The 72,089-nt window shown below is 38.7% G+C and overlaps 2 protein-coding genes across 2 annotated transcripts; both read left to right on the forward strand.

The window, feature by feature from the left end:
• Positions 1-29,598: 29,598 nt before the first annotated feature.
• On the forward strand, positions 29,599-34,120 carry LOC149200344 (uncharacterized). The gene is made up of 9 exons (XM_089400918.1): positions 29,599-29,752; positions 29,855-29,985; positions 30,135-30,700; positions 30,831-30,980; positions 31,087-31,400; positions 31,555-31,790; positions 31,900-32,882; positions 32,970-33,236; positions 33,338-34,120. Exons 1-9 carry the CDS (start codon positions 29,700-29,702, stop codon positions 34,118-34,120), a joined length of 3,483 nt encoding a protein of 1,160 aa, XP_089257044.1. The 5' UTR covers positions 29,599-29,699.
• Positions 32,956-38,148, forward strand: LOC149200345 (uncharacterized). Its single transcript, XM_089402676.1, has 7 exons — positions 32,956-33,236; positions 33,353-34,564; positions 34,674-35,258; positions 36,072-36,686; positions 36,824-37,468; positions 37,566-37,667; positions 37,790-38,148. Exons 2-7 carry the CDS (start codon positions 34,433-34,435, stop codon positions 38,117-38,119), a joined length of 2,409 nt encoding a protein of 802 aa, XP_089258802.1. The 5' UTR covers positions 32,956-33,236; positions 33,353-34,432; the 3' UTR covers positions 38,120-38,148.
• The last annotated feature ends 33,941 nt before the right edge of the window (positions 38,149-72,089 follow it).

Here is a 72,089-nt window from a genome sequence, read left to right on the forward strand (position 1 = left end):
CATGCCTGGTGAGAGATTCGCCAAAAAATTATATATACATATTATATTATTGATAAAATTGCCTTCCATTTTTCCTATATACCATGGAGATTCGCCCATTTATTATACATATAAATTTAGGGGGGTTCTTAAAATTTTCCCTGGATAACATCTTCCGTTCAAGGTGTCCATCTTCCGTTTGTTCAAGGGACCACTGATAGAATTGGTAGGATTCTCAGGAGGCATAGTATCCCTGTGACCTTTAGGCCCCTGAACACCATTCGTATGTCCCTCAGATCAGCGAAGGATCCTATCGACCCTAAGGATATGAAGGGCGTTTATATGATCCCTTGTTCCTGTGGGACCCCCTATATTGGGGAGACTGGTCGTTCCATTAATCAAAGGATTAGTGAGCACGCAGTGGATCTTAAGCATAGGAGAGCTAAGTCTTCCGCTTTGGCTGAACATGCTGAGAAAACCAATCATCATGTTTGTATTGAAGAGGCCAGTGTTATTGCTAGGGTTTCGCATTTTCATCATCGAAAATTCAGGGAAGCGCTTGAGATTGAAAAGAGACCAAGCAATCTCAATAGAGAGGATGGTTGGAAAGTCAGTAGGTGTTGGGTCCCTGCCCTCTCCTCCTAGTCGTTTTTTCGTCCTCTTTTTTATTATTATTATTATTTTATTTTATTTTATTTTTATTTTTATTTATTTTTATTTTTTATTTTATTTTATTATTTTATTATTATTATTATTATTTTATTTTATTTTATTTTTATTTTTATTTATTTATTTTTTTAATTTATTTTTATATTTATTATTTTATTTTTATTTCATTTTTATTTATTTTTCGATTTTTATTTTCATTTTCATTTTTATTTTTTGTTTATTTATTTATTAGTTTTTATTCACGTGATATTTATTGATTTTCCCTGATATGATCTTCTTTTTATATATTGGTACCCCCTTTTCAATTATTTTTTGGTATAATTCTTATAAATTGGCACCCCTTCCTGTTATTTTATTATTTTTATATTCTAGGGTCCTTCATTTAACTAAATTTTTTCAGGTTATATTTTTAGCTAATTTCCTAACTAATATAACACCCTTTGAATTTCTTTATTATTTTCTACCTTATATGGTCCTTCATACAACTTAATTAACTTTTATTAATTAACATACAATTTTTAATAATACTTTTAATAAAATTTATTAATTTATATATTTTATTTAGCCATTTAACTTATTCATTTATTATAAGGTTATTTATTTAACTAATTTTTCTTTTAAATTATTATTTTATAATTTTTAATAATTATTTCTTAAACCGAATAATAATTTATTTATTTTATACTAATTAATCTAATATAATAATTTTGACCTTGATCCTAGAGTCAAACTAGCCGTTAGGCAAGGTAGCTGTTGGAGGCTCTGCTCAGACTATTTAACATGATGAGCTAGATCTGTTTCTTCAACTTGTCCTGACGATGAACCACACTAGTTGGTTCGAAACGCGTCGACAAATGGTATTCCATGTGATTTTCGCCGAAGAATTTTTTCTAACATAAGTTTCCTTCTTATGTGACTATCATTCAAAATAACTAGGTGATTTATGACCATGTATGGGATCTTAATTTATCCCAAACTAAATGGTTTTATTCTAGAATGAGTCTACATTGTAATATTGAACACTCTATCCTTTCCTCTATTTATAGTAGTATCATGGAATCCTCTTATTCTCCTTATTCACATTAAGATAAAATAGGAATTTGAGGAGGTCTTTGAATACCTCCCACTTATTTAGTGTAGTTTCCCCCATAGGGTGAATGATTTGATATAGCTTTCCCAATAATTTTGGTCATGACCTTCTAACATAAACTTGGTAAAATATGTTTTCTACTTCTCTCATACTTTGTGCACAATAAAATACACCTTTGACAATTATAACCCATGATTCAAGATTTACCATAACTTCATAAGGCTTTATCTAGAGCTTCTATTCCACATAAATAGATGTTGATAAGATTTATTATTATAGTTTTGCTTTTCAAACTTTGGTTCTTCAGTCTCTTCCCTTGGCTCCTTGTGACAATTTTGTTTCTTAGGAGGATTAAGTTCCTTCAAAAAGAAGTTGATCATATTTGGAGAGTAGTTGTGAATAAGGCCATGCCCTTGGAGATTATGTTTACTTGAGACTCTAAAATTGCAAATATTAGGTCCCCTTCATTAATGGGTCCTTAAATATACTTATTCTCCATATCTAAGGCTTTCTATTTCTTATTAACCTTTCTCATGTTGATCTCTAGATCCACAAGGTGCATCTCTCTCTCGCACTTAGAATTTTTTGGGTGGGTAAGCATATACTCCACTTGAAACAATTTTTTTTTCAAAGAAAATTGTTTTCATAATAATATGATCTATAAGACATCTTGGATATTCTATTAATGGTTATCTCCCCAAAAATAGGCTTTAAACTATTTCTATAATAATGAGCCTATGATTGTCTGTAGAACTATTCTTTTTTTGTATTTTTACTAATTTAACAAAAAGATAAAAGCATACAAATATATATTCTTTAACTATTATGACACAACAATATATCACCAATAGGAAGATACATATTGAAACCAAATATGTATCTTTAGAAACAATGAAGCATTGTGTCATTCTTCTTAGTTTTTAAAGAGTATGTAGAAAAATATAGAGCTCATACAACTTGATGTAGATATATGAATCATTGTGTTCTACTACAATGCTCTATAAAATTATCTTTCTTGTTTGCTTCATTATCTCTCCGCTCCTCTGGGTATCAACTTTTCTATAGAACACTCTCAATTAACCATCAAGGTTAGGGTTTTTTATTGATAATGTGATGCTTCTAGAAGTCTTTAGTGCAGTCCCTTATGTTACTAACTCTACATGGTGGATCATGGTGAGCTAAAGTCATTTCCATATGGATGGTTTGTTGGGAATAATTAGAATGCTACCTTATCAGGGGCACAATATTCAAAGACAAACTCAATTTGAGGAAAACAGGTCCCTACTAGAAAGTTATCAGCTCATAGAATGTAGTGATAACTTCCAAGAAAATACTCCTTAAGGCAAAAGACTCAAAATTCCACTTTTATCTTGAACCAAAATATTTTTAGTTCCATTATATTACTATGAATTTTAGGATTTGACACAAAGTGCTTCTTCTTGGTCCCAATTTATCTCGTCCATTATAGAGCATTAATAATTTCATATAGAAACTATGAAGATATATTTTAGACCAATTCTCTCAAATTTTACACATGTAACATGTACTTACATTTTAACCCTATCTTTTATTTTTTCTAGATGAATATATGTTGATGATCCATTTTTACAGTGATTGTATTAACAAAAAATGATACACATAAGAATTTTCATGTAGGAGACCTCTTGCATTGAAACAATATATTATCTCCCACAACTTTCCTTTCAACTATTTTCCCATTGAATAGAAGCATAAAATGATTTCACAACTAGAGTTTTATATACTTGCAACACGTGTTTAATAAACCCCATAAAAACACACTAAAAAAATATTTACAACTAATGGCATATTTAATTATTAATTACTAAGTAGATTATATCTTAGTACAAGGAAGCAGAACTTCCTTTTATCACTACATTTAATCACAAAGACAATCCTTTATAAATGACTAAATTTTGATCTAGACTTAATTTCATGGATTGCATTCTTCTGCCTTGTTGCTTATTTAATGCCTTTACAACAATATAGTTACTCTAAATTTCCAAGGAAGACATCCTTACACCATGGATTTTTTCCTTAATATAAACTACTACCCTCTATACTTATTATTAAACTTATATTTACCATATATAATATATGGTTTTATGTTATGCCTCTACTATAGATAAATATCATAAATTTTGCTTGTTTCCCTTTAGTTATTTTAACAAGGCTTTATAGCCCTTTAATAGTTCTTCATACACCTTTATATATAAAATAGGGTTTAACCATTTTTAACCTAAGTTCCTTTGGTATATACACATTGTTTCTTACTTGGCATGTGTATAGGTATGTTTCCTTTCTTCGACATATATCTTATATGTCCTAAGTTCCTATCTAAAAATGGTGAAATGTAGTTTTGATGTATGCAACGGTGATTTGAACCAACTTAACAAACTTTATGTTATTATTTATATTGTCATTCCACCATAGTTATTATTTGATGGTTTCCCAAAGTTGTTTTCTTTATTATACATGCCATAGTATGGAATATAATATACACATTGTATGACTTTGATTATAGTGAGCAAATTGAATATACATGCCAAAGGATGTGATGAGCAAATTGAATTTGAAAACTGTGCAAAAATAAAGGTAGTCTAAGTGGCCCCACTCAAACGCTACAAATCTCAAAGCAACAATCTTAGATTCATGCTTATCATCTATAATCTTGTGAAAATCTTCTGGTCGGCTGCTTTTTCAGAATTATTTTCGTACGGCCTTATTTTTATTTAGAAAGTTGGAAAGTCATCAAGCAATCTTCAAAAATAAATAATGCAGTGTACCACTATTAACTCACTCGTTCCATCGTTCACGTGGTGCATGTTACCTTACACGCCTTTCAAACCTTTTTTGTCGGACGCTAAATTACGCTGATCGGTTTGATCATTTTAAATAAAAATAAGTGGTCCTAAAATCACTTTAAAAAAAAGTAGGAGGCGACCCAAAGATTTTTAAATCTTCTGGTCGGTTGCTTTTTCAGAATTATTTTTATTTAAAATGATGAAGCCGATCACATCCATTTAATTTAAAATGATGAAGCCGATCACCTTGCGAAACTAATTTGTAGGCATCTTGAGAGGCGGCATTCAAAGCACCAACTTAACCTAATTATGGGGCCCGATCACACTTTCTTTAATTTGATTTCCCGCGGTTCATGATTTCTTCAATTTCCCGCGGTTCATGGTTTCACACGTTCTTAAATTTCCGGCTGATTTCACGCGGTTCATGATTTCTTCACATGGGAGTATCATTCTCTCTGTTTTTTTAATTCAATTATTTGTCGCGGACGACCACGGAAGTGCAACCACAAGTATTTAATTCTTACGTTCTCACGCTTTCTTCAATTTCCCGCGGTTCATGGTTTCACGCGTTCTTAAATTTCCCGCTGATTTCACGCGGTTCATGATTTCTTCACATGGGAGTTATGAAAGTTCAACAGCTTTAGAATTACAAGTATTAAATACTTACCGAAGTATTGCACAGTAGGAGAAAAGACAGGAGACCAGTGACTCACTTCAATACGCATCTAGCTATCGAGAGCGGAAACTCCTATTTCCACCTCTATAGGAAAGTTAATGCACCCTGACATGCAAGGGGAATAGTGGATGCCTTGCTGCTAACATGCCAAAGTCAACTTTGGCAGAAATATAAATGCAAGGCACCCACTATTCCCCTTGCATGTCAGGGTGCATTAACTTTCCTATAGAGGTGGAAATAGGAATTTCCATCGAGAACTGGACTCCATGTGAAAACTGGCCCCGAGTTGTCACTATTTTATCGGCAGATATCTATGATGGGTGTAAAATTATGCTACGAAAGTTGTAATGAAAATTGAAAAACATGATTACCAATTTTGTTTATTAAAGTTATATAAAAAAAACTGGGCTATAATATAGAAAGAAAATTAAAATACAGAATGTAATTATTATTTTAAATATATAATTTTTATTTACGAAAAGGTAATATGATTTAAAAAATGTTTTACAGAAATTTGGTATAACTTTAAAAATAATTTTTTTAATATTAATATGTTATTAATCTTTTAATATTAATATGTTATTCTTTTTTATATATCTGTAATAAAAAATAATCCCTTGTATTAACTAAAGTATTTAGACATTTAGTTAATATTTTTAAACATTGTTAATCAAAATATTGTTATAAAATTAGTACAAATCTCATATATTTTTAGAAATTTAGGAAAATCTTAAATATTTTTAGAAGAGATTAATATGAAACAATTTTAGATTATTCTAATTTATGTAAAACCCATTTAATGATGAGAAGGACATGCAATACAATGCAATGCCCCAAGGGAGAGAGCCAAAAGACCTAAGCATATAGAGATGGCTTAAGTCTCTTCACATAGTGTAGAGCTTGGCACCTCAAATAGTATTTTGAATTTCAGATCATTAAGGAGAAAATTTGAGTGTGAGGTTTGGATAAAAGCATTAAAGAGTTTTTCATATTGTTGTTGAGTCGTTGTCATTGTTAGCTAGTCAAGTTCTAGCCACCACTGCTAGCCATTGTCGTCACCATCGTGAACCCTTGCAATCAGTTTGCAATGGTTGTTCTAAGGTTGTGACCAGTCACAATTTGCAGAGTCGTTGTGGTGCCATTATAGTTGTTGTTGTTATACCTCTCTGCTATAAATCTAGTTCATTGACAAAGGCATTGAACCACTATGTATAAATGTGTGTGAGAAACAAGTTTGGAGAAGGTGTTGTGGAGAAAGTCTTTGTAGAGAAAATTATAGTCAAAACATTATTAAAGTCACTTATTTATTTAACAAGTGTGATAGTTGCATAGAAAAATAGTCCTTCCCTCTTTTAGTAGTTATAGAAACATACATTTGTCATTATTCATAATCGACTGCAACAAATATTGGTTACCAAGCCCTCTGAACCTTCTTCTTTTGTTTACAATTATTCAATTCTTAAGAGTAAATGTCATTAAACAAGTGAACAATGTAGCCATTTAAACCTTTTAATTACGCTAAGTTAGCAATAGCCATTGTGGCAAGCATAGTGTGTAGAATGATGACATGAAACTTGAAAACATGGACACATGGTAGTTGCAATACACAATGTATGCACATTGATTTGCGCAAAATAGGTGACAAGTGGTAGTACAAACCTTGGGGTGCCATGTGGAGTACAAAAGCTTGTACAATTTGTTTATTTGTTTACAAAATATTCAATGCTTGAGAGTAAATGCTATTAAATAGTTGAACGATGTAGCCCTTTACACCTTTTAATTAAGTTGAATTGGCAATAGCCATTGTGGCAAACATAGTGTGCAAAATGATGACATGACACTAAAAAACAATGACACATAATAATTGCAATACATGATTTATGCACACTAATTTTGGGAAAATAGGTGACATGTGGTAGTACAGACCATGAGGTGTGACATGGAGTACAAAAACCACATCACGCTCAAGTCATGTATCCATAGTGTATCAGTTAGAAGTCGTGATTATGCTCTCTCCCCAAAACTTTTCTCTTTGATGAGAATTCTACTGTGAATTGTTGGCAATTTGATTTTGTGAATCAACACAAAATACAAACAATTTCCATAATACTCAGCTTTCTGAATTTCCTAGTCTATGTGATTTTAGAAGCTTTGTTACCAAAATTCAACCATCGTTCTAGTTCTGCAAAGTTCCAACTAAAGTTCTACCCTGGTTATCAAAACTATGGTAAGATGCATTTTATTGGAACTGTGAGACAGGAACCATGAGTGCGGGTCCTTTCTAGTTGACACATGTAACTGTGGCATGGGCTAGAACAACTCATCATAGGGACACACCATTTAAAATGAACTTCACATACATACTCAACAAGATGGCACTCGTGCAACACTAGTGTTAAGAATCAACACAGTAATTAAGAGTAATCAAATTTAGTGTAGTTAATGTCTACATTGGGGGTCAGTTCAAATTTCAATGAAATTAATCATCATATTTGTTCAACAAATATTTGACTATCAACCATCTTTTCAACTCTTAATAATAAATATTATCGAAATCCTAAGCATTTGTATAAGAGAAATTGTGAAATGATCATGTATTTACTGGTTATTCTTTGTTCATACTATAGAGTTCTCACAATGTTACGTTGTCTAGGCCAAAAACATGGAAATATAGGCCAAATAAGATTAAAGTTGCACAATATACAAGAAGTAAGAATCCCAATGCAAGTCGTTTTACTATTATTGTTGTATTGAAGGAAACGTTTGGCAGTTTTGCTTGGTTAAGCATATATAAATAGGAAATTGTAATGGGTTCCTCTCATTTAAATGCTCACCAGATCAAAATGGATGAGAGAATGCAAGGCAAGGAAATATGAAATCTCGTTCAAAATCCAAAAGTGATATGGAAGGTGAAGCGTAAGTATTATTGTTTCAATGCTCTAGGAAGAAGCATTGGGAACCTATAATATTGAATAATACTAGAATGTCCATGACACCAAAGGCCCAAGTTTGACACACAAAATGGTATGAAACATAAGGTTCAATTTACGTTTGTGAGAAACTCATAACTTACATATATACTCATTATGACAAGATCATTTAGCGTACTCTTCATCTTATCTACTTAGTCACAAGGTTCATGTCAATGAGGATGACGACAAAACTAAGAAACCGGTGTAATGAAATAGAAAAAGAGGCATGTGGTTGTGATTGTAGCTTTGAAAGAATTAAATAATGGCAATGGTAGAAAAACATATCCAATACTCAATGCTACTAGTCATAAAAGCTAACAAATTACGAAATGGGATGACAACAACTCCAAAATTTGTTTCAAGGAAGATGTAAATATGTCTAAAGTAAAATAGTTAATATCATATTTATGTTTTCTTAGCTTGTCTATATAATAAGTTAATGTTTTGGGACAAATAAGGGAGAAAACCTCTATATAAGCGTAAGTTTCAAAAGTAATGGAATCAAGGTGGTCGCTTTATGAGCTAGAAATATGGATCATGAAGAGTGCCATAAAAGCCAACTAAAAATACTTAGTTAAATTGCAAAGTAATTTGTCAAAAATTAAGCACTTGATAGAATGATTACCAACAATTGTTAGTTGTTTAATAACCTTTGTTCAAAAAGCATCATGCAAGAACAAACCACTTAACCAATAAGATGATGCCAAAATCAACTTGCAGTTGCATAAAATCTTTTATTTTCATTTTCATTTCCAGTTATTAGCATCAAATGGGGAACATGCTTTCATTTTGTGGAACTATTTATAACTTAAATTATATGTAGTTCAAGGATTCCAATTTTATGAGAGGAAGACTTTGCAATGTTGTAAAGTGAAATTTTGAAGTGAATTTGGAGATTTATCAGACCAGATGTACTATATGAGCTAATGATTGAATTTTCAATCTCGTACGCTACCTATGTAGACATAATCACATAAAATGTAATAAAACATTAACTACATCATCATTGTTCCAATATATATATGAAATATTGACATGATATTGTTCAACATGGAAATTTCTCCAAATTTAATTGATTATAGCTTCTTCTTCTTTTTAAATATTTTTTATTTATTGTAATTTTTTTATTGCTTGTATTCTATTTCATTATTGAATTTCTCAATAATAATAAAAATACTATCCCCTGCAATTGTTTCAATAACTATTGAAAGAAATGCAAATAGAGTAGCATATGCATTTATCATGCATATTTGGTCTTGGAAATAGATAGATGGTAAAACAAATTCAACTCTGTTATTGCAAATGCATGTACCATGCAAATAAGGGCACAGGCTGTGATCAACGACAAGTGGGAGATGTAAATAATTCTCGCATTTAATGAATAATTTTGACATTGTGGTGCATAAGTTTTGTAAAGGGTGTTCTTATATGGAGAATTATTAGATCTTCATCATTTACAATGTCATTGATGTGAATGTTGGTGGAAGTAGATGGAATCCGAAGTTGGAAATTAACTTGGAGCAATGATCCCCCTCCTCCCTTGCAGATTGTCGGCCATAGAACTTGGCTAGGTGATTGTATCCGTCCACTAGTAGGGATGTGCTTTGGAGGTGCCAATTCTAAATGAAAAATACTCGATATATATATATATATATATATATATATATATATATATATATATATATATATATATATATATGTTGTTATACTTCCAAAACACAAAATTGAAGAAAAGTTAGATCAACGACTTGAAAATTAGCCTCTTCATGGGGGGAATCTTATTTACATTACATAAATGAAAAATTCTTGGATGATACAAATTGAAGAGGCCTCCTTGGTATATATAGGAGTCTAAAGGGTCACAATATAATCAGAGCCTACATAACAACAATAATGTAAGGGCACATTAATAACAATATTGGGCTTCTATGGGGCACAAAAACAATAATATGGGGGCTACATGGCCACAACAATAACAATAAGTGGGCTACACCAGTATTATAGGGACCTAACATGCCCCTCTCCTTCAAAAAAGTTGTATCCTCAACACTAGAGTAGTTTTGGATGCTTCTGTATAAAATTATAATCCTCCGATGTGGAATCTTCAGTGGGTAAGCTCTTCCACTTAATGAGATACTCTGAAATTGATCGATTTTGTAGTTGTAGGGTTCTTGTTTATGTGACTGCTTCAAGCTCCAATATGATTTTTTCTTCCTTATAAAGTTCTAGAAACATTGTTTGAATTGTGAGATTGTCATCGATAACCTTATTTAAGCATGAAGCATGGAAAACTGGGTGTACTCGAGAAGATGCAGGTAGCTCCAATTTTTATGCCATAGTACCAATATTTTGCAACACCTTGTAAGGACCATAGTACTTGGGTGATAAATTATTATCCTTCTTAGCTTACTTGAGGGACATTTGTTTGTATGGTTGTATCCGTAAAAATACTCAGTCGCCTATGTCAAAAATTCTTTCACTATGATGATGATATGCCTATTGTCTCATTCAATTATGTGTCAACGTGAGGTTATCCTTTAAGAGTTGGAGAACTTCTTGTTGATGCTCGATGTGATATTCCACTACTTGAACCTTAGAATTTTCTCTTAAAGATGATGTGATGGATGGTGGATGATATCCATAAAGTGCCATAAATGGGGCTATTTTTGCTACAGTATGGAAGTGTTATATAACCATTCATCCAGAGGTAACCACTTGACCCATTGTGTTTGTTTATTAGATACAAAGCAAAAAATATATCCTTCCAAAAATTTATTCACTATCTCAGTTTGCCCATTAGATTGAGGATGGTAAGATGAGCTATGAACTAATTGAGTACCAAGACAAGAAAATAATTATGTCCAAAAATTTCTAGTGAAAATGGGATCTTTTTCACTTACAATAATATTTGGGTTTCCATGTTGTAGAAATTTTGAATAATATGACCCTTATTCACAGAGATTATCACGATTATACATTATTTGCAGAATTCATGCATAATACATAACCTCCTCTACGTTGATCATCAATTTGCATAATAAAAAACAATCGCATGCGCACATTGAAACATCAATCACACATATCAACACAGTATGTAACCAGGGAAAGCATACAACTGAAAACCCCCAACTATCTGTATATTACAATGATAGAGAACATGTAACAATACATAGTACAATACTCCTCACAAGTACTCAGTACCATCTGTTATCGGGAAATCTAGTGTCTATGCAGAGCTGCTAGTCCCACTAAGGCTGGTAGCTACCTTAGAAACAAACAAACTAAAACCACTTTCATTTTCCTTTATGAGAAATAGATAAGAGGGGAATAAAGGAGACCAACCTTTGTCTTGCGCTTGGTTCCTTGCTTGATTCCTCTCCCTTCTGATAGATCTTTGCCTCTCGCTTCCTCATCTACCTAGCTTCAAAGAGCACTTTTAGAATCAAAGCAGCATAAAACTATCCAAGAACATAGATCTACTATCATAAAAAATATAGGACCAGATATATATTGACCACACAAATGCATATATCATCAATCATACAAGAATGTGGAGGAAAACTTGAATAGATTTATTAATAATCAAGAATAGCAAAGAGGATTACAACCAATTGTTCTGACCCAGCATCATCCTCTCAGCAAGAAAACCCTTCTTCACCTCATGAAAAGCTTAGATCACCCAACACTATGATGTTTCACCAAGAAACCAGCAGCACTTCCTTACAAGATACCAAATTCCAGCCTCCGGATCTCTGGGATGAGGGATCCATATATAGATGTTTGCAAGGGGAGTGAGTTAGCTTTTGAGATTTGATTAGTGTCCTCTCTCTAATAGTTCTTGATTCCACTTGGAGACTGATGATCTCTTACTCATCCCTGGGCGAATGCAGAGAGGCAAGTGTCACAAGAGAAGTTTCTGGAAGATTCCATGATCCTCCACCTTGTAGATTGACCCTGCCATTTGTCCACTCTCGCCCATCGCACCCCATAGAAGAGTTTTTCAAGATGCATCGCACCTCCCGTGTGTATTTAGGTGGGATGCAACGCACTTTGACCATGGAGCAGGTGAGATGGTCCAGTTTTGACCAGTTCTGAGTAGTTTTTCATGGAGAACTTCTGGGAGAAGATGTAATCAATTGACCTTGTCCTTTTAGAGGTTGGAACAACACTTTTAGGGACTTAAGAGCCCTTGGTTTATGGACATTTATGATTGGGGTTGCAGTGCCCAAAAATGTCTATAACACCATCTCCACCTGTTACACACAAACTAGCTCAGATCTGAATCAAGTCACAGGTTCAAATCTCCTCCGCTGTCGGCCTGCCTCTACTACGCAATCCAAAGTAAGAATAGGAATGATCCAAGCTCGTTTTCCTTGGCTTTTACTGCGCAATCCTCATTGGCAATCTCAATCACTGATTGTGCAAATCTCATGCACAGCTATAGTCACAACTGATAGTAGTCTCCACCTCTAACACCTGTCTCCACTGAACTGTCCATGCACTGAGTTAACTGATGTATTCTTTAGTTGCTTTATGAGTTAATAATTAGTGAATTAATTAATAATTAATTCACATCACTCATCACTAGTGTATTCTGCAATTAGACTAAATACAACTAGTTCAACTAAGTCAAACTGAACACAACTCCATAACTCAATCACTTGAGTTCTAACTAAAGTCCATCATGCAATAGCTCAACTGACCCATAAGAAAAGCGTATTTCCTTCTGGCAGTTGCATGTGCCACATCCGTAGCTCGAACTGAAGTGCTCCAAGAGGATAAGATAATGTTTATAGTCCAAATATTATTAAGAGCTAATAATATTCGACTGTTCTATATTTAGACTCACAGTCTAAAAATAGACTCCACCCATATGTCTAAAAATAGAAGTCCATCTATTTTTACCAACATGACCAATCATCCACAAATAGCATCTTGCAACTCATAGACCATGATCCATATGTCTAAAACTAGACATAGTCTAAAAATAGGCTTTGCGCCAAAAATAACCTGTAGACCCACTTAGTGAAGGCGACTTCTTTTCACTAAGCTCCATCATTTTGTTGCATTTTCAACACTCCCTCTCAACAAGATATGGATTATCTGCAACCCCTATCCTGCCTCGGTGGTATTCGAATTTGCTCCTGGTGAGCGCCTTCATCAAGATATCAGCATCTTGATCCTCCGTTGGAATGTATGAAAGTAACATGATTCTCCGCTGCACACAATCTCTGATATGATGGTACCTGATGTCGATGTGCTTGGATCTATCATGAAATACTGGATTAGCCGAGAGTTTAATGCAACTCTGGTTATCACAATAAATAACTGTAGGCTCCAAGTGTGACCCGAACAACCCGAACAGAATCTTCGTCATCCATATAGCCTCGCATGCAGCCAAACTTGCTGCCATATACTCGGCCTCTGCTGAACTGAGTGCCACGGATCTCTCCTTCATGTTGTACCAAGAAACTGTTGTCGACCCGATACTGAAGATCCCTCCAGATGTGCTCTTTCTGTCCGTTGGGCTCCCTGCCCAATCTGCATCTGTGAAGCCACATAGCTTCACCTCATCCTCCTGTCTGTACCACAATCCATATCCCGATGTGCCTCTGAGATAACGCAATACATGCTTGCATGCCTTCTATAAGAGCTTGGTTGGCTTAACCATAGCTTGTGAAAGCTGGTTAACAGCATAGCATATATTGGGTCATGTATTGACCAGATACATAAGCGACCCCACCAACTGTCGATAAACAGTGGCATCCACTACCTCCGCTGAAGTAGCATCCTCCTTCCTCCAACCTCCAAGAAGAGGAGTATCAACAGGCTTGCAACCATGCATGTTGAACTTCTCCAGTATCTCCCGGGCATACTTACCTTGAGAAACAAATAGTCCATCACTGCGCTGCCAAATTTCCAATCCCAGGAAATAATGAAGGAGGCCCAAGTCCTTCATCTCAAACTCTCTAGCAAGATCATCCTTGCATGAAAGTATCAACAGCTCATCTTCGGTCAAAATCAAATCATCTACATAAAGTACAATGATAAGCAACTTACCCTCCACCACAATCTGGTATAGGTTAGGATCCGCCTCACTCTTGGAGAATTGAAGTCCGGTGAAATAACTGTCTATCCGTGTGTACCAAGCACGCGGTGCTTGTTTCAACCCATACAACGCTCTCTTGAACCTGCACACATGCGACTTGCTGTTGAAGATCTCAAAACCTTCAGGCTGCTCTATGTACACCTCCTCCTCAATGACTCCATTGAGGAATGCAGCCTTCACATCCATCTGATGAATGTGCCACCCCATCTGCACTGAGACAGAAAGAATCATCCGTATGGAAGAATACCTTGCGACAGGTGCAAAGGTCTCCTCATAATCAATCCCCTCTATCTGTGAGAAACCTCGGGCAACAAATCTTGCCCTGTACTTCTCCACACTCCCGTCAGCTGCCTGCTTCACTTTGTAGATCCATCTCGAACCCACCACTGATTTCCCTTCCGGTCTTGGGACAATCTCCCATGCATTGTTTCTGACAATCGAATCATACTCTTCCACCATGGCATCTACCCATGTGGGATCCTCCACAACTTCCTCGAAAGAGGATGGCTCAGTCACAACACATTTGCTCACAAGAGCCATGTATCCAGTGTACTGATCAGGTGACTGTCTCTGTCTGCGTTGTCCTGTAGGTGGTCCTACAACCTTCTCTGCATCTTGAGCCAGTCGCTCAGCTTCTGTAGTGCACTTTCGCCCTCTGATGGTTGGCGCTGCATGAGTGGTCTCTTCCACTCCATGAACTTCATATTATGGCTGATCCACGTCTTGAAGCTCATCCTTAGGAACTAATAGCTCCTCATCTGCATGCAAGTGTGGCTCCCTCTCAAGCGAACACTTCATGGCTTTCTCCTCCTGAAATTTGATATCCCGTCGCACAACAGTCTTGCAACTGTCTAGAAAATACACACGATAGTGGGGCGTATCAGTGTACCCCACAAATATCCCAACCTCTGCGGTCGACTCCAGCTTCTTCCTGGCATCCTTCGTCACATGCATGTAAACGTTACAACCAAAAATCCTCAAATGAGAAATATCAGGTCTCTTACCAGAATAAGCATCCTCGGGTGTACTCATGCCAAGTATCTTGTGAGGACAACGGTTCTGCACACATACTGCAGTATTGCATGCCTCCACCCACAAGTGAAGGGGTAGGCTCTGATCATGCAACATCGCCTGTGCAGCACCCACGATCATTCTGTTCTTCCGCTCAGCAAACCCGTTCTATTGTGGGTTATGGGGAGCTATGAGCTCTCTTCAAATCCCTTCTGCACTGTAGAAGTCCTTAAACTCGCCAGAGATGAATTCACCACCATTTTCGCTCCTAAGAGCCTTCACCTTCTTCCCCGATTCCTTCTCAACCAGTGCTTTGAACTCATAGAACTTTGAGTATGTCTCGCTCTTCTTCTGCATGAAGAAGATCCAACACTTTCGAGAGAAATCATCAACAAAGATCACATAGTACCTGTGCTTTGCTGTCGAAGCTACTGAGAAAGGTCCACACACATCTGTGTGAATTCTCTCAAGGATTGTCATGGCGCGACTATCCTTCTGTGAAAGGTGGCTTTCACAAATTTTCCCAAAGTACACCCCTTGCACTAATCTGACTGCGCAAGAGTGCCTTTAGGAAGCCCACTAGAAATCTGTTGCAGTATCTTCAAGGCTCCATGGTGAAGGTGGCCCAATCTCTTGTTCCACAACTCGCCATCATCCCAGCTCACCAATCCTTCTGCCTTGCATGCCATTGCTGCACAGCCATCTACATCCAATTGATAAAGGTTCCTAACTCGAACCCCTATCTTCCGGGTTTCTCCAGTTGTCTTACTGCACAGGAAAGCCTTTCCCTCACTGAAAACAACATCATATACCTTGTATTCTAACATCGCCATAGAGATAAGATTCTTCTTCAATCCTGGAACATGCATCACTTCCTTCAATACGAAGGATTTACCAGACTCCCTCTCAAAGGAAATGGTACCGATACCGGTCGCACTGTATCTACCATCATCGCCCATCTCGATGTGCACTCCAAGATCTTTCTCATCCAGATCAGAAAACAAATCTCGATCTCCTGTCATGTGAAAAGACGCACCACTGTCCAAGAACCATACCGATCCCATCACACTTGATACCAAGCATGTGATCAACAAAAAATCTATCTCAAACTACAAGGCTAAGGCCTCTCCCGCTGTAGATCCAACAACGTGCTTATTTTTCTTCTTCTACAGACAATTTGTGGCATAATGTCCGTGCTGGTGACAGTGAAAGCACTTCACCTTGGACATGTCCTGCTTCTTGCCTTTCTCACCATAATGAGAAGCTTTCTTGTTCTTCCCCTTCTTTGCTTTGGCAGCCAAAGTGCAATTTTCTTCATTAGGTGCCTTTGATGAAGATTCATCCCTGGTATTCCGCCTGATCTCCTCTTGCAGAAGATCCGACCAAAGTCTCTCCCATCCTGGCAATTTCTCCCGACCATTGACAGAGTCCTGATAGGAATGCCAACTCTTCGGAAGACCAAGTAGAGCCAAGCTCACCAATTCCTCATCATCGACAGTCACCCCCACACTTCCCAGCTCATCCCGGCATTGAGTGAACTTCGTGAGATACTTGGGCATGCTGTCTCCTTTCTCCCACTTAATGTTTCTGAGTTTATCCTTGAGCGCTAACTTCCTCTGGTCGCTCTTGCTTTGAAATAAATCTATCAACGCTTTCCACATCAAGTATGGAGAAGCCTTTCCATGCAGGCTGGACACAATGTGATCCTTCACACCCTCCAACAGAATCCTTCGACACTTTGTTGTCTTCTTTTGCCAAACCTCAACGTGAGCAGCATCAGTGGGCTTTGGGACCTCAGCCTCTATGAACTCCTTCAGCCCATTGTCATCTAACACCGCCTCCATCCTGTCTTTCCATGCAATATAATTCGAGCTGCCCTCAAGAGCATACTCCAATCGCAATCCTTTGAAAGACATTTCAACTTTGACACCAAGAAAACACTGCTACAAATTCGAATTACACCAGCTCAAAACTCAACCGCTTCTGATCTAAAATTCGTGAGAACAAAGTATTTCTCTTACAGAGATTGACTGTATGGGCTTTTACCGAATATCTCACCTTCCAAAAGAAGGATGAATCCAGAGGCTACCTAGCCCGATTACAGACTCTGCCTGAAGAAATAAAATGTAATCACATTCTGAATAATAGTCTCATGATCAACTCTGCTCTGATACCATGTAGAAATTTTGAATAATATGACCCTTATTCATAGAGATTATCCCGATTAGACACTATTTGCAGAATGCATGCATAATACATAACCTCCTCTACGTTGATCATCAATTTGCGGAATCAAAAACAATCGCATGCACACATTGAAACATCAATCACACATATCAACACATTATGTAACCAGGGAAACCATACAGTTGAAAACCCCCAACTATCTATATATTATAATGATAGAGAACATGTAACAATACATAGTACAATACTCCTCACAAGTACTCAGTACTATCTCCACCTGTTACACACAAACTAGCTCAGATCTGAATCAAGTCACATGTTCAAATCTCCTCCGTTGTTTGCCTGCCTCTACTACGCAATCCAAAGTAAGAATAGGAATGATCCAAGCTCGTTTTCCTTGGATTGTACTGCGCAATCCTCATTGGCAATCTCAATCACTGATTGTGCAAATCTCATGCACAGCTATAGTCACAACTGATAGTAGTCTCCACCTCTAACACCTGTCTCCACTGAACTGTCCATGCACTGAGTTAACCGATGTATTCTTTAGTTGCTTTATGAGTTAATAATTAGTGAATTAATTAATAATTAATTCACGTCACTCATCACTAGTGTATTATGCAGTTAGACTAAATACAACTAGTTCAACTAAGTCAAACTGAACACAACTCCATCAACTCCTCAATCAACTCCACCAAACTTAATCACTTGAGTTCTAACTGAAGTCCATTATGCAATAGCTCAACCGACCCATAAAAAAAGCATATTTCCTTCTGGCAGTTGCATGTGCCACATCCGTAGCTCGAACTGAAGTGCTCCAAGAGGATAAGATAATGTTTATAGTCTAAATATTATTAAGAGCTAATAATATTCGACTGTTCTATATTTAGACTGGCAGTCTAAAAATAGACTCTGCCCATATGTCTAAAAATAGAAGTCCATCTATTTTTACCAACATGACCAATCATCCACAAATAGCATCCTACAACTCATAGACCATGATCCATATGTCTAAAAATAGACATAGTCTAAAAATAGACTTTGCGCCAAAAATAGCCAGCGGGCCCACTTAGTGAAGGCGACTTCTTTTCACTAAGCTCCATCATCTTGTTGCATTTTCAACACATGTAGCTTTTTCATTTCCATAAATGCAGAAGAAACTATACTGGTTTTAAAAGGATGAGATAATGCGAAAGTGTGTGTATGTGGTAAATCTATTAACTACCACCATGATGACACTCTTTCCTTTGGACTTGGGTAAACTTGTGATAAAATCCATTGAGCCCTCCCCCGAATGTTGACTTGGAATGGATAAAGGTTGTAACAGATCTGGGGTCTTAATTGTCTCAACTTTATTTTGTTGGAAAACCAAACATTTTGCCACAAAATTCTAAATATCATATTTAAGGCCATCCCGAAAAATTTCTTCCTGAGCCTGTGGTAAGTTTTTAGAAATCTTGAGTGCCCTCCTAAGGGAGAGGTGTGCAATTCTAAAATAATATTTTTTTGAGTTGGGAATTATTACATAGATATAAGTGACCTTTGTACCATAATGAGTCATTTTTCCAGATAAATGTATTAGATGTACTGGGATCTTGTTGCAAATTTTGAATGAGTGTCCACACCTTTTCATCATTCTCCATTCCTCCCTTGCTTTAGTTGTCCATTCAGGTTGGATAATAGAAATGGCATAAAGAAATGCTTCCACATACTCATCCGTTCTTGAGAGTGCATCTGCAACAACATTTTGCTTCCCTTATTTGTAGATGTTTTCAAAATCATAATCAAACATATTAGTGACCTATTTTTGTTTCTCTTCTAAAGATAACATTTGTTCCAAAAAGTATTTAAGGCTATCATGATCTGTTTTTACCTTTAAGTGCCTTCCCATTAGGTAAGGGCACCATTGCTTGAGGGCATGTAGTATTGCCAACATATCCTTCTCATAAATAGGTTTGTGTAAATAATTTCCCTTAATTGGATGAATTTCAAAAGAAATGTGTATTCTTTCTTTCATTAAAACAACATCAATTCCATTTCCTGATGCATCATGTTCCACCATAAACGTTTTTGTGAAGTCTGGAGTAGCTAAAACCAGAGCTTAGCACATTGCCTCTTTAAGATGTTCAAAGGACTTCATTGTTTTTGGAGTCCAAAAAAATGCATCTTTCTTCAGTAATGTTGTTAGAGGTGTTGTTATTTTCCCATAATTCTTAAAAAACGTGCGATATTACCATGTCAACCTTTTGAAATCCTCGAAGATTCTTTAGGGTTATGGGGATTTTCCATTCCTCGATGAATTTAATTTTATTAGGTTCTACCTTAACACCCTCATGAGATACAATATGACCCAAATATTCCACCTCCTGTACCCTAAAGAAAAATTTGGAGTTTTTCACATACAATTATTTCTCCTCTAATAGTTTGATTACCCTGTTAACATGTTGAACATGATCATTCCAAGACTTGTTGTAAATTAGTATATCATAAAAAAATACTAACACAATTTTTCTAAGGAATGGTTTGAAAATGGAATTCATCAAACCTTGAAATATGGAAGGTGCATTAGTAAGACCAAAAGGCATGACAAAAAATTCATAATGACCTCCATGAGTTCTTAATGATGTTTTTGAAATGTCTCCAGTCTTCATTCTGATTTGATGATATCCTGAACGAAGATCTAGCTTGGTGAAGTAAATTGCTCCATGTAATTCATCCAACAATTCATCAATGACAGGAATGGGAAATTTATCTTTAATAATGATCTTGTTGAGCTCCCTACAATCTGGACACATACACCATGATCCATCCTTCTTGTGTACCAATACTACTAGAGAAGAGAAAGAACTTTGGCTAGGTTGAATTATACCTTCCTCTAGAATTTCTGCAACCATATGCTCCATTTCACTCTTTTGAGCATAGGGATATTTGTAAGGTTTTATTCTTGGAGGAACACTTCCTGGAATCAAATGAATAGCATGATCATGATCACGAATAGGTGGAAGGCCTTTCGAAGTCTCAAATACCTTGGAATGATTGTCTAAGATTCTTTGGATATCTGGAGAAACAGATGATTTCAATGTTTGAACATCTAGTGAACATAATTGTGTAATTATACCTCATTGTTATTTCTTCAATAACTTTGACATGCCATTAGAGCTTATTATCTTCCCCAGTTTCCTTATGGTGCCCCTTAATTCAATTTCCTTTCTTTCCTAGGAAAAGTTGAAGAAAAGTTCTGGAAAATTAAAATCTATTGTCCCCAAAGATTGTAACCATTAGACTCCTAATACAACATCAACACCACCCATTGGAATATAAAGCATTGAAATATTCAATACATATTCCCCCATGGTTAGATTGATATTATGGCACTTCCCTAAGGAATTTATAGTTCCTCCATTTTCAACCATCACTTGACACTCTCATGTTAGATATAGAAAGCAATTCAATTCCTTGACTATCTTACAATGAATAAAATTATGGGTACTACCAAAATCGATCAACACTATTACCTTTTTTTATTGATATGTCCTTCTATCTTGAGATTATAAGGAGTGGTAATTCCTACAAATGCATTATAAGATATGGTCATATTCATTTCTTCTTTCTCTGGGGTTGGTTCATGGTGTATATCATCTTTGTTTGATGTTTCTTGTTCCTATTCTTCCTCCTCTTCACAATATAAATAAAATAATTTTTTCTCATGACACTTATGACCCTTCATGTGTATTCTATCATTGTAACAAAGCCCTTTAACTCTATTTTCATCCAGTTTTTGTGGTGTCAAACTTGTAGGTTGTGGGAGGTAAGGAGTAACAACACTTCCATCTTTATAGTTGTGAGTGTTATACTTCCTTGTTGCCATATTTTTTCTTGCCACCTTGAATGCCTTCTCTAATGAATTAGGTTCCCAAAGGTAAACCTCATGTTGGATGTTACCCTTTAAAGTCCCTATGAATACATAAATCCTATGCTCCTTTGGAATATCATTTACCTTTATATTCAATCTTTAGAAGTCCTCAATGTGCTCCGCCATTAAACCCTTTTGTTTGAGATTTATCAATTGGCTAAAGAAGGTATTGCTCTTTGTATCCTCATAATGTGCTATCAATTCTTTCATAAAAATTGAACAAGTTACAAGTGATTTATGGGAAAAAATCCATCAATACCAAACAAATTGATTAGGTTCTAAATATAAAGATGTAATGTGTACCTTTTGTGTGTGTTTCACATCATGTAGATCAAATTATTGCTCCACTTGTAGTATCCATGTTGTTGGATCCTTTCCATCAAACTTCCTCATATCAATATTTTGAATGTGGTGGGTCTTAAACCCAATGTTGGAGTCTATAAAATCATATTCCATATTCATTTTGTCCTCATCTTTATTTCATGGAGTACCTTGTCTCCAGTAGGAAACATTTTTTGTAAAAACTTTGGCAAGCCTTCGTTCAAACCTTCCATGTATGCTTTTAAACCATTCATCAAACCATCCATCTTAGCTTCCATGTCATCCTTCAAACCTTCCATGTTTTCTTTTAAACCATTCTTCAAACCATCCATATTAGCTTCCATTTCATTTTTGGTTACTCTTTGCGAGAGTGAAATTTGTTGCACCTAGTCTCATAATTTTGATATATCATGTTGCATTTCTTCCTCTTCTTCATGCATCATAGTAGAGATTTCTGGTTGTTTACTAGGTATGTCCATTTTTTTGTTTTGATCCTTTTTGGAATAAAACAATGATATCTATGCTTCACTATGCCAATTGAATCACTTCAAACTGATTTTTCAAACAAAAGTTATGCAAACTTTTAAAAAATACACACCTTTTTCTTGCTTTTTAAGAGCTCAATATTGAAACTGTTGTATCTATGTAATTTCGGCTCCCCAAGATCTGAAATTTCATCTTGTGGTATCCATATGAGTCTTATTTCAATTGACACAAGTTAGATCGAGATTGGATTCTTCAAGATAAAGTTATGCCCAATATCCCACAATGACTTGATTATGGACTAGTTCAATAGAGTGAAATTGTACAAAATTCCACATGTCACAATTTCAACCTTCGGCCCTGAAAATGATACAAGAAAAACTAAAGTCTATGCAATTTAATTCACATTTTGCAAAATTTAAATCCAATTCTCATAGAGAAATTTATCGGATGATTTTCCCTAGGTCACCTATTTAAGACTGAATTTTGAAGCCTGTGAAAACCATAACTTCTTCGGACCATATCTCCAAAAATATAATGAACCAAGATCTTAATTTTTAACACGAATTTCGCCAAGATTTTTGTTCCACATGGTCGAAATTTCACCTTCTAAAACCTTGTATATGCTTTCGTGTGTGTGGAGGTCGCGCCCTTGGCCGACCCTTCAATCTTCTCCCCAACTGCGCGCTCCATGTAATGTTGGCACCTTTGTGTGGTCGGCCCGCCCATGGCGTGGGACCACCCACCATCCTTGCCCGTTTTACATTGCACCTTGGTCGGTTCACACGAGAAGCTCCTCAACTCGCCCTATAATCATGGAACGCCAATCTTTGTTCGCATATAAGTGTAATGCCTCAACCTTTGGTCACCCCATCGCATGTTTTATGCCTTAGTCGATTTCGCACGGTGGTGGAGCGTGCGCCTGGTCGACTATCAACCGCAGGGCATTACATCCTCCCCCACTCGAAATCATTGTCGCCCTCAACAATCCCGACTACCTCAATATCTTCCGTTAATACTTCGCAATCTTCTTCTTCCATCTCCAAAGCGAGTCCTCTGATTCCCAACTTTCCTCCTCGAGTGCGTTCTTCCATCTGACAAGATACTCCCGTTTCATGTGGCAACTAATCCCTGTAGTTCTGTAGCTCAAAATCTTATCCAACTCCAGTCCTGGCTTGTCCACAATTCCGGCTGGTCCTCTCGGCGGTTCAGCTCTCTCTGGATGATCAGCATCAAGTCTGCATCTCTTCAACTGAATCATGTGGAAAACTGGATGCTTCACGTGCATATGGTGCAGAAGCTCCAGCTCATAAGCAACTTCCCCCACTCTCTTCTTCACTCGGAATGGTCCCTCATACTTCCGTGTCAGTTTGCTCGCAGTCCCCTTGGATGGCTGAAACTGCTCCCCAGTAATCCTAAGAAACACCATATCTCCCACACTGAAGTGCGCATCTCGTCTTCCTCGATCAGCCCATTTCTTCATTCTCCTTGCAGCTTCATGCAAGCGCAACCGTGCCAACTCCAAGGTCTCATCCCAAGCCTTCATGAACTTCTTCGCATGAGGACTCCTCAAGAAACCTCCTATCACTATGGTATGCGGTGCAACCGGCATCTGCCCATTCACCAACTCAAATGGACTATACCCCATCGCAAAACTCTTTTGAATATTGTAGTTGAACTGAGCAATATCCAAGAGTTCAGGCCAATTCTTCTGATCAGTCGTCACATAATGTCTCATGTAACCCTCCAACAATGCATTGATCCTCTCGGTCTGCCCATCTGTCTGCGGATGGTAACTCAAACTCATCAACAACTCTGTCCCGTCTAACTTGAACAATGTGGTCCAAAATCTTCCTGTAAAACGCGGATCTCTATCCGACACGATGCTCAATGGCATTCCCCAATACTTCACTATGTTCTTAAAGAACAACTCCGCAGTCCGCTCGGCTCCACAAGGTATCTTTGTTGGAACAAAGACAACATACTTGGAAAAACGATCAACCACGACCATTATCCCATTATACCACTGAACTTGTGGCAACTGAGTGATGAAGTCCATCGAGACACTCATCCATGGTCTCTCAGGAATTGGTAAAGGCTGCAACAGTCCTCCTTGCCTCTGATTATCCGATTTGTCCTGCTGAAAAATGATGCACGTATGTACATACTCCTCTACATCCTCTCGCATCTTCTCCCAAAAGAATCCTCTCTCCAACAATGCCAAGAACGACGCATCCCTGGGTGGCCAGCCCACGGTGAGTCGTGGCACTCCTTCAAAAGGTGCCTCCTGAGCCTAGATGACTTTGGAACATAGAGCCGGTTTCCAAATAACAAGAACCCGTCTTGTAGAAAGAACTTTCGTGTCTTCCCCTCCCTTATCTGCTTCACTATATTCTGCCCCAAAGTATCGGTTTCAACACTTTCCTTGAGCTTATTCTGCATCTCTTCTGACATCTAAATTCGACTCCTACTCCTTTCTGCCCGGTCTTCTCCTTCCAATGTTGCAAGTTGTCCCTTCCTGCTAAGGGCATCTGCTACCGCATTGTGTCTTCCCGGTCTATACTCGATAGTCATGTCGAAATCTGCCAAGAAGTCCTGCCAACGAGCTTGCTTTGCAGAAAGCTTTGGTTGTGATGCAAAATAACTTGCTGCAACGTTGTCCGTCTTGACAACAAACGACTTTCCAATCAGGTAATGCCACCACACATGAAGACAGTGAATGATTGCAATCATCTCCTTCTCATGGATCGGATACCTTCGTTCTCTATCCTGCAACTTCCGACTCTCGTACGCCACCGGATGTCCATCCTGCATAAGAACCCCTCCTATGGCAAAATCTAAATCATCTATGTGTACCTCAAATGGTCGCTCGAAGTTCGGAAACTTCAGTATCGGTGTTGTAACCATCCTCTTCTTCAGGTCATCAAATGCCGCTTGACATTTTCCGTCCAACTCCATCTCTTGTCCTTCTTCACTAGGTCTGTCAATGATGATGTTACCTTGGAGTACCCCTCTATGAACTTCTATTGGTAGTTGGTCATGCCCAAAAACACCCTCATCTCATGGACATTCTTCGGTTCAACCCAGTCCTCGATTGCCTTCACTCTGCTCGGCTCCATCCGTATGTACCCTTGACCAACAATATGCCCAAGGAATAGAATCTCGGTATGAGCGAAAACACACTTAAACTTCTTCAAGAACAACTGATTTGCCCTCAGTTCCTCGAACACCATCGCCAAGTGCCTCTTATGATCCTCCATGTTGTCACTGTACACCACTATATCATCCAAGTACACTACTACGAACGAATCCAAGTATGGTCGTAGGACATCATTCATCAAAGTGCGAAATGTAGAAGGAGCATTACACAACCTGAATGGCATAACAAGGAACTCAAAGCTACCATACCTCGTTACTATCGCGGTCTTCTTCTTGTCTCCTTCAGCTATCCGCACCTGATAATACCCATGCCTCAAGTCCAGCTTGGAAAACACTCAAGCTTTCGCAAGCTTGTCAAAGCAATCAGTAGCCAATGGCAAAGGATACATGTTCCTTACCGTCTGCTTGTTCAATGCATGGTAATCACAACACATCTATAGCTCATTCGAATCCTTCTTCCACTGGAACAATACCGGAGCTCCATAAGGGGACCTTGAAGGTCTGATGAAACCTGCATCAGCTAACTCCTTTAGTTGTCGTTTCAATTCCTCCAACTCAGGTCCTGACAACAGATAAGGTGCTTTAGCCGGAGGTTACTTTCCTGGCTCAAGCTCAATGCTATGGTCCACTGCACGCCTTGGTGGAAGCTTCTTTGGTAGCTCATCAGGCATCATATCCACATATTTGGCCAGTACCTCAGAAATCTCGGCTGGAACAGGTGTCCCCACTATCACCTTTGACATCCTTGAACATCACCACATATGTCTCCATATTTGACTCCTTCATAGCCTTCCCCAAACTCAGTGCCAAAGCATGCTGCACCTTGACTTCTCTCCTTTGCCTATGAGTGGGCAAAGTCCAAGTTTGTGACTGTCCAACCAGCACCACCTCATTAAAGAAGGGGACAAAAATAGCCCTATTGCCCTTCAAGAAATCTTGTCCAAGTATCATATCAAAGTCGTTCATCTCCATCACTGTGAAGTCCAACTGACTCTTCCAGTCTTTTATCTGCACAGGCACTTCGTGTGCCAAACCCACCACTTTAGCTCTAGAGTTCACTGCCTTGACTTCCACATTTGATGGGAAGATCATCAGTGCAACCTCTTTTGCTAACCGTGTCGTCATGAAGTTATGAGTGGCCCCCGTGTCCACCTGAGCTTGAATGGTCTTGCCATGAATCATAAATTCCACGAAACCCAGACTGTTAATCCATGATTTCTCCATAACTTTTCCCTGCATACATGTCTATTTTCTGCATCCATCATCATACACTGGCTTCACTACCTATGAACCTGCTTTGATACCACCTGTCACTCCCCCAATTCTTTTTTTATTAAATTGGTCGAGTGCGGCACCTCCTAAGTAATTAACATCTTCCATTGTTAGCTTATTTTACGAACTACGCCTTAACATTCATCATTAAACATGAATAACATATTAATTTGCGGAAACCATTAATATAACATCATCATAGAACAGCTGGAGAACAAAATCACATGTAAAATAATATTTTATTATATGAGAAAATTTTGTACAATGACCGGGAGTATAACTCAACCGCCGTTACCCCCAAGTTGGGTGCCCACCCGTGCAAGACCGCATGGTGGTCTCACCACAACTCCATCATAAACATAACATAAGTCTTCTTTGTCAAAGTGGGAGGGCGCGCCCGTGCACGACCCTCTCCCACAATACAACCCAAAACCTGTTCACAAGACTTGGTGGGCGGGTGCCTTAGAACGCCCTCCACCCGCGCCTTCAACCGCTCTACAATTCTCGTGCAGGCCGTGTACACCGCCCGGTGAGCGAGCGCATGACCTGCGCCTTCGCTGCAGTCTTTCCACCTCTTCGCACTTCTGTTTGCTGATTGAATTTTGATGGTTCGATGCCAAAATGACATCCTTTGCTCGCACATATATATGCTTTCATGTGTGTGGAGGTCGCGCCCTTGGCCAACCCTTCAATCTTCTCCCCAACCGCGCACTCCATGTAATGTTGGCACCTTTATGTGGTCGGCCCGCCCATGGCATGGGACCACCCACCATCCTTGCCCGTTTTACATCGCACCTTGGTCGGTTCGCACGACAAGCTCCTCAACTCGCCCTATAATCGTGGAACGCCAATCTTTGTCTGCATATAAGTGTAATGCCTCAACCTTTGGTCGCCCCATCACATGTTTTATGCCTTAGTTGATTTCGCACGGTGGTAGAGCACGCGCCCGGTCGCCTATCAACCACAGGGCGTTACACAAACCATCCAGACACACATGCTCAACATGACTGACCGATGGTGTGAGCGACAAGTGTGACACTTGTGATTGATCGTTGATCGATCGTGACGACGCTCGCGTGACAGTGAGTGTGACTCCGTGTGTGTGTGACAGATGCTTTCGTGGCAAACACAACATGTACACACGAAGCAAAGACCTTGAGCATGACCAGAACATGGTTGCAAGCATGACTTTGATACTAACATGCAAAACTTGGATGAAATGAACAAGTAAGATAGATGCAAAGACTCACATGGGCTCATAGGGTGAACCCAAGTGTGTGTAGTCATTAAGTGAAACTCTCAAGGGAGGCTCCAAAATTGGGTGCAGGCCAAAATTTTGTAGGGTGGTTGTAGCCTCTACAATAGGTCCATAAGAGGGCAAGATTTCACTTTTTCCAAATCCCTTTAGGTCTTGGGTTGTTAATCTCTTTCCTTATGTTTGAGAAAGACAAACTCTTAACCAAGCAAAAACAATGTTAAGTTATACTCTAAAATATTATTTGTTTCAAACATATGCTAATGCTTTAATAGACAAATGCAAAAGTCAAATAGTGTCCTGAATCTCTATAAAATAGGCCATTTAAATGAGCTTTCCAAATTCAATCATATGCTTAATAAAATTGGTAATCCCACAAAATATCTTAATGAAAATCTTGTAATGTGTAAAGTTTCTTATTAAAATCTCACTTGAAGTTAAAGTATTTAGAAGGTCGTTATATGAAAATCTTGATAACTAATGGTTATATTGATTTTATAGTTATTATAGTTTTGACTATTCAAATCTATCTTCATTTAATTTTGAAGATGGATTATAATTTGTTTATAAATATGAAAAAATTAGGAGGGAAATCTTAATGTCACAAGTTATTATTTTGGTTGGTTAATTATTGACTAATATAAATTTATTTTAATTTGAATCTATCAAATGTTTAAAGGGATTAAATTTCTCAAAATACAAACATATTTTTTAAGATAAAACTTGAAGAAAGATTTGCACATCAAGAAATTTGATTCCTAGCATAATATATTTAAAGTTAAAATGAATCTATACTAAATCTTTATAATACTATTTATATTTTATATAAATTTCAACATAAAATTATGAAATAGGATAATTATAAATATAATTATCATCATTTTAATTTATATGATATGATGAATATATAATTTACAACTTATTTTTTTAGTGTGGTTAATGTATATTGAATAATAGTGCTACACTAATGGAAATGTGGCCTCACAACCTCCCATTAGCAAAATGTTTAATGATGAAACTACAACTTATATATATATAAACAATATTTTTCTTTAATATATAAAAAATTTGGAAAAAAAATATTGTTTATATGATTAATAATTAAATTTAAACATAAATTTTTCAAATATCATAATTAAAAAATTAAATTTAAGTTCTTACCCTTTTTATTACAACAAACACTTTATTGATTTACTGACTATAATATCTTCCTGGCAGTAACTTGAATGAATTATTTTTTTTTTTTCCAAAAAAAAATCTAACTTTTTATTGATAAAAAGTTACATAGTATATTATTATTGGCAATGTATACACTGTAACTCTGAATGAATTTTTTTTTTTTTTTCCAAAAAAAATCTAACTTTTTATTACCAGGATAAAAAGTAGAAAAACCTATTTATTTCTTGATTAAAGATAAATTCTCATCCATTATTTACTCCTCGATTCAAGATAAATCCTCATTAGAATTGTATTAGGTTTGAAGAGTAGATACTCCTCCACCGTTCTCGCATTGTATTAGGTTTGAAGAGTAGATACTCCTCAACCATCCTCGCCTTAGGTTTGAAGAGTAGATACTCCTCCACCGTTCTCGCATTGTATTAGGTTTGAAGAGTAGATACTCCTCAACCATCCTCGCCTGGACCTCGTTTATAAAAAAATATGGTCAACACCTCTTCATCTATTTAAAAAAATAAAAAAATCTCAACTTTTCCTCTCTCAGTGTCCATTCATTATAGTTTAAAAACAAATATTATATTAATAATTCATAGTTGGTTTGATACATGAACGCACTAATTGACCGCAAGTCGTCGCTAGATTCCATCGATTTTCCTTGGTAATAGTTTGTAACATCATATTAACGTTAAGTATTCTGTTATCATTTTTCAAGGAAAGCCAAGGACTCTGGTTTTACCATCATTTCATTTGTGTGTTGAAGGAGAGAAATGGCCGGAACCAAACGCTCTTGTTGCAACCGCTTCTGCTGCTTTTCTTCATCTGCATCAGATGAAGAAGGACAAGATCATCCCGCTTCAGCAGGTCCTCGGAGCTCGCATTCTGCAATTGAAGGTACAAAGCTTTTATTTATGTTTCTAGATTTCATTAATAATAATGTACTCATTTCACAGAAGGCCCTCCGATTCGACAGTTGGTGGCCATCAACGCTTGTTTCTGCAAATGATAATACTGATGTTGATGGCGATTGTGTGTCCGTGTAGGAACTCATTCAGTAGCTTCCAAGAACTCCGATGTGGAAGCCAATCCCAATGTTTCAGGCCCACCCCATAAGTGCGATAAAGCTCAAGCCTCTGCATCTCCGAATATTTTACAGAAATCTGCGGATGAAAATGTGAATGTCAATAAAAAAGTTTCAAGAGACCCTGGGTACAATGAAACTCCAACCACTGCCTCCACTAGTGAAGCAAGTAAATACGATATGGGCACTATAGCTTCAATCCCTGTATCTTCTAATGCTGTTCCAATGAAATATGAGGTACAACATGCGGATGCCAATCTCAAAGCGCACCAGTGCGATAAAGCTCCAGCGACCTCTCAATCTTTTAATGTTCCACAGAAATCTGAGCGAGCAAATGTGAATATCAATCAAAACGTTTCAGGAGGTCCCGGATGCAGTGGAACTCCATCCACTTCTTCTCCAAGTGAAGCAACTAAATCCGATCTTCTTAAGACCATCGCGGATCAAGCCAAGGGGAAAAGACTGGATGTCAATATTATCGATGACCTTATGGATCACATATCTAAGCTTTTGAAATTGAGAGACGAGGTGGATCACAATCTTTCGTATCCATATGAGATAAAGACGAATTTACTATAATTAGAATGTGAATTATATTCTTAGATCGTATTATAATTATTGTGCGATATCTGATTTGAATATATTTCATTTTTTTTAGGAAATGCTTTCAGATAAAAAAGCATCGAATCCCAGCAATTTCCCTTGGCCTGAAGGCTTCAAGAAATTGAATGCCATATTGTCATGTGGAGCCGACTTGAAGAACTTGACGCAGTTAGTGTCATCGGGATTAGATTTTGCTTCTAAATTGGTGTGTATTAGTCCTCATTGAGAATATCATCACTTGCAACTAAAACTGAAAGTCGAGTATAATTATGTTAAATATAAATATTTCTCTTCTTTTCTATTGTATTCAGAAAGATGTTATATATGGACCTGTTAAAGATATCCTAAGGGATATTGGGCAGGCAAGCGTCGTTACTGCAGGACTGCTTGTGGTGGCATCTACTTTGGAAAAATTTCAGGATCTTTCCGATAACAAAGACATGTGTTGGGTTCTTATCAAAGAAATGAGTCAGCTTGCCAGTGTTGTCAAAAGACTGCATGAAAGCCCCAAAAGATTGAATGAAAGCTCCAAGGAAACGGTCAATGTAATCAAAGAAGCAACAACATTAGTGGTTGAAGGCGCAATCCTTTGTTGTAGTCAGCTTGGCAGTTCTGGTTGGAAAAGGTAAATACTCAACATTCTGTGGTAACTAGACTTATTTACCACGCGCTATTTAAAGAACAGGGCTGTTGTCATAGTCAAATGCACACAAAGCTCATGAGTATACCCAAATATAGGAAATAAGTGTTTTTCATTTAATTTCATCGCTTGATTGCAGCTTCTTCTCAACAACCACAGACAAAGCCGATCTGAGTGGCATTACACAGAAGTTAAATCGCATGTATTTGAAAATTATTGTCGATATCGGTATTAGTAATTCAACTGGCATTGAGCGTGTTTTAGCTGCCATCGCCGAAGAGTCTAAGAGGAATTCAACTAACAATGAGCGTGTTTTAGCTGCCATCGAGTCTAAGAGGAATCCCCCTGTGTCCAGAATATATCCTGAGCAGGCTGGTAAATATATTTTCAAAATAAATTATATTGAATTTTATAGTTATTGTGAGTTTTATTTTATTATTAATAACTTTAAATATGGATCCGGTGTTGAATATTGTTGTAACAGTTGGAATCGAGGAGTCAATTAAAGAGGTTCTTGATCTTTTGAAATGTGAACATGACCAGAAAGCTGTCACGGTTATCCTCCATGGTTTCGGAGGGATGGGGAAGACCACCCTCGCAGATGCGGTGTTTTCACAAGTTAGAGGATATAGATATTCTCACGTTCAACTGTTTGAAGATATAGACTCTAAACCTAATATAATAGAGTTGCAAAAACAGATATTAAAAGATTTGATGGGACCTGAAGAGGCTGTTCCAGATATTAGAAAGTATCAGGATGGTCAGCGAGAGTTGGGAGAAAGGCTAGAGAAAATGGAGGCATTCATTTATATTGACAACGTTTTGGAGGGAGCTGCGCTTAAACAGCTTTTGCCACAGGATATGAGTACAGCGAAAAAGGTGAGGCTCCTCCTTACTGCGCGTAACGAAAATGTGAAGAATGCATGCCCAAGGCCGTGTACAGAACCCAAAATCTATAAGATGGAGGGCATTCAGGATCAAGAAGCATTGATTATTTTAAAGAGGGAAATAAAGGATGGAATAAATGATAATCAATTCAATGACATCATACACACATGTGGCGGAATTCCCCTCATGTTAACATTAACAGCACCATTCATAGGTCGCGCCAAAAATAAAAAGGAAGCTTATTCTACACTGGTGCTTCAGAAAAATAAATGGCCGAGTGAGGCCTTTGAGGAGATGCGCTATGCCTTTGCCTACGATGCTCTTCCCCCTGATTGTAAAGATCCATTTTTAGACCTCTGTTCATATTTCAAAGGATGGGATTGGGAGGCAGTGGAAGACATTGTGGGAAAAGATAAACTGGAAATGTTAGAAAGCAGAGCACTTGTTACTAGAACCACAAATGACGTTGCGAGTGTACACGACGTCATCTTAACACTTGCTCGCCAAAAGTCAGAAGGAAAGGAAGTGAGGTTGGCATTCACCAGTGCAAGCAAACTCACGGAGTTCCTCCAAGAGGAGGTAACAAATCTATGAACGATATACATGTTTGTTTATACAGTCTCCGTTTTTATTTTAATTTAATTATACTTTTATAATGGGATGCAGGGTGCTGAAGGGATTAAAGGCATCTGGTTAAGCGACAATAAGGATGCCTTGGAAATATCTGCAGCAACACTCGACTTAATGTCTAAATCATTGAGAGTTCTTCGACTTGGAGATCTGGCAAATGTGGAGGGCGAGTGCAGGGAAACATTTAAGGAGTTGGTATTTTTTGAAGCGAAAGTTCGGCAGCTTCCGTTTCATGATTTGTCAAAGTTCACGAAATTGAGGTACCTCAGTTATCAACCCAATCATGAGTTGAAGCTATCCAAGGCAAGTGATGCTATTTCCCCATTCATTTTTCCTGAAAAATTGAATCTACGTAAGAAATTGTTTTACTAGTTTTAATGATTCATACGATTGTGACGTATCAGTTGCATAACTTGCAGATGCCTTCAAGTTTGAGGCACATGGAATTTGATGGAACATCACTTTCCGATGCCTTTCAAATCTATTCCAATGATCTTCAACAACTTGAACATTTGAGAATACTACGATTGCTCAACTTTTCAAGGTTGAAAAATCTGCCAGAAAAACTGGGAGATCAACTAAAAGGGTTGCATGAGCTATCTCTTTCAAACTGCACATCTATCACGAAGCTGCCGGATTCAATTTCAAAGCTTCAGTCTTTAAGGATATTGAAAATGGACGGTTGTTCAAGTTTGACTGAGTTGCCGGTTGATTTCGGATCCTTGAGTTCTCTGCGAGAACTCCATCTAGATGGTTGCCGCCATTTAGAGGCACTTCCAGACAGTGCCGAGAAACTTTCATCATTGACATTATTGGATTTGTCAGGCTGCAAAAGCCTATTAAATCTCCCTCCCTGCGTAGGAAACTTAACACGCCTTGTTGAATTAAATTTAAGTTATTGTGATGAACTAAAAAGTATTCCTGAAGGCATAGGAAACTTAACAGGCCTGGTTGAATTAAATTTAAGTTATTGTGATGAACTAAAAAGTATTCCTGAAGGCATAGGAAACTTAACACGCCTTGTTGAATTAAATTTAGCTGGTTGTAAAGGACTAAAAAGTATTCCTGAAGGCATTGGAGAGTTGAAGCTATTGCGAGCCTTGGGTGTGTCAGGGTGTTCGAGTCTAAAGGAACTACCCGATGGGCTTTGCAACCTCTCCTTTATCACACATCTTTCATTTGAATAGTGTGGTCGCCTAGAGAAGCTTCCAGATCGGTTTGGTCAATTAGCAAGTCTAAAAGTGCTGCTCTTCAGTGAGTGTCGATCACTACGGAAGCTTCCGGAAAGTTTTGGTCAACTCAAAAATTTGGAGGTGTTGGATCTTGGAGGTTGCTACAACCTTAGAGAGCTATGCAATGACTTCCACTGCCTCTACTCCTTGCAAAATCTAGATTTGAATAGCTGCATACATTTAAAGAAACTTCCTGAAGATTTTCATTGCCTAACCTCATTGCAACGTCTAGATTTGAGTGGGTGCCTCAAGCTAGAAGGAAAATCTATGGACCACGTGGTAAAGATGAACACATTACAAGTTGTGGACATCGAGAAAAGCGAAAAGTTGGTGAACAGGTGGGCAGAAATTCAGAGAGATGGCGGTGGATCATGGTCCTTTACAGTTATTTCAGGGCAGGTGATGATACCACCCATCACTATTTATTGATACCAACATTGTTAGTGCCTGCATTATGTTAACTTTTATAATAAATATGGACCATAACAACTTTACATTTTTCTTTCAGGATTTGTCAATTTCCAGGGTTGAAAAGGAGAACATAGAAAAGAGTCTTTTATTGGAACTTGATGGCCTGCTTACTAATAGACGAGGAGAGCAATTCCATCTATCTCATCTTCCACCAAACACCCTCATGCTTGTCACGTGGAAGCTGGGGTCCATCATTGAAGAGATGATAGATGAAATGCAGATAAGAGTAATTTATATTGGTCCAGATTTTGATAAGTTTTCCACCAAAGTGAAGGATAATATATTTGTTGTCGATGTGCCGACAACTCGTGCCACCCAGATGCTTGAAAAAGTGCACTTGACATTAGATTTAGCACTAGATCCATGGATTATCAATGAATATCTTCAGATTGATACGAGGATGCAGGTGGGGGATGAATATCGCCCTTGTTGGAGATTTTTGACAGAAGCTGAAATGGAGGAATTTGTGGTGAGTAACTGTAAGAGATACCTACGGTTGAAGGAGCTTGAAGCAGAAAGGGATGAAGAGAGCAGTAATATAGAGTTGTTGAGAGAATTGTTTGCAGCTGAAGGGGATGAAACGACTCCCGTGTTTCAAAAGAATGAGTCATCAGTACAACAGGTATGAATGCCTTTAACCGATAAGCTTTGGCATCATTATCTCCATTAATGTACGTAGGTTAGGAACAATCCAGTTGAGTTAATTTTGATTACCAATTCTAATCACGTCATATCTATCTCACTAAACCAAATTTTTACTCCATTTTACAGTTTTCAACATTATTTAACTCATTGCTCTCACTTATTTTGTTGCCGTCATCATTGTAGCATCGAACTGAACACTTTGTAGGGCAGATTTTGTTATTAATCAAAACGTTTATTTTCTAATTGTAATTTAGAATTTTAATTTAATTATTATTTATTTTTTAATTGTAATTTTAGAATTTTAATTTTATTATTAATAATTAAAAATTAATAGTTATTTAATTTTTTAAAATATTTTTGATAATTAATTTTGTAATTAAATTAATAAACTTATTTATTTATAATTGTAATTTTAGCATTTTAATTCAGTAAGAGTTATTATAATTTTTTTTAATTAAATTTATTAATTAAAAACAAAATCATATCAATATATGAGATATAAACCTGAGTTAAATTTTGAAATATGTGATATTAGTAAGCTATATATTATGCTATAATATTGTAATAAATTAGTGAATCTAAATAATCAAGATTTTTATTACCAATTTACATTTAAGAGATAAATTAATTATTTTTATAATCAATAATAATAATAATTTAAAATTTAATTAAAATTAAATTTGAAATTTGTTTTGATATTTATTAATATTTACCAACTAATAATAGTTAAATTACAATTTTTCCTTGCCTCGTTTACATTGTTCTGCTCGTTTTGGCTTGCCCATTATAGGATCCAACAGCAAACTCCGAAGTGAAAGCTACTTGCGGAATCGACAAATTGGAAGGCAAAACTATTCTTTTAGAAATGAGACCTCCCGACTCATTTTTTTATGACATTCGTCTTCCGTCTTTGAAGGAGATGTACCTTCTGGAGAAAGAGAGACTTAATTTTGAAATTATTTCAATTCCTGTGGTGCAGCCAAGTGAGGTATTCGATGTATATAAGCAGTTTTCAAGTGAAGTTCCTTGGCTTGTCCTCCAAAATCCATGGACGACAATAACAAGGGAAGTCCAGTACTTCTTGGATAAACAGTGCACTGAATGGGAAGAGGGTGATGCATCTGAAAAATGGTATCCAACTAAAAGTTGGATCATAGATCCAAACGGGAGAATCACTATTTATAGACCACCTATATCCCCGGGGGATATGAGGGATAGGGGAGAGGTGTTTAAGGTTTTTTTTAACTATTTAGAAAGGCAATCATATCAGGTGACATGGGGAGTAAACGCTCCTCCTCCTACGTGGGAAAAAATTGAAGAAGTAAGAAAAACTGAATGGCAACAAGTAAAGAATATGTCGACTTTGGAGTTCCTTTTCAACCACTTGGAAAGTGTCTCCATCAAGGTAAATAATTTTATTTGTTTTATTATTATATATTGCCATCATGATATAAATGTAAATGGAAGGGAAAATAATGATTAATAAATGACTGATCATTGATTTTGAATCGTATTTTTTCTTTTGTTGTTGTTTCTGACCAGGTGAAAAGCCTAATGCTTCAAGGAAAATTTATATGCTTGTATAGCGGGGGTGATGAAGATATGACATGGTTTATGCGGAGTGCAATGGAGCAGTTCAGGGACAGCATTCACTTTATTCATTTTATCCATGAACTGAGACGGTTTCCCTTGGAAAATACCTCCAAAGAATATTATCATCCCTTGGAAAATACAACTGAGATGGAAGGGACGTCTTTGTTAAATTTATCAAGGCATGAAACTGTGAAATTATTAGTGCGTCTTCACCATTTGGAAGAAGATATGAATGAAATGGACCAAAGTGACAAGCAATTGTGTGAACTGAAAACTATTTTACATTCTCTTCCATCCATTACCTTCTTCAACGAGGTGGGGAAAATGGTTGGAATTTTACAAGGAGAGGATATCGACAGGGTTTTCTTCTACCGTCCCCATAGGAGAGATAAAGTACAGCGATTGATAAACCTAATGTTGAAGGAGGGAGGAAAAGAAATGCATGATGAGGACAGCAGCCTTATTAGGAAAATGCAAACAGCGTCCGCTTCAGCCGTTGAGCAACAAAATGCGGATGTCTACTTCGATGCCTTGAGAGACTACATATCTGAGCTATGGGGAGTGCAACTTTATCAGCATTTCAAATTCAACAAGGTGGATTGCTTTCTTTGGCATCATCTATCCTTAATTTTCTGAATCATTTCCTTTTTTTATTAACCTAATCATATTTTGCATCTCTTATTTCTCATAGGAGGGGAAAAAGACGTCACCGCCAAGGGTGACTTGGCCGACTTCAAGAGGCTTGTGTAGGTTAAAGAATCTCCTGTCGGAGGGAGCAAACGGGGATTGGGTTGTGCGTATTAAACCTCTCCATCATTTGACAACCGTTAATTATTTTTTGGTTGGAACATGAAATTCATTGTAGGAGCTCCTGTGCCAAATATTGAATCTAAAATTTTCTTTTATGCTTTTCAGAAATATGTCATTTTTCCTCACTGTGAAGAAGATGCAATGGACACCGTCATTAAGAGTCTGGTGAAGGATATAGGAGAGGCAGAGTGGGCTGTTGCAGGTCTTCTTGCGGTTGCGGATCTTTTGGAGCGATTTGAGACTGTTTCTTCAAACCGAATTGAGTGGCTGTTTGTTTTAGAGGAGATGTTTAGATTGGCCCAATATTCTAAGCAGTTTAATCAAAAGGCTGAGCTGTGGAGACGGATGAAGTGTGGAGCAATAGTAGCTATACTGAAATACTCCATCAGCTGCTGTTGGGCAATTGATCCGTCGAAATTTGCATTTAGCAGGTGAGTATGTTTACACTTTAATGTTAACAATAGTGATGTTTAGAAATTTTTATATGCAAACGCTTTCCTTTATATAAAAGATTATGAATGTTTAAGAAGAAATGTCCATGTTGGTTTGCGTTGAAGTAGAGGCGGGTGAAAATAAATTTATCAAACTCTGTTTAGTAATTGGACTTTGTCAAAATGTTTTTTTTTTACTATTCGCAGAACTTCATTGCCCTCGCGGGAGTTGATTTCCACTGAAGAGAAGTTAAGAAAGGAGTGCGACACATTGGCCCACGCAATGACGGAAGATCTTGATAATGAAAGTGGGTCCCTCGCAGAACTTAACTGCTACAAATGGGGTTTCGACTTGTGGCCAGAGAGTAAAGGTGAAGGTGGACCATCTTCTGAATATAAAAGGAGCGCTTCCTTTCCCAACTTGTGGCTAGAAAGTGAAGATGAAGGTGGGCCATCTTCTGAATATAAAAGGAGCGCTTCCTTTCCCTAAGCTGGCTCAACAGTTTCGAGGGGAGAAGAAAAATCAGACGGAACGTCATCTATCTATTTATTGCGTAGCAGCTCAAACGCTAAAGGACAGTGACGAATTTGCTTCATCATTTGCCTTCTCTATCTCTTCTTCATCTATGGATAATGAAATTGTTCAAGAATGGATGGGAAATAACTATTGATGTAGGGTGATGAGTGCAAAAGTTTCAATGTCAGTGTATTTTATATTTGGTTATTTCACAAATATTATGAGTAAATTTTGTTGGTCAGAGCTAGAGATAAATCAGCGTATTCTATATTTTGTTAATTCACAAATATTATGAGTAAATTTTGTTGGTTAGAGGAGAGATAAAACAGATACATAAGTTGCTTTTACGCTTTAAAAATTTTTATTCATAATTTTTTCTTTTTTGTCTTTCACAATGTCTCAATCATAGGTATATAAATACTAAACTTATTAAATATAGATTTATGCAGATTTTACGTCATGCAAACTCAAACTTGATTTAATTTTTAATATTAGACTCTACATATGTGAGTAATTACTATTTCTAACACTCTTCCTTACTTACAACCTCAACCTTAACTTAATCATGACTCAACTATTGATGCTAAGTTTACAATAAAAAATTGATTCAATCATAACTTAAACATGTATGTTGGTCTAAGTCTCAGCTAGGCTTACAATGACTCAAAACTTTTAAAATGTTGGGTTTTCTTTTTCGTTTCTTCCAAATTCTATACCCTCGAAACTACTTCATTCTTGGTTGCGCTTTCTTGTTGTAAGCTCCATATTTCTCACTTGCTGCTATCGCAATTTTCCTTTGGCTTCTCTTGTATTTGTTCTAAAAAACAATTTAAGCTTTCTGAGTATGTCTTCTACAACTTCCTCTTCAAAGATTCGTTCACTCATGAACTGCTACCACAACTCTTCATCTTCAAACTGTGAACTTCACTTTGCTTCTTGCGCTTCATATTCTCGATCTTCTTTCTGACATATTTCTTGATAGCAATATTTGATCTCTTTTTTACTCCATTGCTGAAAGGTTATTTCAATGCTTTCTTCTTCATCTTCAAAAAATTCCATGTCCTTTCCTACACTTTTTTCTTCATCTTCTCTTTTAGCTATAATTATAATTGGATTGTTATCATGTTTATCTACACACTCAAAATCAATGTTAAAAACATCTTCATTATGCTCTGCAGTGAGAGCTTTCTCTGGTTCTTTTTTTTTCTCTTCCTTTGTCTTCTCTTCCTTTTTCTTCTTAGCCTCTTCAACTGCATTGAGACTATCTTCCACTGTTATGCAATTATTGGATATTTTCATCAAAAACTTTTGAATCACTTCATCCTTTTCTTGATCGTCAGTTATTGGATATTCTCATAAAAAACTCTTGAATCAATTCATCCTTTTCTTAATCATCAGTTGCTGCTAGATTACGCGCCACTTCATAAGCAATTCCAACTTTTGCTTCTATATTACGCATTCCTTCATTAGAAGTTCCAACTTTTTCTTCATAACTTCCTGCTACAATGACAAGTTCAAACTCCAATTCTTCATAAAAAAATGACACCTTCCATATTTCCACCATCAATCCCTATTTAAAAAAGTAGACCACAAACGTCATCAACATAATTTTCATCCATTCTATGGTGGGATATCTGAGCATGCATGTACTCATTAACAATTTCAACTTCACCAAGTTCTTCAGTTGTTATTGAATTCATGAGAGATGCACTCTTAGTTTTGCAAACCATTACTTCATATGAAAAACTTTGTTTGTCATTCTCAAACTTAAATGTTTCAACCTCTTATGCAAAAAGGCCATCATCATCTTCATGATCCACATTACAATGGAGTTCTCAAGCACTTATATGCTCTTTCTCTACTGCATACGCAAAGGTTTGAATTCTCTCTCTTCAATATTTGTTGCATCTTCTTCATCCATATGAACAAATTCTCCAATTTTTATTTTCTTCCTAGAGTCTTGCTCATTAACTCTTAGATTTGTGGCTAAATTCTCTATTGATTTTTTAACAGACTGTGACACAACTTGTTGTTGCATGTCACTTTCCTTTAAACCAAATTCTGCTTCGAGGATTTTTCATGCTTTCTGGGAAGATGTATCTTTTCCTACCTTGCATAAACACTTCTCATCCAATGCGTGTTTATGAGATCTAATACAAAAGCATCACAAACTTCACGGGTTATTAGACTAGTGCTCAATCAACTCTTTACATTGAAGAAAATTTTCGATTTTAAAAGAGAATATTTCAAAGTTCTTACCAAAAACATAGGAGGTTGTAGAAGATCCATGCTTGATCCAAGGGATACAAAAAATGCTCAAAAATCAAAGTGCTCAAAATCTCCCGAAACCAATGCCAAATTGTAGAGATCATCGTTATGATTCCAACGATGCTTGAATCGCTTCAATATGACGCCATATGAGCAAGTTATCGTGTCGTGAAGTTTTGGCCAAATAGTAAAAGAGTCAACTTGCAGGGTATGGACGCTAACACAATAGTTTGTACACAAACATGGTGCTAATGTCATATCTTGACTGGGTTGTACGGAGGGTAGGTGGACCAATCATGTGAGGGCATGTGGTAGTTGAATTAACGATATAGATTGGTGAGGTGGTCCAATCAGAGGGTACCACGTGGCCCTATGAGAGGCTGCCAAGTGGCCCTATTATTAGTGCTAAAAATTTGTTATAGACTAATCAACCTCCAGTGGAATCGAACACACTTTCAAAGAAACAACCACCTAACCAACATGCCACATGTACAACTCATTAAATCATGGGTCATGTTATCTCTCACAAGTTTTCCCCTTGGTTGTAAAGGTAAAACCCCTAAGGTAACCCTTTAAAACTAACTTTAGGGCCAAAGGCTAGCCCCTTCAACCCGGAGAGGGCTCTCTCCTTTACAATTCAACTACCGAGTGTCACCTCAGCAGTTGGTTGTGTCTTTAGTACAATGGCTAGATCATGATTTCAGTAGGGTTTTGGAAATGATGGTAAGGCAAAGAAAGTGTATCCTTGGGCATGGAGTCATAGAAATCGTAAATAAATCAGCGGCCACTAGAACATTGGATGTAGTGATAGAGGCTAAGAGCAAGATAGTTTATATATCCTTAGATGACCTTACTATTGAGAGTGGTAGGAGAAAATAACAAAAAATTGTTTAAAATAGAGGATCTGATAGAAGAATTTTGTTCAGTTTAGATAAGAAAAGTGATACTTGAATGGGAAAGACAAAGTGTGAAAATGAACATGAATTTCACCTTTAATACCTTCATCCAAGCATGAATAATAAAACATTTAAATGAAAATAATAGAGGTAAACACATTCACCAAGAAACAAACTAGAACATATCAACACATGAATTCTCAGCTTTGAAACACTACGTTCTTCTGATCACTAGTCACCTATGATTAACCAACATAAACAAAGCACATACACAAATTACAATTTTTCTCAAATTTGGAACCATTGGTTTTTTTTCATTATCAGCTTTATAGAGTACTTACAAAACCATAGCCACGTTTACAATCTCTAATTAAAACTAAATACATTACATTTGTCAATAATAAAACAAGATGATAATATTTTTTATCTGAGAATTATGTTGTTGCTGAAGACCTGGTTGAAGCTAAGGATCAAAACTAATTACTGATATTCTACCCAAATTTTATGAAAACCCTACTTCATCATCAAGCTTGGTATGGTAATTTCTTTCTTGAAATTTGGTCTTGATCCACAAAAAAAGGGAATTTGGTATGTAGATCCTTCCTTCAACGATGTACGTAAATTTCTCCTTGTTTCCTTCAAAAATAGTAATTTCCCGAGCATTGACAGATTAACTGGCATACCTCAAATCGGGAGAAAAACTGGGCACCACTAACAGATTAAATGTCAGTGATGTCTCAAAACAGAGGTAAATTTGCATTGACAATTTAACTATCAACGCTCATCCAAAATGAAGCGAAAGTAGCACTGACATGTTAATTGTCTGCGCTTCATCGAAATCCTCCCAAAAGGAAATTTGCAAAACTAAACTCCGCACTGTAAATGTTTTAGTTGAGTCTGCTAGCTACCTCCAAAAAAATATCAACTTCACTCTATCTCCTTTTCCTAGTTTTATTGGCTTTAACATCAAGCTCTCTGATTTGACCCTTAGGCTTCCTATAACTCGTAGGCTTCTCTTTTTTTATGACCAGATATCTTTAAAGTGTATCATCTACCTCAATAAATTGTTGTGCCAAGCTAGGGTTTTGTTTAAGCTTGAATTTCAACATCAAATTGCTCAGTGGTCTAGTGTGAGGCCTTCTTCCCCCATAGATCTCAGCTAGTGTGGGCTCCTTAAAAGCTTATGTTTCTTCTGTCTCAGGTTCAGTAGCTTCAATATGTTCAAGAGATGGCACATGAGGAGGGGAAAAGCTTTTCTTTTCTAAAAGTCTCCTACTTCTTCTTGTGTATACCTTTTTCATTTTAGGAACTAGAGGAGGAGGTTTTATCATCATGTTTTTCTTTTGACTCATAGTCTGGACAGAAAAAGTCCCCTACTCTAAGGTGTGGGGCGTTTCAACAAGATTATTAATTCTTTTCCTTTTTCTCATGTACTTAGGTTTAGGTGAGACAAACTCTACAAAACCCCCAAGAAAAGAAAAATGCTCCCATGTTCTGTTAACCTTCCTTAAATGGTTTTCAATTAATATCTTGATTAGGCTCTTGTGATAAATGAAGTGGGATGATACATAAGCTTTGGCCCTCACTCTTGCTGACATATTTTTGAGACTCGTCAGTAAAAAAAAGAGCATTCATTCTTACTTGTCCAACAATGTGAGCAAGAAAATGAAAATGATACCTATTGAGTATGTTGAAACATCCTACATAGGTGAAATAAGACTGAGTGATCCTAAGGAGAAGGTTAGGTTCATCCTTCTGCCAAGATCTCTTCACCTCCAAATTCCATGGTTTGTCCTTATACTCATCTTTTAAGAAAAAACGAATGTCAATTCCAGCCAAAATGTGGCTTTTAAACTAGCGTTCTCCATCAACAGGGAGGCTTATAGCCTTTGTAACCACTTCCTTTGTAACAGAGAAGGAAATATATCCAATACTGACACCCTAACCATCAAACCCTTCAAAAAAGGATCGAGAAATCCCATTATGATAACCACTGCATTTGAAAAATAACTTGTCCCAGCCAACCTCCAAAAATCATTCTCGAATTTCTGGATATGCTTCAAGGGGATCAGGTCCCCAAGTTCCCCCTTGTGAAACTTGTTACTTTTTCCCATAACTATCACTGTCCAAAACCACAAGCAGTGGAAGCGAGAGCAGGATGTGATCACGAATGTGCAAGATAATTAATTTTTTTACTTTGGTGTATAACACAATAGAATGGATTAACCCTACATGATTCTTTTCATAAAAACTTTAGATCATTAAACGTTGTTATAGCTCCAAATCTCATTCTTGGGGTTTGTGATGCTGCACTAATGGCCCAGGGTAACCCCTCCTTCCAAACCTGGTCCAAAATTTAAAAAACAATGTTTTATTCACTATACACGACATTTCTCTGAGCTAAACACGTGTATACGTGGGTCTGTGTATACCCAACCCGCGTATATGTCTTAAAACACTTAAAAAATTTAAATCTCCTTAATTTTGGGCGGAGATCACGGGTGTTACCTGTTGATCACCTGTTAGTGCCCGTGGCCCAACTGTTCCCAACAAATTCCCAACTAAAAAACTACTTTGGGAGAAGTATAAAAAGGCTTCAATGGGAAGGCCTAAGGGAGGAGAGAAGAGAGAGAAAGGTTATTATGCTGAGATTTCCCTGACCAGGTTTGAAGATCCTAGTGCCTCCTGCACTTCCCCCATTTACAAGAAACCCTTGTTTCCTTGTGTGATGATGTCCATCTACTACTTGAGATATCATGGAGTAAGTCATGGAAGGAGTTTGTTAAAGGCTTGAGACTGGACGAATCTGGAAGACGGTTCCGCTTGGAGCCTGCGAAAGGACGAATAAGGTGAAATTATTCCTTTCTGTACTTTATTTGTCTATAATAAAAGAAACACTTGTCTTTGTTCCTGATATAAATATTCTTCATGTTTATAATATCCATGTTATGATTCATATATGAAATTTTGTTTAATTGTATAACTAACTACTTTTCAATATAATATGAAGATGATTTCTTTATAATGTTTAGTCCATATACTGTTGTACTTTTTGGAATTGATTGTTTTGTAGGTTGAAGGAGCAAAAGGAACTCCAAGAAGGGTTTGGACCTGGTGAGCTCCAGTATTGTAGCAATAATGCTACAACTCCTGGGGCTTCCTGTCTCTCATTGTATCAACCCGGTAGTTCGTACAAACTTGGAAGCGACGGTGCTATATGCACAAGTACTAGCTCTTGTCGCAGCTGTCACTTGGTCAGCTGGCACAAGTCCGCTAGGGCTCAAGCCAACTTCTATAGGCTCTCAGAAGAAGCTTGCTAATTGATGGACGAAAGCTATTCTCAAAGGAAAACTACTCTACTTGACAAAATGGACTGAAAGCAAATCAAAGCATGTAAACCTAGGAAACCCTAATTTAACTAGTCTAACCTCTATAATGCAAAGAATGTGAATGAAACCTCTACCAATGCTGCTGTTACCTCTAATAAGTGGAAATGCATGGATCTAAGCTACTTGCATCATAAAAGACATGTTTTTGTATTTTTCCCTTAAGTGAATGGAATGATTGTGATTTTGTGCTAACTAGGGTTTGGTTGTGCAGATGGGATGGAGAAGGAAGGAAAGCGTGGGACAGGTTGGGGAGGCTAGGAGAGGTCCCTAGGGATCCTTAGCATCCATCCACAGAGGTTCCTCGCATTCAGATGCTCAGCAACCGAGTGAGTGGCCTCCTACAGGATGTCTGCAGGGGATCCTACAGGATACGCAGAGATTTCTACAGGATGTCTACAAATTGCTACAGGATGACCTACCGTGAGTGTTTGAAGTGATGGAATGGTAGGGGGAGATGTGTAAGGTAGGAATAAGGCTGGTGATGGCTCAGAAGCGGAAGAATAGGATAGGGAGTGAGTGTAGGGAGTAGGTTGGAAGATAGAGGACTAGGTCAACGAAAAGGGCTAGAGAATGAAGCTATGTGAGGAGTGAAAGACTTTGGGAGATAACAGAGTGGAGCAGGGGTCAAAGATGTGGTTGCATGCGTGATCAAGATGGAGAATGAGGTAATGGAACGAGGGAAAGCAGTGTAAGTGAAACAAATGCTTATGACTGTCACCAAACCGAAAATGCATCAACCTAATCTACCTGTGCGTATAAATTCAATGAACAACAATCCAAAACGCGAAGGAGAATGTGCATGAAGTTGTGATGAAGGCGTGTGTGCAGGTGTGAATCATGTGGAAAGATCTACCATAACGAGACTATATTGCAGCATGTATGAAGTGAAGAACTGTGTGTTTTTGTGGCTGGTATAGGCTGCACTCCAATCTCCAAATGGAGATGGCAGTGGAGACTTCCTCAACCTTTTTTTTGCTGGAGCTCCAATGTATTATCAACCTGCTAATCTAACTAAACAACCGAAAGCAATTCAACCATAAACTAGTCCTATCTATGCTCATGAAAAAGACTAATTCAACAACCTGTAATTCAAATTGCATGTGAAAATGAAAACTCAGAGTGCTGAAACGAAATGCAAACAACACTACAGCAGAGGGGATCTATGGCTCTCAGGTTGGGCCCTAACCTGAGAGCTATAGTCTCCTTAAGAAACTCAGAACTAGATCAAAATCTGCCTTCTTTATTCATAATCTGATATTATGCCAAAACTGGCTTACAACAAGAACTAACACCGAGCTGTGCTCCAAAATTACAATAGTAATGCGAAAGTTTCAACAACCTATCAAAGGCTACGGCCTCTATACTTATGCAAAACAGTGATCCAACAAGTGTCCTTGATTTTAGGAGCTCGGCTGTCCAACTAGAATTTAACTGCTGATCCTGTAGGACAGTCATAAGTGCTGTTACTGTAGAACAGTTGTAACTGCTGTTCTTGTAGAACAGCTGGCTGCTTCTAAGCTCGGAGGGGAGATGGATTGGAGCTCGGAGTTCTTGGTGGGAAACACGAGGAAGGTCCCAAGACTGTGGACATCCTCTCCTAAAAACCAGCAGTGCCACCTCCTTGTCTCCTTGTCTCCTTTTCACGTGGTCTTTTCTCCCTTTTAATGCAAAAACCTGAAATCATAATGCATTAGTCACGTAGATAAAGTGTCTACCCTTCTTCCTGCAAACAACACGAATAAACTAAGAAATGCATGCATAAGCAATAAAATATGAATGGTTTGAGCAAGTAGAATAGGCCAAAATGAGCCCAAATTGTACCAAAATTGGGACTCATCATCACCCCCCAGCTGAACCATTTGCTCATCCTTGAGCAACCTTGCTCCTGCTCCTTGTCCTTGGCCGAGGACTCGGGACCAGAACAGGCTCTTTCTTTTCTGCTTTTGATGGCCCTGCCTTCTCTGCCCCTGGTGGTGACGAGGGTGATGCTTCCTTCCCCTTTCCTATTTCCTTGAGTCGGGCTTCGGAAGGCGACTGGCCTATCTTTCGTGTCCAGGAAGTTATTTTTGGGCTCCCCTTTTCGGGGGTGGCTGATGTTTTAGAGGGGGTCCTTGCACTGGGTGAAGTAGGGACATCCCCTGAAGTGGTTTGGCTGTTGGGTGGAGGCTGTGGCTTGCCCGTGGTCATCCTCTTGCTTCTCCTGGCTTCAGATGGTAGAGGGGTCTCCCTCTCCCTTTTCTCTTTCGGTTTTGGAGGTGTGCTGAGGGCAGCCAGTGCCGCTGCTGCCTCCTTTTCGAGAATGCCAGCCTTCTCTTTCCTGCGTTTTGCTCTCTCGGAGCTCCTTGTAGAGGGCCCCTCCTTTTCAGATTTCGGGCTTCCTGTGGAAGACCCTGCTTTGCCCGCTTCCGGGCCTCCTGTAGAAGATTCTTTCTTTGTCTTCGGACTCTCTGTAGGAGGCTGTTTCTCAATGACTTTCGGGCCTCTTGTAGAAGCCCCTCTTTCCAATCTCGGGCTTCTTGTAGAAGCCCCTGTCTCTGTCTTCGGGCTTCCTGTAGAAGCCTGTGGTTGCACTTTCGGGCTTCCTGTAGAAGCCTTTGTCTCCGTTTTTGGGCTTCTTGTAGAAGCCTGTTCTCCAACGATTTTCGGGCTTCTTGTAGAAGCCTTGGTCTTCGCTCTTGGGCTTCCTGTAGAAGCCTGCTCCTTACTGATCTTCGGGCTTCCTGTAGAAGCCTTTGTCTTTGTTTTCGGGCTTCCTGTAAAAGCCTGTGTTTGTGTTTTCGGGCTTCCTGTAGAAGCCAGTTTTTGCTTTCCTGTAGACACAGGGGTCTCCACTTCCGCTTGCTTGCCTGCTGGAGTTTTGCTTTTTGCTTTTGTTGCAGGTGTTGTTGAGATACTTGGGCTGACGTGGGCCACCTCTGCTTTGTCCATTCTGCTCTTCATCCTCTTTTCCCTTGCTGACATGATAGGTGTGCCACCCTTTTCTTTGTCCTTCTTTTCCTCAGCCACTGCTTCCTTGTCTTCACTGCTGGAGGAGCCACTATCTTCGATCAAAATTTTAATGTCCCCATCTCGTGTTAGATTCCTAAATGACTCCCAGGAGAGGGGAACTTTATACGAGTGCAGTGCATCCTCCACAAGCAATTTTATTAACCCATGGTGGGCTATCTGATCAGGTATGCCCTCTCGTAGCTTTGCAGCACACTCCATTAAGGACTGCAGGAGATAATAAGGGATGCTCAGCTTTTGCTCTACAGGAAGGTCAATTCGGTGCCTCAACTCAGTGAGTAACCGACAGTGGTATGCATACACGATGCTGAACCGGCCTTCACAAGTAATATATTTCATGATTTGCAAACTGACTTCATTCCAAGGTGGTGATAAACTCGTTCTTCTTACCCCGTTTTTATCCTCCGAGAATTCTTCCTCAGGTGGAAAGAATTCTTTCTTTGCTTGTTGGCTCTGCTTCCGCTCTTCTTTATCCCACGGCAGACCCATGGGCAGTTATGTGATTCGACTTATATGCTTTGGGGTGAGTTGGAGGCTGAGACCTCTGAAGCTTACTGTGGCCAGTGTCTGGGATTTAGGCTTCAATGCCTGCAAGAATTCCTCGGCTACTTCATCATCGTAGCCCTGCAGCTTATCACAAAAAGACATCCATTGTGCTCTGGTGAAGAGCTCTACCACTGCGGGATTTCTCCTTAATTTGGTGGAATCTGCAGGTTCTCGCCTGATAAATCCACTAGGCATGATGGCACAATTTTCTTAACCGGAGGTGGTGATGGTGGAAGAGAGTTTAGTTTCGGTGACAGAGTGCAAAACAATGCGTATAACCCACAAAAATTTTACAACACAGTCTAACCACGCAACAATCCTGTAGAATTGCAGCATGGGCACACAGACAACAATTTGTCTACTTTCTCATTTACCCAGACAGTAACTGACAATCCTACCACCTTAAATGAGCAATTGCATGAGGAGTCCAGGGTTACCTCGTTACTCGGCCACCTTTTTTTACGTGAACACCCGCGTTCCTGTAGAAGACTGCGTTCCTTTAGAGACTGCTTCTTGTAGGACTGCGTTCCTGTAGGAGCAGTATGCAAACTTCGGGGAGGACTGCAATTGGACAGCGGTTGAGGTGCGCTTCACCGGTGTTCTGGTAGCCGAAAGCTTGGCGTATCAACGTGCCGAGGAAATCAGAAGAGCCACTCAAGTTTTGAAGTGGAGGTTGATGAATACGTGCGCATAATCTAGCCGATTAGATTTTGAATCGGCGCAGCTCGTGGCGCGGGGGGTGAGTTGTCCCCGCCGGACCGTTGGGCGACGTCACCCATCATTCGCCCGCATATTCACTCGCTGCCGCATTCATTCCCACAGATCTGCTGCCGCCCTTTTCGGTTAAACTCGTTTCTCGGTTGACGGGACTATCTTCACGTGCGTGCTGCGTGTTTTCTTTGTCGTGGCTGCCACCCGATCATCCGACTATACCATAACTAGCCGACGTGGCCAGTCAACTGGCCATACGGCTGCTCAACCATTCACTCTTACGCCATGCAAACAAATCAAAGTAATATTCATGCGATTTGATGGAGAGAAGGTTGAGACACTTACCTGCGCGCGTCTGCACACGATTTTCAGTTTTTGGACGACGGATCTACCTGCTGCACGCGACTTACACAGACCCGGAGGCTCATGGTTACAGGTTGCTGACGCTGGAGTGGATGGTTTTGCTTTCATGCGCCCGCGTTTCATCTCGGATGGCGGTGCTGTGGAGGGTATTCACTCGAGCAGGTTGAACTGTTACAGGATCCCCGCGAGGGGTCTCGTCACAGTCCTTTCTCCTTGGGTGCATGTTGCACGCTGGCGGTTCTGGCTTCTCGATCACGATCCCAGCGCTCTTGATGCATATGGTATGAGATATCGTCATTTGTTACCTTTGGAAATGGCTTGCCCGCGAGAACTCATCGATTTTCTTTGTGGGTGCCGGGACTTGGCCGCATGTCGACACGGGTGGTGGAGCAAGGTAACAGCGTCGTGCATGGGCCCAAAAGAGGCTTGCATGCGTCCACACCAACCCGTAGTCATCAGATTTGCTCATGAAACGCATTTTGGGCCGTTCCGAGCTTCTACAGGAAGTTTCCTGTAGAAGTACAGAGCTTCCTGTAGACAGGCAGCTCTTCCTGTAGAAATTTGCACCTTCCTGTAGAAACTGGCACCTTCCTGTAGAAAATCGCACCTTCCTGTAGAAAATCTGTGTCTTCCTGTAGGAGACTCAATCTATAATGAAAGTGCATATACCTTGAAGAACATAAGCATTCTTGGAGGAGGTGCTGGTGAGGTGTCCTGGCTGCATGATAAGGACCTTTGACCTTGAGTTGAGAGGCTTCCTCTCCTCCATAGAACACCTGCAATCTGCATGCAAATAACTTATGGATCTTGTTTTTTTCTTTTGTTTTTTTTTTCTTTTTTTTTTTGAAAGATAGCAGGGGCGCCTCAATGAGGTTTTCACCCCTACCACCTGCCTTAAGCGCCTCAGAGAGGTTTTCACTCAAGGATCTTTATCTCTTTTCTTTTTTTTTTGAAAGATAGCAGGGGCGCCTCAATGTGGTTTTCACCCCTACCACCTGCCTTGGGCGCCTCAAAGAGGTTTTCACCCAAGGATCTTTATTATTTATTTATTCTTTTTTTTTTTTTTTAGATTCTTCAGGGTGTGCCCAAAGCAGGGGCAGGACCCTTCTCTATGACCAATACTGCCTTCTCCATTGTTTTGATGAACTCTTGTCTTGAGGGAGGCTTCCTGTAGATCTTCAATCGATGCCCATTGACAAGCATGGGAATGGCTTCCTCATCAATGGTTCGAATGAGGACAGATCCATTGTCATGGCATTGTTCCACTACATACGGTCCCAGCCATTTGGCTCTCAACTTCCCCTTGAAGTCTTTGAACCTGGAGTCATACAACAAGGCCCAATCTCCCGGCTGAAATTGCTTGTCATGGAGATGTTGGTCATGCCACACCTTCCTCTGAAGTTGAACCACTTCTGAGTGAAGGAGGGCCTGCATGCGGTGCTCATCCAGGCCATTCAGCTGCAGCAGCCTTTCTTGTTGTGCATGGCTGAGATCTAGGTCCAGCTGAGCTGCCATCCTCAAAGTGTTATACTCAAACTCAATGGACAACAAAGCTCTCTTCCCATAGACCAGCTCATAAGGTGTGAAGCCGGTGGTGGTCTTCCAAGTGGTGTTGTAAGCCCATGTGGCTTCAACCAGGCGATCTGCCCAATCTTTTCTGCTGCTGCTCACCACTTTGGTCAAGATCCCCTCTAATGCTCTATTGGTGACTTCCACCTGCCCATTTGCTTGAGGATGATAGGGGGTGGAAGTCCTATGCTTGATCTTGTGATGAGCTAGGAGATCTTCAACCAAGTTGGATGTGAACTGGCTCCCTTGATCGGTCACCAGCTCTCTGGGGTAGCCAAACTTGTAGAAAATGTTCTCTCTTAGGAACTCGACCACCTTCTCTTCTGTTGCTGCTTTGATTGCTTTAGTCTCTGCCCACTTTGTCAAGTAGTCAGTACACACAATGATGTAGGATCTCTGCCTCGAAGAGGGATTGATTGGACCCACAAAGTCCATGCCCCACTTCTCAAATGGCTCAAGAGTCACTTGAGGTTGAAGAGGCATCTCATCCCTTTGGGTCGGTTTCCCCATTCTTTGGCATTGGTCACACTGGCTGACATATCTTCTGACATCTTGATGAAGTGTGGGCCAATAGTAGCCTGCCTGCAGGATCTTGAAGGCAGTTCTCTTTGCTGCAAAATGTCCTCCACAAGGCCCATCATGACAGGTGAGGAGGATGTCAAAGACTTCCTCTTCCCTTACACAACGCCTTAAGATCTGATCGGGGCCAAGCTTGAACAGGTTGCCCCCGATCCAAGTAAACGAGGCACTTTTTCTGATGATTCTACTCTTCTGTTTTGAAGAGAGGTGCGGAGGGAACTGAGCTGAAACAAGGTAGTTTGCTATATCAGCAAACCATGGAGAGAGTATTGAGATAGCAAACAGATGCTCATCAGGCATCTGGTCATCCATTGTCCCATCTTCATCTGCAGACAAATCCAATCTAGATAAAAAGTCAGCAACAACATTTTATCTACCTGGTTTATCAACAACGGTTAAATCAAACTGCTGCAATAAAAGTAACCATCTAATAATACGAGCGTTCACATCTGGTTTATTCATCAAATATCTAATAGCAGCATGGTTAGTATGTACAAATGTTTGATATCCAGTGATATAATGACGGAACTTGTTTAGTGCATGGACTACAGCTAAGAACTCTTTCTCGGTTATAGTGTAATTCAGCTCTGCTTTGGACAAGTTTTTGCTAACGAAGTAAATGGCATATGGAAGCTTTTGCTCAACTTGTCCTAAGGCTGCACCTATGGCTTTGTTCAAGGCATCAGTGTGGATGTGGAAAGGTAGGGCCCAGTTTGGACCTCTCAGGATTGGTGCTGACACCAACTTGTTCTTTAACTCATTCAAACTCTTCTGACAATCGTCAGTCCACCTAAACTCCACATATTTTTCCAATAGGCCAAACAATGGTGAGGCTAACTTGCTGAAGTCCTTAATGAATCTCCTGTAGTATCCCGCTAATCCCAAGAAACTCCTAACATCCCTGACCTTTTGGGGAGGTGGAACCTTCTTGATTAGAGCAATTTTGTTGGGATCCACCTGTAACCCTTGGCGAGAGATGGTATGGCCTAGCACGGTCCCTTCAGTCATTAGGAATTCACATTTTTCAGGGCTAAGGGACAAGTTCATCTCGATGCACTTGGTGAGGACTTTTCCCAAGTTGGACAATGCTTCCTGGAAGTTAGCCCCGTAAGGAGTAAAGTCATCCATATAGATTTCTACTGCATCATGGACCAACCCTTATAAGATGCTCAGGACAGCTCTCTGAAAGGTAGCAGGAGCATTGGATAGTCCAAAGGGAAGGACTCGGTAGGCAAAGGTACCCCAAGGACAAGTGAAGGTGGTCTTATCTTGGTCTTCCGGGCTGATTTGGATTTGATTGTACCCGCTAAACCCATCCAGGAAAGAGAAGAACTTCTTTCCTGCCAGTCCATCCAACACTTGATCTATGAAAGGTAGAGGGAAATGGTCTTTCTTGGTAGCTTTGTTCAGCTCACGGTAATCCACACAGATTCTCCACTTCCCATTCTTTTTGGGAACCAACACTAGAGGGGACACCCATTCACTATCTGAGATGGGGTAGATGAATCCGACATCCAACAGTTTCTGCAATTCTTCCTTGACAATGTCTTTAAGTGCTGGATTCATTCTCCTCTGAGGTTGCCTAACCGGTTTACAATCCTCTTTGATGTATATATGATGGGTATAGATCGAGGGATGGACTCCTTTCATCTCTTTATAACTCCAAGCAAAAGCGTCTAGGTGGTTGGCCAACAGACTACACAGCTCCTTTTCCTGGGAAGGAGATAGGGAGGAGCTGATTTTCAATGCTTGCTCAGGGCCGAACTCCACATTCTTAACTCTGGGAGTGACAGGGTTGGTTGTACAAAGATCCACTAAGGTGCTAGCTTGGGCATCCTCCACCAATTTTTCTAAAGGTAGTGCACTGGTAGGTGGGTTTTGGATCAAAGTCTCAATAAAGTCATCCTCGGTTGGGGGGTTTCTTTTAGTGGTATCTAGGGTACACAGAGGTGCTGAATACACCTCGTCTTCTTCTCCTTCCTCCAAACAGAGCGGTAAATCATGCTCTAAAGAAGGTTGGGCAGGAGGGTATAGGACTAGCTGCTTGGACATGGGACCATTTTTGATGGTCATGTTTCTTGCCCGACAACTTATGTAAGCATATGCAGTAGCTAACCAAGGCCTTCCTAAGATGAGAGGATATCCAGTAAGCTTGGCCTTTGGTTGCAGAACCAGGAAGTCTGCAGGGTATTCCCAAGAATCGATGGAGACCATGACATCCTCCACAATCCCTTCGGGAGTCACGGTGGAGCGGTCTGCTAATTGCAGTACTGTCGAGGTCTTCCTCAAGGAACCCTGAAGATTGAGTTTAAGCATGGTATCCCTGGTCATCACATTGATGGCCACCCCCAGATCAATGAAGGTGTGGGGGATAATGGTGCCATTGATGTGAACATCTACTACAGGACTTCCAGGATCTAGGTACTTTGGGCAGATGACTTGTCCTAGCATAAGGTCAGACAGTTGTCCTATGAAATTGATAGTTGAGGCATCTTTCCTTCGTCTGCCTGGGTGTTTGAAACACTTCTCCTTAACCAGCTTGTTATAAATGGGCACATCCTTGATAGCTTGGAGAAGGGGTATCTTCACACACAACTGCTTGAGCTCTCCCATAAGCTCATCCTCCTCTGGGTTGGGTTGTGTGGTGGTTGTTAGTCTCTTAGGAAAGGGTGGAATAGGCTTTGGTTCACTCTCCTGATGGTCTTCCTCATCCTCTGGGGGAGGAGGTTGGCGATCTGGAAGATTCTTTCCAGATCTAAGATTGATCTCCTGGATCTCCACAGCATAGGTAGTGCATGAGGTCTCCCCAGTATATACCTGCTGAGCCTGTCTATTGTTGGGGTTCGGGTTCGGTTGAGCAGGCATCTGGGGTTGCCTTGGAGGAGCAGGAGGTAAAGGCTGAGGTTGAACTGGTGGTGGAGGCAAAATGGCAGGAGGAGTGTTGTATTGGGGCCTCCACCCCGACTGAGGTGCACTCGATTGAGGCTGTGACTGGGCATGTGAATGATAGGAATGAGAAGTAGGTTGAGTAGGGTACTGAGGCAGATAAGACCATGGATGAGGCATGGACCAAGAAGGATGAGCAGGGGGACCCCAAGAAGGCATGGGAGTCGATTGGTTGGGGTTATAATAAGCTTGTGGTGCCCCTTGCATCCCCTGCTGATAAGGTCTAGATCGTTGTGGCCTCCTTTGGTTGATGAAGTAGAGAGGTTCAGTGGGGGCTTCGGTTCCTTGGTACATGGCTTTAAACCCAGGTAAGGTTGGACACTGATTTGTTGGGTGGTCCTCCTCACAAACGAAACACACTTCAACCGAATGTAATGGGCATTCGTTCTTAGGGTGTCTCCTGGTGCACCTAGGGCAGAAGACAGCCAAGGCTCTCTCAGCTTCTTCTTTCTTCTGCTGGATCCTGAATGTGTCCAACTGCATGGCAATGGTCTGTCTCACCTCGCTCTTAAGATCTTCTAATTGGTTTGTAAACTCATGTTTGGAGAAAGGGACACCAGTGGAGAGGAGATTTCCTCTACCTCGTTTCCTAGCTGCCCTGGAATGATTTCTAAACACAGTCTTGATGTCCTCATAAGGCAGTTGGTAAATGTCCCCCCCAGCTAACATGTGAAGGGTGTCTAAGAGATCTTCAGGGACTCCTCGGAGTAGAACCAACTTGAGGGATTCAGGGTCAAGTGTGCACCTAGCCCACTTATAGCTAAGTTGGAACCTCTCCTCATAATCCTCTAAGGACTCATCATTCCCCATGGTTATCCGAAAGATCTGTCCCTTGGTTTCCTTAGACCTACAGTAATCCCTATACTTGGTATTGAAGGCTTGCTGCATTTGAGCCCAAGTAGCGATGATATTCCCAGGTAGTCCCATGAACCAGCGTAGTGCTGCATCCTTAAGGGTTGAAGGGAAAATCTTCAGCTTTTGCTCATCTTCAGTATAGTCATAGGTTCTACAAAGGACAGCAAACTCAAAGAAGAATGTATCGGGATCTTCAGTGGTCAGTCCATGGAAGTGAGGCAAGGCGGAGGGGCTAATGTTCTTCATTTTCATCTCTCCATTGGTCTCTCGGATGGGGAAAGCTCCTTCTATTCTCTCATCTTCTCTTCTATTATCAGCCATGGCTTCAGATGGAGTGGTCTCTAACTCTTCTTCTTCTATAGGGTCTTGGTATATCTCAGGATGTTCACCTATAGGTTCCTCTGGGTCACTGTCACCAAAGAAGAGAGAAGGGTGACTCAGTGATGTGGTGGGGGTGTTTGGTAGGAATTTGCCTGATCTATCTCGGTTCCTACGAGGCATGAAATGGAAAGGACTTTTCTTTTTTTCTTTTTTTGCTTTTGCTTTGCTTTTCTTTTGGTACCTGCAAAACTGAGACAGATTGATCTACAACTAACTATGAAAGATGTAAAATTAACTGAAAGCAGGAAAGAACTAATCTACTTTGCTCAAGGAAATTGCAGAAAGGAAATGCTAGTCTATGAAAGCAGGAAATGCTAATCTATGAAAGCAGGAATTGCTAATCTATGAAAGCAGGAAATGTCTATGCTACTTTTGCAGAATGGAAATGAAGTAAACTACTAGCAGAAGTAAGAGTACGAAAGTAGAAGAAAAGCAACAATTACTAATACTCTGACGCTTCCCCGGCAACGACGCCAAAAATATGGTGAGCTGCAGTATTGTAGCAATAATGCTACAACTCCTGGGGCTTCCTGTCTCTCATTTTATCAACCCGGTAGTTCGTACAAACTTGGAAGCGACGGTGCTATATGCACAAGTACTAGCTCTTGTCGCAACTGTCACTTGGTCAGCTGGCACAAGTCCGCTAGGGCTCAAGCCAACTTCTATAGGCTCTCAGAAGAAGCTTGCTAATTGATGGATGAAAGCTATTCTCAAAGGAAAACTACTCTACTTGACAAAATGGACTGAAAGAAAATCAAAGCATGTAAACCTAGGAAACCCTAATTTAACTAGTCTAACCTCTATAATGCAAAGAATGTGAATGAAACCTCTACCAATGCTGCTGTTACCTCTAATAAGTGGAAATGCATGGATCTAAGCTACTTGCATCATAAAAGACATGTTTTTGTATTTTTCCCTTAAGTGAATGGAATGATTGTGATTTTGTGCTAACTAGGGTTTGGTTGTGCAGATGGGATGTAGAAGGAAGGAAAGCGTGGGATAGGTTGGGGAGGCTAGGAGAGGTCCCTAGGGATCCTTAGCATCCATCCACAGAGGTTCCTCGCATTCAGATGCTCAGCAACCGAGTGAGTGGCCTCCTACAGGATGTCTGCAGGGGATCCTACAGGATACGCAGAGATTTCTACAGGATGTCTACAAATTGCTACAGGATGACCTACCATGAGTGTTTGAAGTGATGGAGGAGTGATGGAATGGTAGGGGGAGATGTGTAAGGTAGGAATAAGGCTGGTGATGGCTCAGAAGCGGAAGAATAGGATAGGGAGTGAGTGTAGGGAGTAGGTTGGAAGATAGAGGACTAGGTCAACGAAAAGGGCTAGAGAATGAAGCTATGTGAGGAGTGAAAGACTTTGGGAGATAACAGAGCGGAGCAGGGGTCAAAGATGTGTTTGCATGCGTGATCAAGATGGAGAATGAGGTAATGGAACGAGGGAGAGCAGTGTAAGTGAAACAAATGCTTATGACTGTCACCAAACCGAAAATGCATCAACCTAAACTACCTGTGCGTATAAATTCAATGAACAACAATCCAAAACGCGAAGGAGAATGTGCATGAAGCTGTGATGAAGGCGTGTGTGCAGGTGTGAATCATGTGGAAAGATCTATCATAACGAGACTATGTTGCAGCATGTACGAAGTGAAGAACTGCGTGTTTTTGTGGCTGGTATAGGCTGCACTCCAATCTCCAAACGGAGATGGCAGTGGAGACTTCCTCAACCTTTTTTTTGTTGGAGCTCCAATGTATTATCAACCTGCTAATCTAACTAAACAACCGAAAGCAATTCAACCATAAACTAGTCCTATCTATGCTCATGAAAAAGACTAATTCAACAACCTGTAATTCAAATTGCATGTGAAAATGAAAACTCAGAGTGCTGAAACGAAATGCAAACAACACTACAGCAGAGGGGATCTATGGCTCTCAGGTTGGGCCCTAACCTGAGAGCTATAGTCTCCTTAAGAAACTCAGAACTAGATCAAAATCTGCCTTCTTTATTCATAATCTGATGTTATGCCAAAACTGGCTTACAACAAGAACTAACACCGAGCTATGCTCCAAAATTACAATAGTAATGTGAAAGTTTCAACAACCTATCAAAGGCTACGGCCTCTATACTTATGCAAAACAGTGATCCAACAAGTGTCCTTGATTTTAGGAGCTTGGCTGTCCAACTAGAGTTTAACTGCTAATCATGTAGGATAGTCATAAGTGCTATTCCTGTAGAACAATTGTAACTGCTGTTCCTGTAGAACAGCTGGCTGCTTCTAAGCTCGGAGGGGAGATGGATTGGAGCTCGGAGTTCTTGGTGGGAAACACAAGGAAGGTCCCAAGACTATGGACATCCTCTCCTAAAAACCAGCAGTGCCACCTCCTTGTCTCCTTGTCTCCTTTTCACGTGGTCTCTTCTCCCTTTTAATGCAAAAACCTGAAATCATAATGCATTAGTCACGTAGATAAAGTGTCTACCCTTCTTCCTGCAAACAACACGAATAAACTAAGAAATGCATGCATAAGCAATAAAATATGAATGGTTTGAGCAAGTAGAATAGGCCAAAATGAGCCCAAATTGTACCAAAAATTGGGACTCATCAAGACCCTGGAAGGCTCTTCCTAAACGTAGGACCCCTAGGTACACCCCTTATCATCTAGTTTGATTATATTAGCATTATGGCTATATGGAATGTGTGTTTCTTTGTATAGACAACCTCTGATCTGCTAATGTTTCAACCCAAAGACCTTAGGGGAATTTGTCCCTTAACAGAATTGGCGACTCCATTGGGGACAACAGTATTGTTGTTCCTAGTTTGGGTTTAATCAAGCCAATCAAGGCTCAGCTGTCTATTTGCTTGCTGTTGCTGTGTAGTCTGTTCCTGTAGGAACTTGAATTATAAGTTTGGTCATTTTCTTCAGATTGTTTTTTATTTTTTCTTGAAATCTTTTATATACGCTTTTTTTCTTGTTTACAGAAGTGTATATACACATGTTTCCTTAAGTAAACGCGTGGATACGTAGGTTTCCTTAGGCTCAGTCGCGTATACACGCAACTGTACATCAATACAGTCACGTATATCTTGCAATTTTCAAGATTTTTTAAATCTTTTGTTTCTGAAGGTCTGTTTGCTGGTTTGATTCAGTCCTGAACAGTTACTTTCCAGTGTCAGTTGTTAGTTTTACAACAAGTATCTGATTTCAAATTCTCTCTGATTTTGTAAAGTGTTGGTCTTATTGGTTTTATTTGCAAGCGTCATCGTTTTGTCAAGCACACAAGATTTCTTGTTAGGAGTCTTGGCTGGTCGATTTTGCCAGAGAAGAAAGGCTAATCTTAATCTTTGTGTCAAATCTTGTTTTGGTGACCTTTTGTTTTTGCATGTCAAAACTACATTTTTGTGACCATCTACTTTTCTTGTTTTCGAAAGTTGTTGATTGACACTTTCTTGAAAATTGTCTTTTTGATCTTTTGGTCCTTGTTGCCAAACCTCTCATTGCTGCTTTTGATTGTTAAAAGTATCTCGAAACACATCTTTGTTGTTGAGTTTTCATCCATTTTGTGTTGTTAGCTTGCAAAGTGTTTGGTGCCAATTTTTCAATCATAAAGTTTCAGTTTTGTTGAGAGCACTTTTGAAAAGACATTTTTGTTTTGCTTTTGAAGAAAACTTTTTGAAAAACTTGGTTTTGCTTTCTTGAACTTCGTTTTGATTTAGTTTCCTTTTAGTGAATGAAAGTGCACTTTTGTTTGTCTTGAAGCTTGTTTTTAGTGTTTAGACGAAATGAATGATAGTAACTCATATTCTATCTAAACATTTTAAGTGACAAATTAGAAATTGATAAACAAGTAACTTTCATTTCTTGATTTAGAGTAGTCTTAAGTCTTGCATCAACATGTACTCATTGCATTAGGATAGATTTGCACATCTTTTTAGGCATCCACAGTTTTGTTAACTTTTGTGAATGTGAAGTGTGAGTAAAAGAAAAGAAAAGAAAATTTGTTGTTTTTTGAAGTTCCTCTGAACCATGTAGAAATTTCTTTTCATCGAAAAACGAAAACAAGTGCATTCGCATGTATTTTGGTTTTTATTAATTTCTTTTGCATCAAAGGACCACTAGTTTCACTTCCACTTATCCCTTGACTTAAAGAACAACCCATTTAAAAACAAGCACTAATTAAAATATACTAGAACTTTTTATAATTGTCAAGTTAGACACACCAACAAGTTTTAGGATATTTTAGGGCATTGGATTAGGCGAGTGGAGAGATAACTCTCTAAGGCCATTTAAAATATCATAGCAGTTTGAATAGTGAGTGAAAATCCAATAGCGTTAGGGAGACCAGGAAAGCTTCGGATTTGGGAGTTAAGCACGAGGGTTCTTGAAGACGGGGAAGAGAGATACCCTCTCTCCTACTTGTTGGATCTAACCTCAAGACTGTTCCGCCTGGCTTCTGATACGAATTGGTAACCTTAGTTGCTACTCCTAGAGATCTACACAGGTGGCTGCGGAGGGGAATCCCGTGGCATCTGAGGTCGACGTTGTATCACTCTCAACGGTACTACTGGGGGGCACCCTTGTGAAGCTTGGGGGCTTGCACCGGCGCATGCTATTGTTAGGAGGTCAGCGTAACTTCCTCTATTACCTTCGCTGATAGGACTAGGCCGTCATTATCCCAGACTATCTTCGGAAGGCCCCTTACTTCACTTTCTTGTATTTTGGTGTCCGGTCCTCATCACCCGGAGCGGAAATACTCGAAAGTTGTTTGACTGGCTGATATCTTTTAGGGACTTTTTAGTGAGTGCTCTTTGCTCCTTGTATATAGTTGGCTTTAGGTGTTTTTGTCTAGTCACATTTGGACTTTGTGTTCTGAGTGACTGGCTTACCACTCTGCCATCTTGAAAGGCTTTTGGTCGTTCTTTCAGAAGTTGTGGAGTTGCCTCCTCAAGGGCAAAGGTTTTGGTTGCCTATCCATATTCCTTGAAAAGTTATTTCTACATTCCTGTAAGGGAAGGCTCTGCGGATCAGTTTGATATGGCCAATATTCCGGTGGAAGCCAACCAAGGTACCCTTCCAAAAGGAGATCCTTGTGCTTTTCATTATTGATAGGTCACCTTGTGCTCAGCATCGATCAGTATCATGGGTCTTTCACTGACCTTGTGTTCGACATCAACTTACATTATCACACATTGGGATTCATGCAGTATCTTGGTTTCCATTTGACCCTATTGGTGGATGTTGTTATCACTTAGAACTAAAAATTTGATGCATATAATTTTCTATCCTAGCCCGATGACAAAGGTCTGTGTTAGTTTAATTTCGTTTTAATTTTCTTCCCTTAGGATTTGGAGTTTTAAAGAGTTTTTAACTCAAGTCATTCTCAACTCCCATTGGTTCCCCTCTAGCCATCATTGTTTTGTAGCCACCTCTGTGTCTTATGTGAGCCAGCGTGTCTTTTAGTAATTTCGCAGCACAATTCCAATTCGCCAGTTTCGCAGCGCAATCATGATTAAGCAGTTTCGCAGCGCATCATGATTAGGCAGTTTCGCAGTGCATCATTAAAATTTATAACTAACAGCGCTGCGAAATCATGGATTCGTATTTCCGCATCGAATCTTTCCCGAAATGTCAAGTCCGTTAGGTGAGTCATCAGCCATGTCTTCTCATGTCAGTTCATATATCTCTCCTATCACGTTTTAACGCTCATTGCCACTATCACCACCACTAGATCTGTTGATACGCATGTATTATCATTCCCAAGAAATTTCACCGTGCATAAACCTTAATGATGGTCGTAAGTCTTGCATGAATGACAAATCTGAAATATTATATCTTGAAAGGTTTTAAACGGAAAATTTCAAAATTCAAGCTAGGCTGATAATCAAGCGAGGCCGAGTCACAATTCCAACAGGAGCTGGTAGTCATTGTTTGTGAAGATCTGAAAGAATCAATGGAGAAAAAAGAGCACAGATCCGGTAAACCTCTAAGGACTGAACCTGAAGGCCTGGATATAACGCTGAGAAATGAAGAGGTGAAGAAAGCATTTAAAAATGCTGGGTGCTGGAACTTTTGCAAAAAGTTACAAGGAGGACATGCACAGGTAACTAAGGAATTTGCACTTAACTTCAATGGTTTGAATTCAAAGGTAGCTATGTTAGACGTGCAGGTTTCTCTAGAGGTGATATCTGCTGTGACAGAGATCCCAAGGGGACAAGAGGAATGGTTCAAAAATTTCAAATTTGACATGAATCCTTGTAAGGAGTTTTTGAAGGACGCATATGTAAATGAAGATTTAACTAAGGCAGTGCCAAGGAACTATGTCAAGGAACATTATGCTCATTTACTCACCTGCATACAGAAATATTTGACTTGTGAAGGAAGGTATAACAAGGTTTATTCTTACCATTTCAAACTACTTTTGCATTTCACTGGGAAAGTCTCCATAGACTTACCTTTTTATCTGTTCCGAAGTTTGAGCAAGATGTGTGATAAAGTGCAGCTGAGGAAAGAGGACTGTGAAACCTCTTTGTTTCATCATGGTTTAATCAAACTGCTGGTTTTAGATGGGCTACAAAAAATAGACAGAGACTGGAATTCATTTATCTTTATGGCTGGATTCAAAAGCCAGACTGGCCTCACTCCTCAACCGGCCAGAGATTTTACAATAGCTGAGCTCCAAAAAGAGGCAAGAGCTAAAAGGGTTCCAAAGTCACAGCTAAGAAAACCAGTGAAGCCTCTCATCATCCAAGATCAACCTCAGCAAACAACTAAGGAAAAAGCTCATGGTAAGAAGACTATACCTGAAACAAGCACATCAGAAATAGTCTCAAGGGTAAGAACAAGAAGTCAAATAAATAAGGAAAAAGGTAAAGCTATAGCAGTCGAAGACAGTCCAGTATCCAAGGCAAGTTTGAATGATTTATTACATGCTATTGAATTCGAGCAGTCTCTACCAGTTCAAATCGACTTGATGCAGTCAGAACAAGAAAGCACCAAGAAATCCAAGGCCTCAAAAAGGCTTAAATTTGATGAGCCAGCTGAAGAGTTCATTTTTAAACCCAGAAGACCTATGACAAGGAGATTCCAGCAAGTACAGGAAGCACTGCCAAGAACAGAGGAAACAGGGGAAGAGACACAAAAAGACACAGGCAGAACCTTCATTACAGTTAAAGAAAACAATATAGCAGCCTTGAAGAGCCAATTAGAGTCAGCCAAGTATGAGATTGCTAAATTGAAGAAGGCTGTTAGAAAACATGCAGCCATACATGCAAAATATTATAAAACCCTATGGGAAGGGAATGAAGCTGTAGAAGCTCAGTTGAATTCAGTGGTTGATGGCCATGCACAATTTCACACCTGGACAGTACCAGCAATCAAAGAAGCCAAGTATATCAGAAGGATTAATATGCAACTGAGAGCTGGGAATATAGCTATGAGGAAACAAATTGAAGATTTGAAGACACAGCTAAGCCGACTGCCTGCTAAATGAGTTTTCACTTCAAGTAAGGTTTTGTTTCAAATTTTTGACAAATTTTCTTAATCGTATTTCTTTGAGGAAATATAAATCCCTGTTCAACATGTGGAAAGTCGAAGGGAGTTTTTGGCAATCAAATATTCGGTTGATAAAGATCTCGGGTCAAAGGAAAACTGTTTTAAATAACTCAGCAGTTTTGTAGCGCGCTACGAAACTGCTGAAAGTGATGATTTTAACGTAAATCAAACAGTTTGAATTATGAGCGGGAATTTTGAAAAGGAAACGCCTAAAGGGAATGCAAGAGATCATCTGGAGCTGTCAACAGTCAATCAGGTCAAGACAGGTGGATGCTTTAAAAGGTTGAATATTCAAATTCAATTTTAAATTTTTGTTATAAAGTCCCTTGATCACCGTTCAAGATATATCAAACGGTTGGCCTGCAACAAACTTTTTCCTGCACACATGTTCATGGACAAAGCTTACAGCGCATCAAAAACGTGGCAGTCTTCCACATTTTGGGTAATTAAAGGCTAAAAGACATGTTTCTGTGCATTCGAATATTTTGGGGAAAACTGAAGCCGAGAAGCAAGGGAAATCTCCTAATACTTCTGAGCAGTTAAAAGATTCAGCATCCAAGGTCAACATGGGGCATTAAACATCCATCTCAGCTATCTCAGCCAAACTGAAAGAAGACCAGATGTCAAAGAACGAGGAGAAGCCATCATGCATGTAATATGGAGTTAGAGTCATAGTTGATTTAGAACTCTAAAAAAACTCCAGTCAGCACTTTGTTGTATTTATTAGTTAGTTAAATAGTTGATAGGTGTCATTAGAGGTAGTTATCGAATTCCCCTCATGCTGGAGGAGGAATCTCGATCAGTTAGAATAAGAATTCTATATATAGCTGAAACAGCAATGTAATGAGGGTGGGAAAACTTTATGACAGAGCATTGTATTTGTCTTATGTAAAGACAGAGTTTCAGTAATATAATTTGGCTTTACTTCTCAGGATTCATGAAGGATTTCTATGTTCAGAATGTGTGATCTTGTCTTTTCCTTAATTTTTTACAGTTGTATAAATGTATAATCACTCAGAATTCACTGATTGTGCTCTGATTTCCTGTATGCATTTATAAATTGCGGTTCCATATGAGTTGTGTTCTGAATATTCAAATGCTGAATGCCCTGACTTCTATGTAAAGTCAAGATCATTGTTTATTAAGATGTTGTTGACTCCATAGGCCCAATGGAAACTTGTTTAATGTTTTTCCAGCATCCATATTTGTCTCAGTTATTTCACAAAGAGTTAGCCATCTTATCTTAATCAAAATCATTAACCCATCCAGAGAGAGCCCTCTCAGATTGAGGAGGCTAAGCCTCAGCCTAAAGTAGGTTTGAAATAGTTACTTAGAGTCAACCTGACCAGCAGCCTATCAGGGTCTGATTTTGAGATAACAGATGCCTTGCCTTTGTGTCAGCTTTCATTACTGGTTGGTTCAGAGGGTCTCTGTCGTGCGCTAGCCACATCTTGTGTACGCCAGAAATGTACTTTAATCAGGTTACTACATCTCTTTCGTCCGATTCCTTCCACATTATAGGCCTACGGGTTACACTCGCGCTAGATTGATGAAGGATGCCTTAATTCCTTCCTTCTAGCGGATCTTTCCCTATTGACTTCGACTCATTGCTCCGAGGCAAAGATCTAGAGTCCATTTCGCAGTACCTTGGGGTTTGCAGTCATTAGTGGAAGATCCTTCGCTATCGACAGTGGGAAACCATCATTGTCTCCTGATCGATAGATTCTTATAGGTGTTTGACTCCAACTCATCTATTCACACTTGTTAGATTGTACTGGGTACCTTGATGCTCATTTTCATTATCGGTGAGTAGTCACGTGTTTGTTAACGATATACATCAATGACCGGTAATCAAACGATTTCTCACATGGTCGACTTCAGATCATTTATTCCCATGGTGTAGAAATGTACCATGGCGGTCGGTGAAGACCTCAGGTTGCATCAGCATTCATTGGTTCACTTGACAGTTGCTCCTGTTGCTGCTAGTTGATACCACCCCACGTTATATGTTGCAGTCATTCATGGCGACATTCTATATGCTGGCCCCTGAGTTTACAGTGTAGTACCATCCTATTCCATCATGTTCAGTTGGTACCTTTTGTGATCAGTCTTTGATATCAGTGATCCGGTTCATCCTTCAGCATCATTGACATTCTTATATGTGATATTCAGACATGTACTTGTTCGATCATGATCAGATGATCCATTATGTTTTTTCCAGTTCTTTATACTTGTATACTTAGTGGATCCGCTTGTACTTGATATGTGGACATGCTTTACTTTTTCTGAGCATGGGTATGCCTGCCTCAGACAATGTTTCTTTCTGATCTCCTTTTGTGGCTTGGCAGGCTGAACTCTGGTGAAGTCCTTCTCAGTTTTTGGCAGATTTCCTTTCCATGTACTTGCTTAATACATTTTGGCCATCATGTACCCCTTCTGACCTCATATATTAGGGGGCATCTGTTATAGCTCCAAATCTCACTCTTGGGGTTTGTGATGCTGCACTCATGGCCCAAGGCAACCCCTCCTTCTAGACCTGGTCCAAAATTTAAAAAACAGTATTTTATTTCCTATACGCGACATTGCCCTGAGCTAAACGCGTGTATACCCAGGTCTGTGTATACCCAACCTGCGTATATGTTTTTAAAACGCTTAAAAAAATTAAATCTCCTTAATTTCGGGCGGAGATCGCGAGTGTTACTTGCTGATCACGTGTTAGTACCCATGGCCCAACTGTTCCCAATGAATTCCCAACTAAAAAATACTTTGGGAGAAGTATAAAAAGGCTTCAATGGGAAGGCCTAAGGGAGGAGAGAAGAGAGAGAAAGGTTATTATGCTGAGATTTCCCTGACTAGGTCTGAAGATCCTAGCACCTCCTGCACTTCCCCTATTTACAGGAAACCCTTGTTTCCTTGTGTGATGATGTCCATCAACTACTTGAGATATCATGGAGTAAGTCGTGGAAGGAGTTTGTTAAAGTCTTGAGACTAGACAAATCCGGAGGACGGTTCCGCTTGGAGCCTACGAAAGGATGAATCAGGTGAAATTATTCCTTTCTGTACTTTATTTTTCTATAATAAAAGAAACACTTGTCTTTCTTCCTGATATAAATCTTCTTCATGTTTATGATATCCATGTTATGATTCATATATGAAAGTTTGTTTAATTGTATAACTAACTACTTTTCAATATACTATGAAGATGATTTCTTTATAATGTTTAGTCCATATACTGCTGTACTTTCTGGAATTGATTGTTTTGCAGGTTGAAGGAGCAAAAGGAACTCCAAGAAGGGTTTGGACCCTAGAAGGCTCTTCCCAAACGTAGGACCCCCAGGTACGCCCCTTATCATCTAGTTTGCTTATATTAGCATTATGGTTGTATGGAATGTGTGTTTCTATGTATAGACAACCTCTGATCTGCTAGGGTTTCAACCCAAAGACCCTAGGGGAATTTGTCCCTTAACAAACGTGATGGTGAAACAATAAATAAATCATATATAAAAATGATCGATCATATCACTAATTTACAATTATTATCACCATCGGCAGCGAAAATTCAAACAAATTCTAATGTGAAATCATGAAACAACATGTCACACAGTTTATTTGGCTAGTGCTTGCTTGTCTTGGTACCCACTCTATTGATGTGTGAACTATCAGCACTTTAAACTTGACATATACATTTTTTTATCAACGTTGACAATCCAACCGTTAGTGCCTTTAGTTTGATGTTATTTTGAATTTTTTTCCTCGCTGACCATCCAACTGTCAACACCCTTATTTAATGTTTTTGAATTAGCACTGATAACCCAACTATCAGCGCACCTATTTTTTTTTTTGAATATATATTTTTTAAACTATTGAGCCTTATACTTTGAAGCTAAACTAAGATAACAGGTCAGGTGTTATATTTATTGAGTATGGATCCAATGGTTGGGGTAACAGGCAGGCCAGTGGGCGTACCCTATTGACTTAGCCCACAGTTTTGTTAGGTGGCATATGACCATTGACGACGAAGAGGAGGGGTCGAGCACATGGAATTACCACTTGCGCCCCTAGCCATATGATTATGCAATGTGACTAGAGTGCAGGGGCGTAGGGCATGGAGCCAACGACTCATGGTTCCACCACTTGCAATGCGACCACAACAGGGGAGGGCATGTGGCTAATGACCCAATTAAAAAATTTATTATTTAATATTAAAACTATAACACGCAAAGAACATCGACAGGTGCCAATCAAACCCCCAACCTACGAGGAGTTAACTAGCACACCCACCAATTGGGATATAGGAATTATGTTGCTAAGTTAATAAGGCCGAGAGCTTTTGAGTTACAAGTTGCAAACCAATTTGGTTAAAGGGGGGTATTTTGCTTAATTTTAAGCATTTTTGAGCTCAAGAAGAGCCTAGATGGGAGTTTTTGAGTGTTCTAAGCAATGTGGAAGCATACTATTTTCAGTTTGAAGATTATAAACTGATATAATTAACATTTGATAATTTTAATGAAGCGATCACCATTGGAAGCTAGACTCAAAGGCATAGCCCAAGATGGGTGAACTCTGTTACCAATTTGCTCTTGTTTTTTGCTGCATTTTTGTCCTCTCATTTCTGTAAAATTTATGCAAATTATCTTATGTTTGTGCACTTTAGCAATTTTGATTTTTTGCCTAAAAGGACATAAACAAACATGCAAATTAATCAATGAAACTTTCACTTTCATTTTTGGATCCGTTTTCTTTCAGAGCATGGTTTTTGTGAAGGTTTGATACAATTTGCAAGGTTTTTGAATGCTTACAAGGTCTAGATTAAGAAGAGGAGATGGAGCACTTGAAGAACCTAACGCTAAAATTGGCTCAAGAAGACCAAATACTCTAAAATACATGGCACATGAAGAAGGAGAAGGGTAAGAATTGATGTCTCAGGATGAGAGAGATTTCAAAAAATCTTTCTTTGATATGACTAAGATGGTGAAAGTGTTGTATAATGAAATAATAACATGATTGCAAGGATAAAATTCTAATCAAACAAAAGGTGACGGTGGTGATGGGATAAAGCCTCCATCCTCCTCTTCCTTCACCTCCATCCTCACCTCCTTTTTCACATAGACAAACTCCTCCAACATCTCCAAGAGGACATACTAAGTATCCTTTAATTAAGCTTGATGTCAAATTTGAATTGCCTATGTATGATGGAGAAGTAAATGCTAAAAAGTTGGATTATTGAGTTCATCAAATTGAATTTTATAGTAGTGTTGATGACAATGATGTCACAAAAATCCAAATTGCTTTTCTTCGTTTTGGAGGTGAAACTCTTATTTGGTGGGAAGCTCGAACTTAAGAAGATTTGAAGAAAAGTGGTAAAATTATCTCTTCTTGGATTAATTTTATAGCTACTTTAAGGAAGCAATTTTATCCATTAGCTTATATGGATAAAGAAATAATGGATTGGAAAAAATTTAGACAAGCTAAAGGTCATAATTTCCAAAGTTACACACAAGAATTTAGAAAAAGATCATTAATCTTGGGTGTTGATTTTATCTTACAAGATACTCTCCTTAAATACATAGGTGGATTACATAGTTATTTGAGAAATAATATACTTATGTTTAAACCCACCAATCTAGATGAAGTATGTGTTCAAGCTACTCATTTAGAATCAAGAGGCAAGAATGTTCCTTAAGGGTCCAACAAGAAACCCTTTAAATCTGGAGACAAAGGAAAGAGGAAAGCTAAAGGAAAAGGCAAGAAGAATGATACAGTTAAGAAAGAGGGAGAGAAAATCACTTGAAAACATTGTTCAAAAGATGGCCATGATGAAGACCATTGTTGGAAATTACATCCATAATTGAGACCAAAGAAGTTTAATAACAAGGGGAAACAAAAGACTGCTACTACAACTCAACAAGATCTAGGATCAGATTCAGGTGATGAAACTAAAATCACAACCATGGGAATGAGAGGTATAGCTCCTAACGCAAGTACTAGTTCTTCTAGCAAGCCTATTGAATCTCAAAATGATAAAGAAAGAAGTGATTTTTTTCATATTAGGTTCATTACAATACATACAAAGGTTGATACACTATTTGATAGTGGATCTCAAGTCAATCTTATCTCTTAAGTAATTGTCAAGAAACTTAATTTAGAGACTACACCCCATGAAAAACCTTACCCCTTGGGTTTGGTATGTGATGATGCCAAATTTCAAGTGACAAGAAAATGTTAACTCAAATTTATCATCATTGCTAATTTTATAAATGAAGTTGACCTTGATGTTGTACCACTTGAAATTTGTGGGATTGTCTTAGGGAGTCCATATTTATATGACTGAAAATCCATATTGTATCATTGTGAGAACAAGTATCATATTTTCAAAGATTGAGTTCAGTATATTGTTAGAGCACATCACAAAAATATTAAACTATCTCTTGTTAGTGCGGGACCAATGAAAGGTTTGTGAATGCTAGTAAGAATTTTGCGTTGTTGATGATAAACGCTAAAGATACCATTGAATCTGAAGCTTTCTCAGGATGTGATTCTAAACTCAAGCATGAATTGGTTGAAGTTGTTAATACTTATGACAAGATGTTTCAGGAACTTGAAGGGTTACCTCCAAAAAGAGGAATTCAACATGAGATATAGTTGCAGCAGGATGCACCACTTCTGAATATTGGCATGTATAGAATATCAGTTTTGGAGAATATAGAAATAAAGACGCAAATTCAAGAGTTGCTCGACAAGGGGGTCATAAGACCTAGTAAATATCCTTGTGTGTATCCTATTGTTTTGGTCTCAAAGAAATATGGTACATGGCACATGTGTGTGGATGTTCATGCTTTGAACAAGATCACAGTAAAGAATTGTTATCCTCTTCCTTGCATTGATGATTTTTTAGATCAGTTAAAGGATGTTGTTTATTTTACTAGGTTAGACTTGAGAAGCGATTATCATCATATAAGGATTGTTGAATATGATATTTGGAAAACTACTTTTAAGACAAAATAATGAGTGTTTGAAATTTTAGCTATGTCATTTGGGCTTTGTAATGCACCTGCTACATTCATGAGAGTTATGAATGATGTATTGTGACCATTCCTTGATGATTTTGTCATAGTCTACTTAATCATATTCTGATTTTTAGAAAGACTCGTGAAGAGAATCTCAAGCATGTAAATCAAGTTCTAGATGTCTTGAAAAAGGAAATGTTGTATTTGAAGATGTCTAAATGTGAATTTGGAAAAACCTCTTTGGTTTACTTAGGTCATATTGTAAGAGGTGGTGAATTGAAGATTGATACCTCCAAAGTTTGAGTCGTTGTTAATTAGCCTAAACCCAATAATGTAACTGAAGTTAGGATATTTTTGGGAGAAACCCAATATTTGAGAAAATTTATCGCTAACTTCTCATCCATTGCAGCAATATTACATGCTTGAAAAGTGTGAAGCAGGTATTTCTGTGGGGATGCAAGCAACATGAAACTTTTGACACTTTGAAAGAGAAAATCAATACAATGCTAGTTTTGCCACTTCCAAATCTCAAGCAACCATTTGAAATTCAAACTGATGCAAGCAAATATGCTATGGGATAAATATTGATGCAACATGGTAAGACAATATGTTATCATTCTAAGAACTTTTCCAATGCAATAATTAATTATCCAACTTATGATAAAGAGTTGTATGCTTTGGTACAAAGTGTGAAGAAATGGAAAAATTATTTGATGGGTAAAGAAATGATTATTCATACTGAACAACAACCTTTTCAATATATTCAATCACAAACTAAGCTACAACAAGCTAGACATTTCAGATGTATGGGGATTTTGCAACAATTTTGTTTGGTCATTAGGTATAAGAAAGGTATTTACAACAAAGCTGCAGATATGTTATCGAGGCCTATTATTAATGCATCTGTCATTCTTAAGCATAATCAATCATGCATGAAAGCTATATTGAACATTATGTTCAAGATGAAAATTTTAAAGTTGTTTATGCAAATTTGAGTTAAGGCAATAATGTTGAAGAGTTGGATTATCATGTTCATAAAAAATTGTTGTATCATCTTGGCAAGTTCTATATTCCATAGCATGAAAGAGTTAATTTCATAAGGAAAGCCCATGCTTCTCTTATTGTTGGTCACTTTGTTGTAGGAAAAACAATTGATTAACTACAAAGGTATTGTTATTGGCCTCATATGAATTAAATTGTATCAAGATATGTAGAACGATGTTCTATGAGCACTACTAGTAATCCAAGTAATAGGAAATTGGCTTTGTATACTCCACTTCATATCCATTCTCTTCCTTAGGAAAGTGTTTCCATGGATTTTGTAAGGGGAACCTATGTTTAGAAAAAGACATGATTATTTTTGTGTTGTAGTGGATCATTTTAGTA

Source organism: Pinus tabuliformis, chromosome 2_1, assembly GCF_031772625.1.
Source record: "Pinus tabuliformis cultivar Carrire ecotype Pingquan chromosome 2_1, CPIR1, whole genome shotgun sequence".
Taxonomy (NCBI): Eukaryota; Viridiplantae; Streptophyta; class Pinopsida; order Pinales; family Pinaceae; genus Pinus; species Pinus tabuliformis.

Bases quoted from the DNA above. Each gene is read 5' to 3' on its own strand.
- LOC149200344 (XM_089400918.1), top strand. From the start codon at position 29,700: ATGAACGCACTAATTGACCGCAAGTCGTCGCTAGATTCCATCGATTTT. The intron at 32,883-32,969 runs GTAACAAATCTA...AATGGGATGCAG, and splicing joins CGGAGTTCCTCCAAGAGGAG to GGTGCTGAAGGGATTAAAGG. The intron at 33,237-33,337 runs GCAAGTGATGCT...GTGACGTATCAG, and splicing joins ATGAGTTGAAGCTATCCAAG to TTGCATAACTTGCAGATGCC.
- LOC149200345 (XM_089402676.1), top strand. From the start codon at position 34,433: ATGGACCACGTGGTAAAGATGAACACATTACAAGTTGTGGACATCGAG. The intron at 35,259-36,071 runs GTATGAATGCCT...TGCCCATTATAG, and splicing joins ATGAGTCATCAGTACAACAG to GATCCAACAGCAAACTCCGA. The intron at 37,668-37,789 runs GTGCGTATTAAA...TATGCTTTTCAG, and splicing joins GAGCAAACGGGGATTGGGTT to AAATATGTCATTTTTCCTCA.